Source organism: Mauremys mutica, chromosome 1 (assembly GCF_020497125.1).
Source record: "Mauremys mutica isolate MM-2020 ecotype Southern chromosome 1, ASM2049712v1, whole genome shotgun sequence".
In the NCBI taxonomy this organism is placed as follows: Eukaryota; Metazoa; Chordata; order Testudines; family Geoemydidae; genus Mauremys; species Mauremys mutica.
Window position 1 is genome coordinate 372,455,322 of NC_059072.1, and position 72,089 is coordinate 372,527,410.

At 45.7% G+C, this 72,089-nt stretch overlaps 1 protein-coding gene and 1 pseudogene across 1 annotated transcript; one reads left to right on the forward strand and one right to left on the reverse strand.

The window, feature by feature from the left end:
- Window positions 1-29,072: 29,072 nt before the first annotated feature.
- LOC123363245 lies at window positions 29,073-30,020 on the reverse strand (annotated as a pseudogene).
- A 25,161-nt stretch (window positions 30,021-55,181) lies between these two features.
- LOC123363255 (olfactory receptor 52E4-like) lies at window positions 55,182-55,769 on the forward strand. The gene has a single exon (XM_045004127.1). It carries the CDS (start codon window positions 55,182-55,184, stop codon window positions 55,767-55,769), a length of 588 nt encoding a protein of 195 aa, XP_044860062.1.
- The last annotated feature ends 16,320 nt before the right edge of the window (window positions 55,770-72,089 follow it).

The window sequence follows — 72,089 nt, forward strand, 5'->3', positions numbered from 1 at the left end:
AGCAAGTTACAACCCCTCTACGTATTAAGGTACCGCCTTCTACCTTGTACATGTTGGTTCGATCAAAACAACTCTATCCATCATTTTACCCTTTTGCCCCTGTCATTGGGATGGGTCGGCCTGTCCTCCTGTTATCTATGGAATGTTTCAGTATAGTGTGTTCTAGTGCTGTGTTTATGCTAGGTGAATATATGTTTATGCAGCATCAGCCCTTTTCGTGCCAGCTTCTGTGAGCAGGGCCTACCTCTGACTCACAGCTTAACTTTGCTTTATGTTAGCCAAGTCTTGACCATTACTTTAGTTCAGGCCTCAGGCCTCATACTGGGCCTTTATTAGGGCCTGCACTTACTACATTCCCCCGCTTTTTGTCTTTTTATGGGGAGGATGTTTACCCATCGTCCCGGAAAAGCATAATGTATGGACTAAAGATAACCCAGTGGGCTAAACACTGTTATGTGGTTACCTTATTTTACCATCCATACACTCATGCCCCATCTGTCTTTTTAGTCTGCACATTCCCTCGTACGACTATTAGACAGACTTTATTATCCAATTATTTTAGTCCCTTATGTTGGGCCTGGGAATGTTAGGCCTGGGACCATGGATACATGGGGGTCAGTAGCCTCTCTGGTGTTTTATTGAGGGCCTCGTGAGACCATACAAATGTAAATGTAAATGTAAAATATAAAGGTAGTATTATGATTGAGCCTTAGAGGCACTCCCAAATAATTAATATATATAAATTATATGGTTATAGCATATATATTTGTAGCATGTATGGGCATATATGTATAGTATGTATGTGTACATATGACACCACCTTACATCCAAGCATAACCATGTTTTTCCAATTTGCTGGTGTACTGTGGCCCTTTTACTTTGGTGACACAGATAGACACACACCCCTATTAGGGCAATTTCAGTGACTATCTCTCTCATTATTAGTAGTAGGCTGAGTGTTTTAAACTACTGGGATGGGGATTGTGATAGTGTGTCCCACAGTGCTGTGTATATGAGAAGTAAAATAAAAAATTGGAGCAGTGACACTACCACTGAGGCCTTTATATATAAATATATTGTAATTAGTTACTACACAGTACTGTCCATTCATGTTATAGGTTATCCTTAAAGCTGGTTGTCACCCTCTGGTCAGGTTTACTGGGCAGGAAACAGAAGTGGGTAGCTTCTCTGTTCCATTGGTTGATGTAGATCCAGTTGTTTCTTATGTATGCTGTCTTCCAGATAACCTACTGAATGGACAGTAACCAATTTATCAAATATTGCTATGTCTGGATTTAATATTGGTACCCAGACACTGAACAAGATTGTTTTGAATAACATGTGCCTCAGTTAGGATGCAGTGTTACTGACCCAAATTATGACTGATACTAACAGGCAATTTGTTTACTCAATTTGTAGTTACTATGTAACTTAGTTTCTTTACCAATTTGTTTTTTCCTTGTCTTCATGTTGTTGCTGCCATTCGTTTGTTGATTTGTACCTGTGTGTTGGTTAAACAGTTTAGCAAGGTTATACACATTGTACATGTACAGCAATCATACAATACAGCAGTACAATAATAGTACAGTAGTACAGCAATAATATAGCAGTACAATGATAATACAGTAGTACAGCAATCATACAGTTGTTTTTACACAATAACCAAGTTGAAATTAAATGACAGTTTTTCTGGTCCAGCTAGTGGTTTTTAGCTGATTGTTAAATTAATTGTCCATATATTGTAGATAGAGGTGTAATGGACCAGTCTCTTATTTATAAAGCACTTCATTTTTCTTTTCTTGATGCTTGGGGGTTTCTTCACTGTATACAGATATGAACTGGTGTCTTCAGGGTATGATATTTTCTGGCATCTTTAGTCTGTGGGATGCAACTTAAACAACTTTTGTTAGTTAACATAGTAAAGTTTTTTTTTTGTTTGCTTTTCAGTAACCCAAACTTAATACACAGTTTTAACTTAGTTTCTTTACAATGTAATAAGAACAATGTAATAGGGACCGAGTCTTTTATAACACAAGCTATACTTTTGCAATTGTTGTATAGACGTTCATTTTCATTTGGGGTGCATTACTAATATTTCATACTAAATGTAATGATTAACAGCTAAAATAAATGCTCACAATCTTCCATAAGAAGGTATATTGCTTTCCCTTGCTGAACACTTTGTTACAGCAAAAGAGTTAGTAACATAATTTTAACTAGCTTTCTAAAATTAATTTGCTTGTGATACCAACTTCACTCTTGTTAACTGTTTAGAAGCACAAACCTTAACAACCATTGCTTCCCATTAACATAACATAACAAAAGAAACGCATATAAAATTAAACCAAAATAAATTTTAAATACAGATACATGCAAATACTTTGAGGGTATTTGAGGGTATACTTTTATGATGCTTTGTTATGTTTGGGAGCCAAAGGTGGAAACCTGTTGAAAATGTTAAAACAAGTTAAAATTGTTTGGTTAGCTTTATGCATAAATTGTTATTTTAAAACATCTTGGTTATGACATTCTTATAACTATATTTAAAAGTGCAAACAATTTTATAAAAAGCCCAAACAAGAAATTGACATTTTGTTAATATTATCTTTACCTTAATGTTGAGGTTTTCCCTTACATTTTTTCTTTGAATAACAATTAAAAAACAAACAAAAAAAAAACTTAAAAAACAAAACTGTGATTGATAAAAGAGAATTCTTTTTGTTTCCAATTGCATTATTTGTTGAGGCAGAAATATATGTACATATATTTGTAACTGAAACCTTTTTGAACTTTGCACAAAAATTGGTGCTAATAATACTATGATTACACCCCAACCATGATTTTAAAATAGTGTGGTACCACGTCTCATATATATTTTTAAGGGTGTAAAATTGACTTTTGTTGCAACAAAATAAAAATAATTAAAAAAAAAAATAGTCACGTGACACACACAACATAAACACAAGACACACACATGACATACAGGACAAACTTACAATTTAAAAACAAATGGCGCCAAAATTCTATTCATAACTATACAAAATAATACAACCAAAAATAAAAAGTAAAAAGGGTTAAACATTTGAATAAACAAGTTATTACCTTATTTAAAACTTGTAGCATAAATTTGATAAAAAATATATTAATATTTGCCAAATGTATTGTATTGTATTTGGTAACAAGGAATTTTACATTACTTTATGTTTAACATTTTAAAACTCTGCTATATGGAAATAAAAAAAAAAAAAAGCCCATATTTCAAATATTAGTTAGTGGTTTGTAGTTAGCAGAGAATGCATTTCTGTTGCTTGGCAACCATATCTTCAAGAAAGTTAGGAATAATTCCAGCTGTTGCATTCCTGAAGGGTTAAAATAATTAATTTACTGGATTTAAAGTTTTTACCTTGTTTTCTTTTTGTTTTTGTTTTGTTCTGTTTTCAATTGCTTTATTTTTTGGAGGTTTCTGTAAAAACTATAACTTAACTTTTAAAACAAAAAGAGAGCCGAAGTGAGGAGAGGCGGGGGGGAGGGGGGAAGGGGGGGAAGGAGGGGGTGAAGAGCAACCTAGCTCTTCCTAGGAAGGTAGCAAGACCTGAGCCAAGAGAGATTAACTGTATTAAGGTATTTGAAAGTACAAGCAGCAGCAGCAAGTTTAGCAAACTGAGACAAATTTAGCAAACTGTCCTAACATATAAAGGACAAAACTTAATTGGTATGTACAAATATTTAAGAAACAAGGTTATATTTTTAGATATGAGCGCGAGTGTGGTTCCATGGGTCAAAGCAATTGGAAACCTGCACAGTTGGGAATTGCGCCCCTGGTTTTTATCCTGGCTCTGAGAGGAGATTGGGGGTAGTTACCTGCTCTTGTAAAACGTGAATTTGTTCCCCCAGTGTCTGTTGCTTTTGTGTGCATGCCAAATGGACAGTGGGAGTGCCCTTTTTTGCTGCAGTTAACTGTTTTTGGGCAGCTCCATGTGTTAATGCATCAATTCTAGATGTTAACCCGCTTACTTTCAGTTTTTTACTTTGAAATTCTTTTTTATTCACTCCCCTGCGATCGAGTCGCAGCTCCTGTCTCCTAATGTGCTCTGGGAACTGTTCCATTTTTTTCTTCATTTGATTTACCAATTCAGTGAGAGTATTGTTTGCTACTCTTTCCTTCTGTGCACTTACTTGTCCCGTTCTGACAGGCACCAGTCTAGGTTCCGGTTTAAGTTTAACTGGAACCTGGCTTTTATCATAAGGTGATGGTTGCAATGCAGTGGACCCTGTTTCATCTTTTAATTTTATTAGGGCCACCTTTTTCCACTTCTGTCCCCATTCTTCAGGCACAGGGTAGCTACCTGAAGCCTGCTGTTTACCACCAATATTTATAACAGGGGACGGGACATGTATTTTTTGTAAGTTCCTTACAGCTGTTTCCAGTGTTTCATTCTGTTCCTGTACTGGTTGTCTCTGGGCTGCTTGCCACCCTGCAAGGGGGGTGGGAGCATTCCAGGGCTGTGTAGCTTCTTTTGATTCTTTTAACTCTTTCTTTGTTACTGTTACTTGTTTGGCCAGCATGCCAGCATGCTGTTTAAGCCATTTCACTGCTTTTTTACTTTTATTACTATTTCTCAGAGCCTCGGTCTGTACCGTCGCTCTACATATGCCAGTCCATGTTTCCCCACTCTCTTTTTTAAATTCATAAGGACCCCCTTTACTGGCAATCCAGCGGGTCCAGGAGTTATCAAACTCCGTGGGGCTCAAAAGGGAGGGGATAAGGGAGTTCCCTAGCTCGAGGTTTGCTGCCATGTTGGATTGCGATTCTTACCACGGCAGGCTCGCTTACTCACCAGATCAGCGGTCGGGGTCACCAGTGTTGTCAGAGCGGTACCGGTGTGGTGCTCTGCTGTCTCCTTGTTGATATCACTCGGCTGCGTGTGTGAGTCCCTCTGTGTGCTGCCCCAGCTCTGCAGAAGCTGACCCAGCAGACCCGACGAGAATCCCCAATGACCACAGAGTCCAGTAAGATGCAAAGCCACATCGGGCTAGGTTTATTGCGACCTCGGACACAATTGCAGTTCCCTGTAGGTTTCTTAGCCTAATTCAGGGCATACTACGAGAAAGTGCCTCTTGGCAAGGACCCGGCTTAGTGGCGGGACTTTCCACTCCCCCTACGGCCGGACAAAGGCACCTCCCCAGGGATGCATTCTTATACACAGATACAAACAAGTTACACATCACACCTGACGTATTGAGGTGCAACCTCTCTACGTAGCAAGTTACAACCCCTCTACGTATTAAGGTACCGCCTTCTACCTTGTACATGTTGGTTCGATCAAAACAACTCTATCCATCATTTTACCCTTTTGCCCCTGTCATTGGGATGGGTCGGCCTGTCCTCCTGTTATCTATGGAATGTTTCAGTATAGTGTGTTCTAGTGCTGTGTTTATGCTAGGTGAATATATGTTTATGCAGCATCAGCCCTTTTCGTGCCAGCTTCTGTGAGCAGGGCCTACCTCTGACTCACAGCTTAACTTTGCTTTATGTTAGCAAAGTCTTGACCATTACTTTAGTTCAGGCCTCAGGCCTGATACTGGGCCTTTATTAGGGCCTGCACTTACTACAGTCAGCAGTGTGGGAAGACAGGGATAGTGGAAGATGAGTGTCCCTATCCCTTACCTGTTTCCTGTGTGGAGAAATGTGACAGTCAAGGGAATGTGCCTGTGTCTGTCAGGGGTATTGACTTGCCTATGGAGGGAGCTACCTCGGTCTCCAAGCAGTTGTCTGTGAACAGCCCTGTGTGCTGGGACAAGGGAAATGAAATCCCAAACTGTGTGTCTGGTGAAGGAGAAGGTGTCTCTGGCTCTTCTGTGTCTGTGGAGCAGACAGAAGGGGCCTTTCAGCCTGTGATGGTTGAGAATAGTGCAATTGTCTCAGAGTTGGTTGTGGATACAGCTAAAGCCCAGGAAGGGAATGGTCCTAAGTTTGTGTCTGCTGGGGAGAATGGCCCTGTGACTAGGTTGCATCCAATTAGTGTCGTAGCAAAATCCCAGAGACCAGATAATTCTGGTGCTTGTAGTTTGCCAGTTGCTGATGTGTGGTTGGAAAAGGGTGCAGCAACTCTGTCTGATCAGGGTGATACCCTAGGCAGGGCACAAGGAGAGCATGAAGGTGATTTAATTGTGTTACCTACTGACAGTTTGACAACTTGTAGCAAGAGGGAAAAGATTCCTGAACTTGTGCGTGGCCAGGGAAAGGAGAATGCTTCTAACCAGTTATCTAGAAAGTCTATGAGTTTGCCTGAAAGGGGATTGTGTAGAGATGTGCCTGATGGGCCAGAGGTGATTCTGAATGTGAGACCCAGAAAGCGTCTGTGGTTGCTCAAGGAAGTGTTCCTGTAGAGCAAGCCCTAGGTGAAGAGGGTGAGAGCAGAATTTCTGAGAGGGGTGAATTGCTGCTTAGAAAATCTCCTGGGGAAAGGAATCCTCATGGTAGCCTGTGCAAGCAGTTTACTGCAACTGAAGGGTGTGAAAGTGATTTAATCAAAAAAGTTTCAGTTCCTAACAGCCAGAAATTTTCTGTTGTGAATGGATCCACTGACTTTCCTTTTGAGAGATCCAGTGTGGGTAGCTTAGAGAAGGTCTCAAATGGAGTAAAAGCTGTTAAGAAAGTTGAGCTGCCCTATAACCACGTGGCTGTGTGTGGCCAGCTTGTTGGGAAGACAATGGTGTTGGAACAGGAATGTCTCCATGCTGATTGTGGGAGTGAGCAGTCAGTGCTTCAGGATCTGAGGACAGATTCTATTGCTGCTGTTTCAGAGCAGAACAGTTTTATGGCTAAATGCTTGAGGATGCAGAGGAGAGCAAGCCAGCTCTCACCCTCAGACCCTCTGGATTTGTGTGGTATCTCTGTAAGACAGTGTCCAGCCTTGGAATTGGTAGCTGCTAAGAAGTTAAAAGCTAGTGTTTGTGTTGATGCAAATTACCTTGCTGGCAGGGAAAAGAAAGATTTGCTAATAGCTGTTAGCACAGAGAGCCCACCCCATCAGCCAGTGAATTTTGTTAAGCAAGAGAAATCAGGGTTTAATCCTGCAGGACAAAGAGGAAAGAGAAAACTGAATTTTGCAAAGGGAAGCCACAGGTTAACCCTAAAATGCCCAAACCCCAATGGTATGGAGCCAAGGGTGTGGCATGACAAACATGATTGTAAATGGACACTTGCAATAAATTTATTGTTATTGCTAATGCTGATTTTTGTAACTAATGTGTTGCTATTGCCAAGAACTGTAAAAATGTACAATGTGCCTAATCTTTTGGAAAATCCCTTGAACATGTTGAAAGGAATACATGAAAACACACTTTATGTTAAAAGGCCTTGCCATATTGATGTTTCACAGTTGATGCCTATAAACAGTATTGGAACTTTTCACAGGGGAAAAGACATTCCAGACCTGATGTGCTGTATGAAAGGGGAAACTGAGGCACACTATCATATTGCTTTCATGGCTAAATGCCAAGATTCCTGTAGAAGCAGCAAAGAATCCTGTGGCACCTTATAGACTAACAGAAGTTTTGCAGCATGAGCTTTCGTGGGTGAATACCCACTTCTTCGGATGCAAGCAGTGGAAATTTCCAGGGGCAGGTGTATATATAAGCAAGCAAGAAGCAAGCTAGAGATAACGAGGTTAGATCAATCAGGGAGGATGGGGCCCTGTTCCAGCAGCTGAGGTATGAAAACCAAGGGAGGAGAAACTGGTTCTGTAATTGGCAAGCCATTCACAGTCTTTGTTTAGTCCTAAGCTGATGGTGTTAAATTTGCAGATGAACTGGAGCTCAGCAGTTTCTCTTTGAAGTCTGGTCCTAAAGTTTTTTTGTTGTAGGATGGCCACCTTAAAATCTGCTATTGTGTGGCCAGGGAGGTTGAAGTGTTCTCCTACAGGTTTTTGTATATTGCCATTCCTAATGTCTGATTTGTGTCCATTTATCCTTTTCCTTAGAGACTGTCCAGTTTGGCCGATGTACATAGCAGAGGGGCATTGCTGGCATATGATGGCATATATTACATTGGCGGACGTGCAAGTGAATGAACCGGTGATGGTGTGGCTGATCTGGTTAGGTCCTGTGATGGTGTTGCTGGTGTAGATATGTGGGCAGAGTTGGCATCGAGGTTTGTTGCATGGGTTGGTTCCTGAGCTAGAGTTACTATGGTGCGGTGTGCAGTTGTTGGTGAGAATATGCTTCAGGTTGGCAGGTTGTCTGTGGGCGAGGACTGGCCTGCTACCCAAGGCCTGTGAAAGTGTGGGATCATTGTCCAGGATGGGTTGTAGATCCCTGATGATGCGTTGGAGGGGTTTGAGCTGGGGACTGTATGTGATGGCCAGTGGAGTCCTGTTGGTTTTTTTCTTGGGTTTGTCTTGCAGTAGGAGGCTTCTGGGTACACATCTGGCTCTGTTGATCTGTTTCCTTATTTCCTCGTGTGGGTACTGTAGTCTTGAGAATGCTTGGTGGAGATTTTCTAGGTGTTGGTCTCTGTCTGCAGGGTTAGAGCAGATACGGTTGTACCTCAGTGCTTGGCTGTAGACAATGGATCTTGTGGTGTGCCCGGGATGGAAGCTGGAGGCATGAAGGTAGGCATAGCGGTCGGTAGGTTTTCGGTATAGGGTGGTGTTAATGTGACCACCACTTATTTGCACCGTAGTGTCTAGGAAGTGGACCTCCCGTGTAGATAGGTCCAGGCTGAGGTTGATGGAGGGGTGGAATCTGTTGAAATCATGGTAGAATTTTTCCAGAGTCTCCTTCCCATGGGTCCAGATGATGAAGATGTCATCAATGTAGCGTAGGTAGAGAAGGGGTGTGAGTGGACAGGAGCTGAGGAAGCGTTGTTCCAGGTCGGCCATAAAAATATTGGCATATTGTGGGGCCATGCGGGTGCCCATAGCGGTGCCACTGATCTGGAGATATATATTGTCATTAAATTTGAAATAGTTGTGTGTGAGGATAAAGGCACAGAGCTCAGCAACCAGTTGTGCTGTGGCATCATCAGGGATGGGCCATGCGGGTGCCCATAGCGGTGTGTGTGTGAGGATAAAGGCACAGAGCTCAGCAACCAGTTGTGCTGTGTGTGGAAGCCAGTAAATAATTAACAAGGATTTGAAGGGATCTTAATGCATGTTAGTTACTTAGCATGAGTTAGGCTAGCTGTGACCCTAATGACGTGAGATTTGTAGAAGCAAGATAATGTGAGACAGAGTGAACTGTGTGAAAAGTTATTACGACCTTGCAACAGTCTAACCAAATATGCAGGCTTGCTTTTCTTAGTAGTGAGATAAATAAGATAGCAGAAAGGCTTATGTATAAACAAATGCAATTGTTTTCTCTTTACTGTCTCCATGATTGCTAGAAATTGTCTGTAACAAAGGTATAAAGGCTTGATGTAATTGTTTACCAGTTGAGAGACCTGTCCGGGACTGGGGCGACCCTGTGTCCTATGGCACTCTCTCCCTCCATTGTAATTACTGGAGAAATAATAAAGTATTTGATTTTGCTGCACCCAAACAAAAAGCGAGAACTGAGTTTTTCTCCGACATGTGGCATCATCAGGGATGGGCCATGCGGGTGCCCATAGCGGTGTGTGTGTGAGGATAAAGGCACAGAGCTCAGCAACCAGTTGTGCTGTGGCATCATCAGGGATGGGCCATGCGGGTGCCCATAGCGGTGTGTGTGTGAGGATAAAGGCACAGAGCTCAGCAACCAGTTGTGCTGTGGCATCATCAGGGATGGGCAATGCGGGTGCCCATAGCGGTGTGTGTGTGAGGATAAAGGCACAGAGCTCAGCAACCAGCTGTGCTGTGGCATCATCAGGGATGGGCCATGCGGGTGCCCATAGCGGTGTGTGTGTGAGGATAAAGGCACAGAGCTCAGCAACCAGTTGAGCTGTAGCATCATCAGGGATGGTGTAGATTCCTGTACTATGAACAATATTATCTACATTGGTTTAATGTTAATTGGGTTCCAAACATTTGCCAGAGCGTGTATGGTTAAAGTATGCAAAAGCTAACCAAGTTATACCTTGAGTTTGTAAAGAAATTCAATCATGTTATTGAACATGACTTTGATAAACCATTTCTGTTATACACTGGTACGGCCTCTAGCCCAACACTAGCTGTAGTGAGACAGACCCAAGGATGAGGAGCTCTTGAGATGCAGTCAGTGATGTTTTGTCATCCCTTCCTGCATCAATTTTGCATTGGGGGTGTGACATTATTGATATAATCTGGGACCATATAGAACATTGTTGCAACCAAGGTCTTGTAGTGGCACCAAATCTTATGGAAAAGGGGGTCATATAAGGTGTCTAAGACCAGGTTATGGGTTTCTGGTTATGATTATGCTGTCTGTATGTATGTATCAACTTGTAGTTGAAGTTATGAATATTGGCTCTATACTGTCTGTATTTCAAATTTGTGCTGTGCTTCTGGGTGACATCCCAGACGAGTTGGTGTTAGCTCTGCCTAGCCTGCATGATGGCCCATTAAGGACCATCAGCTACACAGTTGACCCATTGAGAGGAGGCAGATATGCCTTGTAACTCAGCAAAGTATGCAGGGACTTGCCCATGTGACTCCAGACTCCATTTTGCTGTAATTTTCCACAGTAAGGACAAAGAGGTTCTTACACCTGGAAAATACTATATAAGGCTGATGTCTCATCTCCATCTTGTCTTCAATCCTGCTTCTTACCTCTGGAGGAGCTTTGCTACAAACTGAAACTCTGAACAAAGGACTGACTGACCCATCCCAGTGAGGGATGTACTCCAGAGACTTGTAAGTGATTCCCTTTAAGCAATTCTAACTCTCATCTATATCTTTTTCCTTTTATGAATAAACCTTTAGATTTTAGATTCTAGAGGATTGGCAACAGCATGATTTATGGATAAGATCTGATGTGTATATTGACCTGGGTCTGAGGCTTGGTCCTTTGGGATCAGAGAACCTTTTTCTTTTACTGGGGTGTTGGTTTTCATAACCATTCATCCCCAGGACGGGTGGCCCTGGTGGTGATACTGGGAGACTGGAGTGTCTAAGGAAATTGCTTGTGTGACTTGTGGTTAGCCAGTGGGGTAAAACCAAAGTCCTCTTTGTCTGGCCAGGTTTTGCCTTACAGGTGGTAAAACTCCAGCCTTGGGCTGTAACTGCCCTGTTTAAGCAATTGGTCCTAAATTGGCACTCTCAGTTGGCTCCTGCAAAAGCTGCATTGTCAGAGAAGGGACTTCAGGAGGTCATCTACTCCAACCCCCTGCTTAAAGCAGGGCTAATCCTCAGACAGTTTTTTACCCCAGTTCCCTGAATAGCCCCCTCAAGGATTGAAGTCACAACCCTGGGTTTAGCAGGCCAATGCTCAAGCTACTGAGCTATTTCTCCCACCCCCAACCAATTGTCACCTGTTAGGCCACATCTGGAGTATTGTGTCCAGTTTTCAACCTCCACACTAGAGAAAGGTGTGAACAAATAGGAGAGAGTCCAGCAGATGGCAACAAAAATGATCAGCGAGTTGGGGCACATGGCTTATGAGGAGAGGCTGAGAGAACTTGGTTTGTTTAGTCTGCAGTAGAAAAGAGTGAGTGGAGATTTGATAGCAGCCTTCAACTATCTGTGTGTGTGTTGGGGGGTGGGGTTCTAAAGAGGATGGAGCTCAGCTGTTCTCAGTGGTGGTAGATGACAGAAGAAGGAGCAATGATCTCAAGTTAGAGTGTGGCAGGTCTAGGATGGATATTAGGAAACACCTTTTCATTAGGAGGGTGGTGAAGCACTAGAATGGGTTACCTAGGGAGGTGGTAGAATCACCATTCTTGGATGTTTTTAAGGCCTGTATTGACAAAGCCCTGGCTGGGATGATTTAGTTGGTGTTGGTCCTGCTATGACCATTGGGTTGGACTAGATACCTCCTGAGGTCATTTTGAACCCTAATTTTCTGTGATTCTATGATTCTAAAGAGGCAGTTCATTTTCACAAGCACGCCATAGAGCTGGATTGGGGTACCCTCTGTCACCCCTCTCTCTATCCCCAAGAGGTCAGTTGTGTGACTGATCCCCTCCAGGAGGCCAGTGACACAATCCCCTCTCAAAACTTGCGTCACAGGTTGAGTGCCTTGATGCACAGATGCTGAATCAGCCATTCTGTCCTGCGCATCCTCTCCCAAGTGACCAGTGAGGAGACATTCCTGTACTTCCACTATTCCTTTCCCAGATTCCCCCTCTGCCCCCCTTCCCAAGACACATACCCCTTGGCTCTCTAGGGTGGGATCTGTCCCCTGTTCAGTTGTGAAGGGCTCACAGCTAACAGACTGGACAGCTGTCTCACTGAGAGGCGCTACTCCCCCCTCCCTGCTGCAGAGGAATCAAAGAGACTCAGGCCTGGTCCACACTAGGACTTTAATTCAAATTTAGCAGCATTAATTCGAATTAACCGTGCACCCGTCCACACCACGAAGCTATTTAATTCGACATAGAGGGCTCTTTAGTTCGACTTCTGTACTCCTCCCCGACGAGGGGAGTAGCGCTAAATTCGACATGGCTATGTCGAATTAGGCTAGGTGTGGATGCAAATCGACCTTAGTAGCTCCGGGAGCTATCTCACAGAGCACCACTCTGTTGACGCTCTGGACAGCAGTCCGAGCTTGGATGCTCTGACCAGCCACACAGGAAAAGCCCCGGGGAAATTTGAATTCCTTTTCCTGTCTGGCCAGTTTGAATCTCATTTCCTGTGTGGACGTCGTGGCGAGCTCAGCAGCACTGGCAACGATGCAGAGCTCTCCAGCAGAGGAGTCCAGGGAATCTCAGACTAGAAAGAGGGCCCCAGCATGGCCTGACCAGGAAGTCTTGGATCTCATTGCTGTGTGGGGCGATGAGTCTGTGCTTTTGGAGCTGCGCTCCAACAAACGGAATGCAAAGACCTATGAGAAGGTCTCCAAAGCCATGGCACTCAGAGGATACAGCCGGGATACAACGCAGTGCCGCGTGAAAGTCAAGGAGCTGAGACAAGGCTACCAAAAAATCAGAGCGGCAAACGGACGCTCCGGAGCCCAGCCCCAGACATGCCGCTTCTACGAGGCACTGCATGCCATTCTCGGTGGGTCTGCCACCACTGCCTCACCAGTGTGCGTGGACTCTGAGGATGGGATACAGTCGACGGACTGTTCCTCGGAGATGTTCGCGGACGTGGAAGATGAGGAGGACGAGGCAGTCGACAGCGCTTACAACGCTGATTTCCCCGACAGCCAGGATCTATTCATCACCCTCACTGAGATCCCCTACCAACCCTCCCCAGCCGTTACCCTGGACCCTGAATCAGGGGAAGGATCAGTCTGTAAGTGCTTTAAACATGTTAATATTTATTTTTAATGGAGCAGGAATAGTTACTAGTTGAAAAGAAGGTCAATATATATGGGGATGGAACAGAAATCCTCTTGGGAGATTTCCGAGAAGCTCTCCTGCAGGTAATCGAAAAGCCTCCGCATGAGGTTCCTGGGGAGAGCTGCCTTATTGGGTGCTCTGTGGTAGCACACTTTTCCGCACCAGGCTATCATCAGGTACTCCGGGAGCATTGCCTCCACGAGCATGGCAGCATAGGCCCCTGGTTTGTGCTGGCTTTCACGCAGCATACGCTCTCTATCTGCCTCAGTGACCCTCCTCAGGGTGATCTCGCTCGGAGACTCCTGCATTTAATTACAGTAATTTGTGTACTATTAGTATTGGGAGTGCTTCACTGTTCCTTTGCATAACAATGAGTGTCACTTTACAGCCACGTGGTGGAGGCTGCAGAGTGGCAGCATACAGGGATCTTTCCCAGGGAACAGATGTGAGGGGGTGCAACAGGGGCAGAGTTTATGCTTTCAGGATTGCCTGTAGCAAGAGGACAGTGGTATACATTGACTTTTAAGCAGCCAAAAGTTTTTGGCTTACCATGCCTGGCTGCTCCACGGATTCTGCTGTCCTGCCCCGCTTGTCTGATCTGCAGTGCAATCCCCCAGGCAATGAAAGCGAATTCCGAAAATTCGAACTTTCCCTGAGTGACTGCTGTGCATGGTCTTGTTCACAGAGACTGACTAGACTATGTTTCTTGTTTGCAAAACTGTATCTTTATAAGGAAGTCAATCCCTTTTTCCCATCACACAGCTGCAACTGTATCCCGACCTGCTCCAGCATGCCCCTCACAGAGGCTGGTGCGGATTTGGCGGCGCAAGAAAAAGACACGGGACAAGTTGTTCGCAGAACTTATGGGCTGCTCCCGAGCCGAGGCGGCCCAGCAGAGCCAATGGAGGGAGAACCTCTCTCAGCAGCAGCGCTCACACAGCGAATGGGAGGACAGATGGCATCTGGAGGACCAGCAGGCGACTCAAACGCTGCTTGGACTAATGAGGGAGCAAATGGACAAGCTCAGGCGCCTTGTGGATGTTCTGCAGGACCGCAGGCAGGAGGACAGAGCCCCCCGGCAGTGTATCTGCAACCGCCCTCCCCCGCCACAAAGTCCCATACCCCCCTCACCCAAAATAACAAGAAGGAGGGGCGCCGGGGGCCATGAAAACTGTCACTCCACCCCAGCAGAGTGCTCAAGTACCAAAAAGCTCTCATTCGCTAAATTTTGAGAAGTCCTTCCCTTCCTGGATCACCCAAGCCCAAATCCCAGTTTCGTCCCCTCACTGTGTAGTTGATTATTAAAAATAGTTTGCTGTTCATTACTGTTTCCGTCATGTTTCTTTACAGAAGACTTTGTGTGAAGGGCGGGAGGGGGTTGGTAATTGCATAGGACGGTCACCATTACCTGGGTACAGACACGGGGGCAGGATCTACAGCAGGTCACACACACATAGTGCAGTCACTAGGCACCCTGGTCAGTCTGGGAGGTGTTTTTCATGTTCTGTGCATAGGTGGCAGGTGCCCTGCTCCAGCTATATTTGAAGCTGGGTCTCTCCCCCGGCCCTGCCTGGATCGGGCCCTGGCCCCCACGGGTCTCCCGCCGCCCCGTCGCACTGCGTACCTGCCTGGCAGTAGAGCAGCTCCCCGCAGAAATGCTGTCTGGTGCCCCAGGGTCCTAGCGCCTGCCATACACAAATGGCAAGGCAGGCTGCCCTTACCCTGCCCTTCCACCATAGCCCTGAGCCTCTCCAATGCCCCAAGCCCTCAGCCCCAGCCAGAGCCCTCATCCCCCTACACCTCCTCCCCCTTCCCACACACCCCTCACCACTTCCTACGCCCCCACCCCCAGCCCAGAACCTGCACCCCTCACCCCTTCCTTCACACCCACCTGTAAACGTCCTCCTCCCAGTCCTCCCCCACCACAAGGCCACATAGCCCCCGCACACAGAGTCCCGAAAAGGAGGGATGGCAGGCTTCGTTGAAACAACCAGTCCGGCAGTGCAGACCGCTCTAGGGGCAGGAGCCTGTCATTCCTCGAGTGTAGAAGCGGTCTGTACATCACTGCACACCCTACCCACCACAGTCTGCGTCCCTGTTTCAACCCTTTAACGCGAATTCATTAGTAAAGAAAACGTTGTTAATTAACAATATTCCATTAACTTTATTTTTAAATGTGTGTTGGAAGTGTGAAAGCTATAGCCCCCCCCCGCCTTTTCATAGTTTTGCAAACGGCCAGTAGGTGGAGGCAGAAGCCTTCACAAGGCCTCACATACTGTACCTTGACCTTTGTAACTAATTTTTTCTGCTTGCAGTTAGAGACAGAAAAGATTCCGCTTCAAGCCAGTCTTTCTTGAACAGATAGCGGTGTTACGGGGCTTGACTCCCACCAATGAAGTGTTAACACGGCATGGTCTTTGTCTGAAAGTGTATAAAAAGCTTGTGAAACTTGTGTGCAGTAGAGTCTTCTGTATCTATTACAGAACTCTCCTTTCTTCTGCAGAATAAAGCATTTTTCCTTATCCCTGTCAGGCTGTTATTGGCTCTCAGCTAGGCAGACCCGATATTTCGGTAACAGTTTTTGGCGACCCAGATGGGACTCTCCTAGCTCGGACGTTGGACTCCGGACGGCTGCGGCGAACTGGGAACGGCGCCAACGGGGTGTTTGGCCCCTCTTTCTCTGCTTCACCACGGCCCCTGGGGTTCGTGTTCCGATAAGGTGAGCCCTAATAGGATAAGGAAACACTATCTGGTTTTGTTCTGTTCTGTTTAACCGGTTACTGTTTGTCATGGTCTCACCCTCACTTGAAACTGGGGGGTTTCTAGTTGAGGACCAGCATGTATCCTCCCACCCTAAAATCCTAGGGTAGGTCTCCTTTTTGCTGCCACCACCTGGTCAATTTACGTGGGCCGGGACACCCCTGTTTTCCCCCCTCCTCTTTCCCAAGACATTCCGTGGGGAAACACAGATCAACTCACAGAGGGAGAAACCTTCCCTTCTCCCCCCTCCCTTCTCTGCCCGGAGATAAGCCTGTCTCACCACTGAGAGAGAGTCTCTTAGCTCCCTCCCCCTGTGTCCACAGTAGCAGGGATTTAATCAAATCTTTATAGAAAGAATTTATTAAAAGAAAAACAAGAAAACACACAATCTCTATGAATCCAAGCTGGACATTCATAGGGTATAACCTTACTAATTTCTGGAGAGAATCTTCTCTCCTTCTCAGTACAAACAATACAGGCAGAATTAAGAATAATCAATAACAAACACACAGAATTGCAAACATAGGATTATTAGATGAGGACCCAAAGTACCTTTCTAATACTCACTATCTTGACTAGAAGAAATTAGTTCAGAAAGATGGAAACTTGCAGAAGACTTGATTAAACATCTGGACCCTTGTAACTCCAAACGGCTAAGAACAACACACACAAGAACAGAGAGAAAAAGTTCCCTCCTAGGAATTTTAAATTCTCTTCCCTGATTGGTCCTCAGGTCAGGTGTTCACCAGGTACTATGTGTTAACCCTTTACAGGTGGAAACTTAACCCTTAACTAACTATTTATGACACTGTTGTTTTTCTGCTCTGTTCATTTGGGCGTTAGGTGTGTGGGCGGAACTGAACTTCTCGTTCGTAATTCCCCAGAGTGGAAGCCATGTGTGCGATGAAGCTCTGAGGTTGTATTGAGATCCTTCTGTCCCGCCCCCTGTAACGGACTTTGTAATAGAAGTAGGAAAACCTGGATTAGACTGTAATTCCCACTGATCTCTGAGTAATTCTCTTTTCAGGTTGAGTGTCAGCAGACAGATGGGTGGGTCTCTGGAAAAACCCTCTAAGGATAGCCCTTTAGATTATATGTTAAGTAAATGGCCTTAACTCAGTGTTCAGAAAGGTATATCAAGGAAGCACTTTGTACAACTTTGCACCCAGGACTGGCTAACCCTGGGGACTGCATGGCCTGAATTTGGCTCCTTTGATATTCTGACTTATTTAACTAAGTAAAGTAATAATTGGAGATATACCAATCTCCTAGAACTGAAAGGGACCTTGAAAGGTCATGGAGTCCAGCCCCCTGCCTTCACTAGCAGGACCAATTTTTGCCCTATATCCCTAAGTGGCCCCCTCAAGGATTGAACTCATGACCCTAGGTTTAGCAGGCCAATGCTCAAACCACTGAGCTATCCCTCCCCCCTAACTCCTTTGCGCCTGATATTAGAGAATCAAGCGCCTGGTCAAATGGACTATTGGTTTTTGTGGGACGATGAGGCTCATCGTCATTTAAAGAAGATAAAAATCCAGGCCCCTCTATTCCCGAAAGCTTCTGCCCCAAGTGAAGCTGATTGTTGGGAAGATACCCCCCCCCCCAATGTATTGTCCTAGACCACGACCACCCTTGGCAGCAATATTACAGGCTGTGACAGATCAGGTTTCCTTGTCTACGGTGCCCAAGACAGTGGTCCCCCCACTGAAGACTGCGGCAACCATAATTCCAGTTAATGAATCCACTAGCGGAGCGACGGGTCATGGGTACACTTCTGTTCTGTCTACCGCCATTAGTCCATCTCATACGAGACAGGGAGTAATCTATGGGAGGATGCGGTTGAAATCCAGGCACCCCTTCGGACCATCCCGGTACCCACTACAGATGGAGAGGTTGTAGAACGTTATGTACATGTCCCTTTTACTACAGCAGATCTTATGAACTGGCAAAACGCTACACCTCGCCTCAGAGACGACCCGGATGTCGTTCACAGGCGATTCCGTGCTATTTTTCAGTCTCATAATCCTGATTGGCAAGATGTGGGCCAACTTTTTGATTGCCTACTGTGCACGGAGGAGAAAGAGCGGGTCCTAAGGGGGGCCCGGGAGGCAGCGGAGGCTGCCGGTGACGGGCGTGATTTGATAGCTCTCACTAACCCCACCCAATGGAATCCAAATAATTCAACCCACCAGGCAAACTTAAAGAAATTTTTAACCCATGTTTTGACAGGTATAAAACAAGCAGGAGAAAGAACTCTAGATTGGTCAAAAATCCATAATACTTTGCAGGGGAAGGAAGAACACCCTTCTGATTTTTATGAGAGACTTTGTAAAGCATTTTGTACTTTTACTAATATAGACCCCAAGGCTGCGGACATACAGTCCACGGTCAGGCTTATTTTTATCTCTCAGTCAGCTCCGGACATTAAGAAGTGGTTGCAGCAGCTCGAAGGCGCTGAGGGAAAATCCCTGGAGGAACTGGTAAGCGTAGCCACCCGTGTGTATCACACAAGAGATAAAATTCAAGAGACCAAACAGGTGAGAATGCTAGCAGCCCTTGTGAACGTGGGAAGCGAAAAACAAGGAGGGAGGTGGGAACCCCCCCAAGTGGCAACCGAAGGCAGATCGGGGGGGAGGGGCAAGCCGTGCAAATGATGTATGCCATTACTGTAAGCAACTTGGTCACTGGAGGAGAGAGTGCCCAACCCGACGTACCGGACGACAGTCCCGACCTCGATATCAGATGGAAGTGGAAAGAACAGACGCTGTCAATAGTGAGGAATGACGGCGACCTGGGGGCCCACTTGTTACTTACTCAAATGACTTTACCACTTATGTTTGTTCCTCCACAGACCCTCAGGTCCATTTAACTCTGGGAGGAACTGCTTATTCTTGTCTTTTGGATTCGGGGGCTGCCCTTTTCACTGTTATTGCCAAGCCAAAGGAAGGAAACCTCACAGATAAAAGCATTCCGGTAATGGGTATAGGCGGCAAGCCATTTGAGTGTTCTGTATTGCAGGAGGCTGCTGTAGAAATCTCTGGTGTCTCAGCCTCCCATGCATTTTCGTTAGCTCCTGACAGCCCAGTTAATCTTTTAGGCAGAGACTTGCTGTGTAAATTACATGCTCAGATTTTCTTTTCAGCTGATAAAATCATTCTCAGGTTGCCTCAAAATCAACTCCCCCAGCTATGTGCCGCATTAACCCAGGCTACCGAGGACCTGATCCTGCCTGCGAGCCTGATGAACCTGCCTGAACGACTCAGGTGAGAGGTACACGCCTCCCTCTGGGGCACTTCCAAAACAAACCTTAGCACTCTCCGGACAGAGCCTGTGCAAATAACCCTGAAGCCAGACAATATCCCATCCTCCAAAAAGCTCTGCTTGGCCTCCGGAATCTTATCAACACATTCCTACGGTTGGGAGTGCTTATTCGTACTTCATCCCCTTTCAACATCCCCATTCTGCCTGTTAGAAAACCTGACCTGGATCCAGAAGGAAAACCGGTATACCGATTTGTGCAGGACTTGAGTGCAGTGAATAAAGTTGTTCAGGCTAGACACAATGTGATACCTAATCCTCTCACGATTCTGACTGCCATTCCAGCAGATACTGCTTGTTATTCAGTAATAGATCTGTGTAATGCCTTTTTTAGTATTCCTCTAGATCAAGACAGCTGGGATATCTTTGCATTTACATGGATGGACCCAGAGACCGGGAGAGCAGAATAACTGACCTGGACTTGGCTACCACAGGGATATGTTCGAGTGCGAGAGCGTACCACTTGGATTCATTACACCCGAGTCAAGCTAGCCCCTAGGCCGGGGCCAGAAGCAGACTCCGGATCTTGAGGGAGCCCCGCCAGCTCTTCCCACCGCGACCCGGAAGAGCCAGAAGCAGACGATACCTGGAAGGCTGAGCCTCTCAAGGGACTACAGCTCCTGTTTCGACGGAATATGCCCTGAGACTTTTACTGACTATGGATTTCTGGGTGGTGGGACAATGGTTACTTGCTCTCAATTTGCCCTTTGTACATGCCAACCCCCACCCAGCAGTTGAATCCTTGCAGCGATTGGTCCAGAAGTGGCTTTGCATAATAGCTGTGTGTTAGATGCTATGAATGCTGAAATGGGGGGGGGGGGCTTGTGCTCGCATTGGGGAAATATGTTGCTTTTATGTTAATCACTCTGGCTTAATTGAAAGGGATTTATAAGCTATTAAGAATGCTGCTGTTGTATTTTATGCTGTATCTCTTGATCACACCTTTAGTTTTGAGGACCTCCTCCCAGACCTTGGGTCTTGGTTCACTGACCTTTTCCGTACAATTGTTAAATGGATTGTTTTCTGTCTATTCTTCCTATGTGTTAGTTGGATAATGATTCAATGTGCAAAATGTCTGTGTAATACTGTAACCAAAAGCTCTGCTGTCTGTAAGATAACCCAATACCTGTCTCTTCAGCTTGATCGTAAGTTACGTAACGGGCCTGACAATCTGAGCTGGGGGGGCCCGGGAAACCTCACCCGGCCTGGACACGGAAAGGATTGACAGATTGATAGCTCAGATTGTAAGGCCCGAATGGGGGAACTGTGAAAGCTATAGCCCCCCACCCCGCCTTTTCATAGTTTTGCAAACGGCCAGTAGGTGGAGGCAGAAGCCTTCACAAGGCCTCACGTACTGTACCTTGACCTTTGTAACTAATTTTTTCTGCTTGCAGTTAGAGACAGAAAAGATTCCGCTTCAAGCCAGTCTTTCTTGAACAGATAGCGGTGTTACGGGGCTTGACTCCCACCAATGAAGTGTTAACACGGCATGGTCTTTGTATGAAAGTGTATAAAAAGCTTGTAAAACTTGTGTGCAGTAGAGTCTTCTGTATCTATTACAGAACTCTCCTTTCTTCTGCAGAATAAAGCATTTTTCCTTATCCCTGTCAGGCTGTTATTGGCTCTCAGCTAGGCAGACCCGATATTTCGGTAACAGAAGGGGGGAAACGTGGTGAACGGGCTATGTAACCGCAAAAGAAAGTCAACAGTAACTGAAAGAGGGGCAGGTTCAGCTTCTCTGTAAAGAACCTGAACAGTCACAGGTTACCCTGCAACCTGAGGAATCTATCTTTCAAAGCCTCCCGGATGCACAGCGCTTCCCGCTGGGCTCTTCTAATTGCACGGGTGTCTGGCTGAGCGTAATCAGCAGCCAGGCGATTTGCCTCAACCTCCCATCCCGCCATAAAGGTCTCCCCCTTGTTCTCACAGAGATTGTGGAGCACACAGCAAGCAGCAATAACAATGGGGATATTGGTTTCGCTGAGATCCAAGCAAGTCAGTAAGCTTTGCCATCTCCCCTTGAGACGTCCGAAAGCACACTCCACCACTATTCTGCACTTGCTCAGCCGGTAGTTGAAGAGTTCCTTCTCACTGTCCAAGGCGCCTGTATAGGGCTTCATGAGCCAGGGCATTAGCGGGTAGGCTGGGTCCCCGAGGATCACTATAGGCATCTCCACATCCCCAACAGTTATTTTGTGGTCCGGGAAGAAACTACCTTCCTGCAGGCGTCTAAACAGAGCAGAGTTCCTGAAAACACGCGCGTCATGAACCTTGCCCGGCCACCCGACGTTGATGTTGGTAAAACGTCCCCTATGGTCCACCAGTGCTTGCAGCACCATTGAAAAGTAGCCCTTTTGGTTAATATACTGGCTGGCCTGGTGGGCTGGTCCCAGGATAGGGATGTGAGTGCCATCTATAGCCCCACCGCAGTTTGGGAATCCCATCGCGGCGAAGCCATCTATGACCACCTGGACGTTTCCCAGGGTCACTACCTTCGAGAGCAGTAGCTCAACGATTGCGTTGGCTACTTGCATCACAGCAACCCCCATGGTAGATTTGCCCACGCCAAAGTGGTTCGCTACTGACCGGTAGCTGTCTGGCGTGGCAAGTTTCCAGAGGGCTATGGCCACTCGCTTCTGCACACTCAGGGCTGCTCGCATGCGAGTGTCCTTGCGCTTCAGGGCAGGGGACAGCAAGTCACACAGTTCAAGGAAAATGCCCTTACGCATCCTGAAGTTTCGCAGCCACTGTGATTCATCCCAGACCTGCAGCACTATGCAGTCCCACCAGTCCGTGCTTGTTTCCCGGGCCCAGAATCGCTGTCCCATAGCATGAACATGACCCATTGCCACCATGATCTCCACGGCGTGGGATCCCGTGCTTTGTGAGAGGTCTGTGCCACTCTGAGACTTCATGTCCTCACCGCGCTGCCGGAGCCTCCTCACCCGATTTCTCAGCATCTGACTGTTGAAGAGGTGTACGATAAGGTGAGAGGAGTTGACAACGGCCATAAGTGCAGCGATGATCGCAGCGGGCTCCATGATCGCAGTGGAGTGCTGTGGCGTCCGTGCTGTCACTAAGAGGAAAAATGTGCAAACTGATTTCCCGCCGGCGGGAGTGACGGTGGAATGCTGACAGTTACCCAAGACCACCCTCGACACAGTTTTCCCCCCAGCATGCATTGGGGGGAAATCCCAAATTCCAATGGGCAGCGGGGACTGCGGGAACTGTCGGATAGCTTCCCACAGTGCACCGCTTCCAATGTCGACGCTTGCCCCATTAGTGTGGACTCACACAGTCGAATTAGTGTCCTTACTGTGGACACACAAATTCGACTTTGTAAGGTCGATTCTACAAATTCGACTTAAGTTGATTTGAACTACTCTTGTAGTGTAGACATACCCTCAGTCTCATTCCTTCGGCAGCTCCTGGGACATTCCCTCTTTCCCTCTGAGGTTCCAGCAGAACGTTCCTTGTTGTAGGCAGACACTTTAACAGCCTAAGCGACATGAAAAATGTCATTACCAATTAGCATATTAATAGGGTTATCATCTACTACCCCAGGGGTGCCCAACCTCTGGCTCTGGAGCCACATGCGGCTCTTCAGAAGTTAATATGCGGCTCCATGTCTAGGCACCAACTCCCAGGCAGGAGCTACAGGCACCAACTTTCCAATGTGCTGGGGGGGGCTCACTGCTCAATCCCTGGCTTTGCCATAGGCCCTGCCCCGCTTCCCCCTTCCTGCCTCCTCCCCTGAGCCTGCCAAGCCCTCACTCCTCCCCGTCCCCAGAGCCTCCTGCACGGCAGGAACCAGCTGGGAGCAGAGACAGGGATGATGGGGGAGCGGCTGACGTAATACTGTGTCTCTGTAGCAATGGAAAATTCTGGCGCCTTCTCACGCTCAGATTGGCCACGCCTGTACTACCCACACTGATAATGCAGCTTCCCAACATGCATTTTTATGTGCACTTGAGCCAAAGGCACAAGGATTTTTTGACCTCATCTACTAGAAGCTCTGCCATCTGTCCTGGCAATATGTCACCTTCGACCTTCATACCCTGCTAACCACAGAAACGTCTGACCCTGTATCTTCCCACCCAAGGTTTTCCCTGCAATTAATGCTAACATCCTTGGTGTGCTTCATGTATGAGTGTGTAGAGGATAATTTTACAAACCCAGAATGATAAGTGACAGGTGACTGAGCAGTTTCTGTGCTCAGGGTCGCAGCATTCACATAGCTTCCTTGCTGCCTGCTTCCTTCCAGCACAGGCATTTATTCCTCATGTTGTCAGTGGAATTACAATGATAGCACTTGCTGGACTCTTCTGATTTTACAGGAGATTTTAGTCAAGGATTAGAGGAATGGGGTAAAAGAGAACCCTGGTTTCCAACAAAATTATACCCCCGTCTCTGTGGTTTATTCACAACAGATGCTTGTGTCTGCTCGAAATCATCTGCTAGAGAAGCCTTCTCATCCACAGTTTTCACTTTTTGTCCCATAGACACTGTTTTACATCATCTGTACATACGTTTAAGAAACACTCCTGAGCAAAAAGGTCATACATTCCTTCAAACTGGTAACACCTTTCCTTCCGTTAGCATTAATTAGCATGAGGGAAGCCCCCAACCGAAAGACTGGACTTAGCCCTCATGAAATACTGACAGGGTGGCCGATGCGACTTCCAGCAGCGCCTCCTCTGACCCTTGCCCAAATGGACATTCATTTGATGGATGATACAATGCTTAACTGTCAGGCATTAATGAAATGTGTTAGGTCTCTTTATTCACAGGTGAAAGAGGCACTACCTAAGGCTCCTGAGCGGCCCTGCCATTCATTGGACCCAGGGGTCCATCAATGAAAGACCGCTCTAACCCCATGCAGGAAAGGCCCTTATCAAGTTTTGCTGACTACCAACACCGCTGTGAAGTGTCAATGCCTGACTGCCTGGACCCACGCTTCTCACTGCAAAAAGGCCCCACCGCCTCAAGATGATGCAGCTCCGACTACTGATCAACCTCTCTCTTTTTCTGATACCTCTTTCCCTCCTAGACAATGGGAAACAAAGTCAAGGTGAAGTGCTAGTAACCTCTCCCTTGTCCACTAACAGAACCATCATCTAGCCAGCATCTGTTAAAGATACCAAACCACTACAGGGTGACATGCTAGTAATCTCCCCCCTGCATGATCCTGCACCACAACTATACCGGGAAAGAAGAAGGAACACTCACTCTGCCAAAACTGCCAAGAGCCAGGGATTCCTGACTACAAAAGACATTAAAAATTGGCCCTGGTGGAGGAGACGGAGTATTGTAAATTGGCAGGGAGGAATTTGGAGGGACCGTGATTGGGAGTGTGGGGCTGTGTGGTGGGCTGGGCTTGTTATACCAATATAATAAAAACCAGCAGGATCTTATTAAGAGAGATAAGGCAAAGATGCCACATTTATTGTACATATAATAATAAAGCAAAAGATAAAAGCAAACAACATTGTTTAACTACTTATTCTTATCACTACTTATTCCTTATACACACACACACACACATATATATATATATATATATATATATATATATATATATATATTCATTCACACAATCATTCATTCAGGTTCTGTATAGGTGTTATAGTTACCAGCCTAGAAGTTGCTCATGCCAAGTTACTGGCCAGGTATCTTGGTCATGAGGATGGAGCCGAGTCTGTGTCAGATGCACCTGATGCTCCTGGAGGCTGGCAGCAGAACCATAGACTCAATGTCCTCAGTTTTTAGAGTCCATTTTTATAGGAATTAATTCCTATGTTGGTCTATGGGAACCATTTCATCCTGCTGTTGTTGGCTCAATTAGCAGATGGCACATTCCTGGTGGCTCCACATTGTCTAAAGTGGCACATTCCTTCCAGGTGTTTGGGGTGGATCCCAGTTTACCCTCCGGGGGTCTCTGGTGGTCCACTTGACACATTCTTCGGCCGATGGATCCTTTCCAGGCTGGCACCTCCCTAACCATTCACGTGCATCAAACATTCATCAACATACATTCCATATCTTAACCATATTTTAATTTACTGTCTCCACCACTTTTGGGGTGTGTGTTAATTCCTATGAGAATCCAGGCACTGTAGTCACAGAGGATGGGAGTCTGTTTGTTTACATTGTATCAATTACAGCTTAAGGCTAGCATAGTGTTTACTTCAAGGACAAAGTCAATAAACTTGTTTGTATGTTTTACATAGTAATAGAGTGTCTTTCACAGGACAGATACAATCAGTGTTTTCTGCAGACAGGAGCCCACAAGTCCCAACAGAAGAACTAAAAGACCTCTGCACTTGGTGAAACTGGGGAGTCACTGTCACTTGGGAGAATCACTGTCAGTACCTTCTTTAATATCCCTACAGGCTAGGCTCTGCACTTATGGACAAGTACCATCAGGCTGTACTGCCCTGCCTAATTGGCTTCCAAATGATGGATACCAAAAGTGCCTTGTTGCAACGGACACTGCCCCCACCAGCTCCTCCACAACCACTACCACCCCTTTAACTTACCCAAATTTCAACAATCCTATATATTCAGATGGGACTCAATGGCCAAGGCCTTCACACCTTAATGATTTATTTAAATATTGTTTGGAAAAATTATTTTTTAAGGTTCAGAGTATCTCATACAAGCAAAAGATTGAGTGGAAAACAGATGGGTCAGTAGAGATAGAAGTTTATGAGATCACTACAAACAAGCTTCAAGAATTCGTTATTGAGATTAGTGGGTTTCATAAAAATGTTGACATGATGGCCGTTCCCAGAGCCTGCAATATATTGGAAGGAAGGGGTCCTCACTGTTATTTGGTTAGCAGAGCGAAGGGCATGTGTCTTCTCAAGAAGGAAAAGAGATTTGAGTGAAAGCCTGTGGGATGGTGACAATAGTGCAGCAGCAATTTGGACTCTTTACAAGGGCCAACAGCATCAGGTAAAATGAGGGCAGCTGGAGAAAGTCTTGGGACTTATTAATGGAGTACAGCTAGCCCACATACAGGCTGGAATCAGTGAATTGCATGTTATCTCCACCCTCAGCTCTATAACTCAGGAATTGCTAACAAGAATGGTACTTAACATCATTGAAGCAGGGAAGATATTGCAGTGGGATTTGGCCCGCTGCCCTTACAAATGCCTCGGGGATGCCATCTGAATTGTGGCCTTGGAGACATACTTGGAAGGTTTCACGGTAGAAATGCAGACACTTGCAGTGCTGCTTCAAAGCATACGGGCTGGTTGGAGGGGTGTGGGCTCCCACATACCGAATCCTACCGGATCCGTGGGGAGGATGCATGTGAGATTGGGTAATTCACCGCGATGTTTGGGAAATTAAACCACCTGGTGAGCCAAGCCGATTTATACTCAGTGCTCCTGGAATAACACCCGATATTTGGATGAGGATAGGAAGCCAATGGACACTCTGGCCTCTAGAACCCCCGCAGCTTCAGTGTGTACAAAAATTGAAAAAAGGAGAGGTTGTCATGGTTCATGACAACGTTTGTTGCGAAGATACGGGACTATGAACTACCTCGGTAGGGTACCTGATCTTTCAGGCTAATGATAGATAGAACTCTCATACATTAGTAAGACACGATTTCCATTTACAGGAACCATGTTGACTTTTGCCAAACAATTTATGTTCTTCTATGTGTCTGACAATTTTATTCTTTACTATTGTTTCAACTAATTTGCCTGGTACTGATGTTAAACTTACCCATCTGTAATTGCTTGGATCACCTCTAGAGACTTTTTAAAATATTGGTGTCACATTAGCTATCTTCCAGTCACTGGGTACAGAAGCTGATTTAAAGGGTAGATTCCAAACCATAGTTGGTAACTCCGCAAGTGGCCCCTCCCAGAATGTTTGTTTAAATCACTTGGTGGTGGCAGCAATACCGTCCAAGGTCAAGGAAAGGAATTTGCACCTTGGGGAAGTTTTTAACCTAAGATGGTGGAATATAAGCTCATGGGGTCTTTCATGTGGGTCCCGACATCTGTACCCCAGAGTTCAGAGTGGGGAGGGAACCCTGACAGTACCCTACATCACAAAGAAAGGAGAGATACTGGCAACATGGAGAACTACCCTAGAGCCTCTCGTGTTCAATGTAGAAAGATGGTTGGCTTCATTCTGAGGGCTGGGGAGGATCCTCATGGGCAGGACGATCCCCAGCCGGCCTTGCAACAATCACTGACCAACCTGAAAAGTTTGTCATGGAAGTTGCTTGCCAGCCGGTAGACCAAGATGTCCTCCCTCTCAGTTCCCCTCCACTCCTCCAAAACAGACCTTGCGGCTGAGAAGAGGAGATAGAAGTCTCCCCAATGCTGTAGAAGGAATTTCACCTTACCCATGAAATCGCAGGTGTCCACCAGAAACGGTCATGCTCATCCAGCAGCACAGTGGGGGACAGTGTTGTGGACTTATGATGATTTTCTGGCTGGGCCCCTGTTATGACCCTGCGACCCATGGAGATGGGCAAAGAGAGAGCAGACCAGTGGTTTGGCGACTGTACCGGTGGTGCTGCAGAAAGGGAAAGGGAGCTGGAGGGAAGAGAGCAGCCCCTAAAGGATCAGGGAGGGGACACAAAAAAAACCCTCCCCCTGAGGTTCGTCCAAGGACAGGGAAAAACGAAGCAACCCCTGGATGGCAGCAGTATGGAAGATGGAGAGGACAAAAATGAGTAGCATTTCTCTCCACATTCCCCCCAACAGCTCCTGCCTCCGCTGTGTGGCTGTGGCTAGGGCTTGGGGCAGCCTGAACTGAGGGGCTCTTCTGCTGCTGCAGCCAGGGCCCTTCCCTTCCCCCGGTGACTCCTACTATGGCTGGAAGCTTGAACTCCTGCCAGATGAAGATGAGGCAGTCTCGGCTCAGGACTGCTCCCTTCTGCCCAGCTTCTCCACATGAATCACAGGCTGATTGCCATGTTCTGTTCATTCCCTCTGGAGCACCTGGCACTGGGCACTCTCAGAAGACAGGCTACTGGGCTACATGGACCATTAGTTTTACCCAGTATGGCCATTCTGATCTTCTTCTTTAGACCTCAGATGTATCTGCCTCCTGCTGTAACAAATTATTCCCCACTCCCTTCCCAGAGCTGAGACAGATCACAGGAGTCTCTCTCTGCACAGAGTTAGTAACAAAATATGAATAAACATTAAAATGTTAAAACTAACCAGTCTCTCTTAAGTGACTTGCCACAAGATGTGAGAACACACTGGTTTTAGAGGTGACTGGGTCGCAGCTGAGAAGGGGGGGGGAGGAAGACAGGAGCAAGTGACAGGGGCAGGGCCTTGGGGAGAAGACACACAGCGGGGTTGAGGCTTGACAGAAGAGATAGGGCAAGATTGTAATTCCAGGGATCCAGCTACCAGCAATTAGAAAGGCGGCAACTCAGTGTAGTGTGCATAGACTGACTTCCCAGTTCATCAGATTGACACAGCACAGTAAGGACAGGGAAGGGTTTACTGTCTCTTTGTCTGTCCAGTAAGTGATTTGGGGAAGAGGCCCCAGCATCATACACCAGCCAGCTCTGCACAGAGCTCAATCTGAGAGCCAGAGCACAAGGAGGAAACATTTAGGCATACTTATGAGTAAAAAGCTGGAGCAGTCTGTCCCGGATCTGTTTGGTCCTCATGCCGTAAATGATGGGGTGTATCATGGGGGGCACCAGCTGGTAAACACTGGTAATAAGAATGAGGAAATGTAGTGGCACATTGTCGCCAAACCGCTGAATGAGAGAGGAGAATAAATCTGGGATGTACAAAACTGAGATGGCACAAAGATGAGAGATGCAGGTCCCAAAAGTTTTGAGCTGGGCATCCTTTGTTGGGAGGCGGAAGATGGCCCGGAGGATCAGAGTATAGGACACGGCGATAAAAAACACATCCACTCCGATCAAAGAGAAAAGATTAAAAAGTCCATAGTAACTATTGATGCGGATGTCAGCGCAGGCCAGCTTCACCACACCTATATGCCCACATTAGAAGTGGGGGATGATGTTGGTTCTGCAATATGGCCACCGCCTCGCCAGTAAGGGATAGGGTAATATGAGTATGCCACTACGTAGCACGACGGCCAGGCCTATCTTGGCCACAACAGAGTTTGTCAGGGTAGTGGAATATCTCAGAGGATGGCAGATGGCCACGTAGCGATCAAAAGCCATGGCCACGAGGATTCCAGACTCCATTGTTGAGAATGAATGAACGAAGTACATCTGGGTGAGGCAGGCACTGAAACTGATCTCCCTGGAATTGAACCAGAAGATGCTCAGCATTTTGGGTACGGTGGATGTGGACATGACTAAGTCGGTGACAGCCAGCATGCAGAGGAAATAGTACATGGGCCCATGGAGGCTCGGATCCCTTTTAACGATGAACAGGATAGAGAAGTTCCCCAACACGGCTATGGCGTACATAGCACAGAAGGGAATGGAGATCCATATATGGGCTGTCTCCAGGCCAGGAATGCCAAGTAGGATGAAGGTGGAGGGGTTTCTGAAGTCGGTTGTGTTCGAATCGGACATGGCGTAGGGGAGAAAGTGTCCAACTCTGAGGCATAAGGGTGTCTCCTGCATTTGCCGTATGTTCCCCTGACTTTCTATGTGTTCCCAGGATCTCAGATGATGGTCGCAGTAGAAATGCCCTACTTGGAGAGACAATGTTAATATGAGACACTGCATGCAGTAGTGGAGGCTGTTCTCATGGGAGAAGCAGATTGATCTCTCTTCACACACTGAAAAATTACATTTTCATTATTCAGAGAGAATAACTATGAGCAATGACCCTACTAAATCCAATTCCATATTTGTATTGTGCTCCCTGCATTAAGAATTCCTACACTTTGTGGTGGGGGAACCTTAAGAGGCAACAGCAGGAAATACAAGGGTTCATACTGCTTATCTATCATAGTTCTTTAATGCAATGAGAGCCAGTATAGGGAGTCCATACTGAAGGGACTTCCCCATTCAACCAGTTGCTCGAAATCAGAGAGGGGAAAAAAACAAACTTTTGAGATGACATGTGCTGGGAGAAACATCTCAATTAGAACGTACTTCAGGGGAAGGACCTGGGCACCATTGATAGCAGCTCAAGAGAAACACCTGCTCATTCGCAGCAGTGAACAAAACAAAAGAATGTTCAGATCCCAAGATATGGGATGGAGCATAATATATTTGTGAATGTGTTCAGTTTTAGTCACACAGTGTCTATTAAGGATATAAACGTCTGGGACTCTTTATTTTTCACAAGAGACAAAGATGAGGACATATGATATAGGAGAGGAAAATAAAAAAATGAAACTGATTTATATTCAAATGGACAGTTCCCAACCAGTACTATCGATAGACAGAGCTCCAAGAGGACTAATTCCCTAAAGATGAGGAAAATTGTCAGCAAAACTGACTGAGAGGAAAAATTTAGACAGAAAAATATGAATGAATATTGGTAATTCTTTGATAACATTTTATCAGATATCAGAAAACTCACAATTCCATAGTCAACAAAGTGAACAACTCTGGGTTAAAAACTCAGTTTAGTGGTAAAGTGAAGGCAACAATTAGAGGGAGGGATGCAATATGTAAAAGAGAGGAAAAAGGGGAAATAGCTGGCCAGCAATAGAAATCAGAAGTTAAGAAAATTGATAAAGAATGTTAAGACATCTGGAAAAACTCCATGTGTGGCAAGGCAATGGATCACAAAAACGAGGTTATTAATTATATTAAGAAGAAATGAAATCCTGGAAAAGATTTATGTCAATTCCTGTGTTATATATAAAGTCTTAAAAAATAAACGGAAAGAGTTTTTTTTTTTTTTTAATAAAAGAATTGACAAGGTTAAGAAACAATGGAAAAGCTGTTATCAGATTAGTTAGATATATAAGTAATACCAGTCACCAGCAGCATTTAACTGAAACAGATCCTGTCAAATAAACCTGATTTCATCCTTTTATGAGAGTACACATTGGTTGATCAAGAGTACACATTTGGTGGATCAATCGAACAACGTTGATGCAACGAACCTTGATTTCTCAGAGGCCTTTGATTTAGTAGTGGAAAATATTGAGTTGATGAGTTGGAGCAGGGAAAGGATTTTACCTCTGCACATGGCATTGATGAAACAAAATGCATCCAATTCTGGGGTCCACATTTTAAAAAAGATGTTAAAAACTTGGAGAAGGTGCAGAGAAGACCCAGAAAAATGATTGGAGGATAGAGTAAATGCCGGATCATTAGACTTGAAGGTGTATATCTCTTGAACTTATCAAAAAGATGATCAAGCAGAGACTTTAATTTGGAGAAAATCATGGGTAATAACAGGCTCTGTAATCTACCAGACAAAGGCTGAGCAAGACCGAAGGGCTGAAAGCTGAAGCCAGGCAAATTCCAGCTCAAAATTAGGACCAAATATTTAGCAGTGAGGATGATTAACCATTGTTTGTTTCGGTTTCCACCAAGATGGCTTGTCATGTTTGGACACCTGAAATAGAGAATGCCAGTGAAACTGGGGTAGATTCATCTACTAAAATAGGGAAAGAACAAGTTAAAAGTCACTTAGACAAGTTAGATGTCTTCAAGTCACCATGGCCTGACGAAATGCATCCTAGAATACTCTGAAGGAACTGAGTGAGGAGTGATCTGAGCCATTAGCTATTATCTTTGAAAAGTCATGTAAGACGGGGGGAGATACCAGAAGTGCCTGTCTATAAAGAGGGAAATAAGGGAAACCCAGGCTATTACAGACTAGTCAGCTTAACTTCTGTACCAGGTAAGATAATGAAGCAAATAATTAAGGAATCAATTTGCAAACATCTAAAAGACAATAAGGTAATAAATAATAGTCAGCATGGATTCCTCAAGAACAAATCATGTCAAACCAACGTGATAGCTTTCTTTGACAGGGTAACAAGCCCTGTGGATGTGAGGAAGCAGCAGATGTGGTATATGTAGACATTAGTACAGTTTTTGATAGTCTCACATGATCTTCTCATTTACAAACTAGGGAAATAAAACTTGGATGGAGCTACTGAAAGGTGTGTGCATAACTGGTTGAAACAACTAGTCTCAGAGACTAGTTATCAATGGTTCACAGTGATGCTGGAAGTGCATAACAAGTGGGGTTCCTCAGGGATCAGTCCTTGTTCCGGTTCTTTTCAATGTCGTCATCAACAATTTAGATCATGGCATAGAGTGTAAACTTGTTAATTTTGTAGATGATAGCAAGTTGGGAGGGGTTGCAAGTCTTTAGAGAATCAGATAAACATTCAAACGGATCTGGAAAAACTGGAGAAAAGGATGATTAAGGGTCTTGAAAACACAACCTATGAGGGAAGACTGGAAGATCTAGGTGTGTTTAGTCTGAATAAGAGAAGACTGAGGGGGGAAAGGATAACCATTTTCAAATACCTAAAAGCTTGATACAAGAAGGGAGAAAAAGTGTTCTCCTTAGCCTCTGAAGAGAAGATGAGAAGCAATGGACTTAAATTGCAGCAAGGGTGGTTTAGGTTGGACATTAGGAAAAATGTTTCCAAAAAGGAAAATAATATGTTTTGTTATATTGGCAGAAGTATAACATGCAAGTCATGGTACAAGATAGCATTCCTCTGCCAGGTGTGGGCTAGGTCTCAGTTGAAGAAATGTGTCAGATTTTGCTTACCAAGAATGTAGAGAATCTGGAAAGGATCCATAGACAAGTAACAAATGCTTTGCAAGGGATGGAATGCAAACTGTATGAGCAAACCTAAGAAACCAGGATGATTATTTGGAAAACAGGAGATTAATGGGGGACAGGATAGTGGTCTTCAAACACTTGAAAGGCTGCCATAAAAAGGTAGAGGAAAGTTATTCTGTCTTACCACAAAAGAGCACGACAAGATTCAATGGGTTGAAATTAAATTTCAGAAAAATCTTCCTAACTTTAACTACAGGAGGCCAAAGGAACAGACTCCCAGGGAAGTCATGGAAGCTCCCTCTGTGGAGGTTTTCCAAAGTCATGTGATTAGCCACGAGTCTTAGATGACTAAGACAAAAGAAATCCTGTATCTTGTCAGGGATAGACTAGCTGTTCTTCATAAGAACATAAGAACATAAGAACATAAGAAAGGCCGTACCGGGTCAGACCAAAGGTCCATCTAGCCCAGTATCTGTCTACCGACAGTGGCCAATGCCAGGTGCCCCTGAGGGAGTGAACCTAAAAGGCAACGATCAAGTGATCTCTCTCCTGCCATCCATCTCCATCCTCTGACGAACAGAAGCTAGGGACACCATTCTTACCCATCCTGGCTAATAGCCATTTATGGACTTAGCCACCATGAATTTATCCAGTCCCCTTTTAAACATTGTTATAGGCCTAGCCTTCACAACCTCCTCAGGTAAGGAGTTCCACAAGTTGACTGTGCGCTGCGTGAAGAAGAACTTCCTTTTATTTGTTTTAAACCTGCTGCCTATTAATTTCATTTGGTGACCCCTAGTTCTTGTATTATGGGAATAAGTAAATAACTTTTCCTTATCCACTTTCTCAACATCACTCATGATTTTATATACCTCTATCATGTCCCCCCTTAGTCTTCTCTTTTCCAAACTGAAGAGTCCTAGCCTCTTTAATCTTTCCTCATATGGGACCCTCTCTAAACCCCTAATCATTTTAGTTGCTCTTTTCTGAACCTTTTCTAGTGCTAGAATATCTTTTTTGAGGTGAGGAGACCACATCTGTACACAGTATTCGAGATGTGGGCGTACCATGGATTTATATAAGGGCAATAATATATTCTCAGTCTTATTCTCTATCCCCTTTTTAATGATTCCTAACATCCTGTTTGCTTTTTTGACCGCCTCTGCACACTGCGTGGACATCTTCAGAGAACTATACACGATAACTCCAAGATCTTTTTCCTGACTCGTTGTAGCTAAATTAGCCCCCATCATGTTGTATGTATAGTTGGGGTTATTTTTTACAATGTGCATTACTTTATATTTATCCACATTAAATTTCATTTGCCATTTTGTTGCCCAATCACTTAGTTTTGTGAGATCTTTTTGAAGTTCTTCACAATCTGCTTTGGTCTTAACTATCTTGAGTAGTTTAGTATCATCTGCAAACTTTGCCACCTCACTGTTTATCCCTTTCTCCAGATCATTTATGAATAAATTGAATAGGATTGGTCCTAGGACTGACCCTTGGGGAACACCACTAGTTACCCCTCTCCATTCTGAGAATTTACCATTAATTCCTACCCTTTGTTCCCTGTCCATTAACCAACTCAATCCATGAAAGGACCTTTCCTTTTATCCCATGACAGCTTAATTTACGTAAGAGCCTTTGGTGAGGGACCTTGTCAAAGGCTTTCTGGAAATCTAAGTACACTATGTCCACCGGATCCCCCTTGTCCACATGTTTGTTGACCCCTTCAAAGAACTCTAATAGATTAGTAAGACACGATTTCCCTTTACAGAAACTGTTGTGTATTTGGTTGTCATGGTTTTGTTGCTATGGCAACTGAGTTAGATTATTATGGGTTAGCTCAACCGGTTTCAACCGGCTGAGGAGCTCTCTGTAGATATGTAAATAAAATGGAGGTTTTGGTTAGCTGCCTGCTCTCTGGCCTCAAGTGATTGTTTCCTACACCGGCTGCCCCAAGGATATAACACTGGCGACGAGGGTGAGACTCCGGTGCTGCTCCAGTAACAGAAGGAAGTAGAAGTCAAGGTAAAGACCAAACAAAGAAAAAAAGCTGCTTGTTTGCACTGACTGTGAAAGTGAAACTAAAAATCATGGCTACTCTGACCAGGCCCCTGGAGCCTTTTGATGAGAATACAGAGCAGTGGCATGTGTATACTGAGCGTTTTGAGCTTTTTGGTATTGCAAATGACATTACAGAAGCGAAGAAGGTGCCAATATTCTTAACTGTTGTAGGGGCTAAAACCTACTCTCTGCTACGCAGTTTATTACTCCCTGTTAAGCCTGAGACTAAATCTTACAGTGAGATTGTGGAAATCCTGGGGTCTCATTTCTCCCCAAAACCACTGGTAATTGCTGAAAGATATAGGTTCCACAAAAGAGACCAAAAGGAAGATGAAACAGTTGTACAATTTGTAGCCATTTTAAAAAAGCTAGCAGAACACTGTGAATTTAAAGAAATGTTACATGATGCCCTGCGTGACAGGTTAGTGTGTGGCCTGTACAGTGAAGCTATACGGAAGCGCCTACTGACAGAGGCTCAGCTTACCTTACAGAAGGCTGTTGATATTGCTGTCTCCATGGAACTGGCTACAAGGGAGACACAATACATCGGTGCACCCCCTAGGGTGCAAAAAGTGTCACAAGAACCGACCCACAAAACTGTGCAGAGTCAAGAATGTTACCGCTGTGGTAAGCCGGGTCACCAGGCATCAGAATGCTGGTGTAAGGACCTGGTGTGTCGACACTGTGGCAAAAAGGGACACATTGAGTGTGCCTGTAAACAAAAGAAAAAGAGGCCTGTGGTCTGGCCGACAAAAAGAGGAACCTTGCATACCCTAGAGCAGACCCAGGATGATCAAGGTGACACCTCATCGCAAGAGGAAGTGCCACTGCATGTTTTGTCTTTGGCAATGGGCTCACATGAATACTGGGTAACCCCGTTATTGGATGGGAAACGTATACGCATGGAACTGGACACCGGTGCAGCCGTCTCACTGATCTCCGAGACTGTGTATAAAGAAAAGCTACAGCATCTTCCGCTTAAGGCAACAAAAACTGTTCTGAAGACGTATACGGGAGAAGCTGTGCCTATGCTGGGCACTATTGATGTTAAGGTGGAGCTCAATGGACAGGTGGCTAAATTGCCACTGTTTGTGGTGAGAGGTAACTACCCAGCCTTAATGGGTAGGTCTTGGCTTGGGAAGATTCAACTGAACTGGGCAGAAGTGCACCGGATGACTAAAGAAGAAACCAGTCTAACCCCTATACTAAGGAAACATGCTGCTGTTTTTGGAGATGATTTGGGAAGTATGAAGGGAATCACTGTGACATTGAACATTAAACCTGGCAGTCCACCAAAATATCTGAAAGCCCGAACTGTGCCATACGCCATCAGGCCAAAAGTTGAAGCAGACCTGGAGCGCCTGGTCACCAATGGAGTCCTAATACCAGTTACCCATAGCTCATGGGCCACTCCTATCGTTCCAATAGTGAAGAAAGATGGCTCTCTCCGGATTTGCGGTGATTTTAAAGTCACTGTCAACCCAGTGTTGTGTGCAGAGCAATACCCGCTTCCCCGCATCGATGACCTCTTCGCAGGCCTGGCTGGGGGACAAAAGTTCAGTAAGATTGATCTGAGTCAAGCATATTTACAGATGCACGTCGATGAAAAGTCCCAAGAGCTGTTGACTATTGTGACTCATAAGGGGCTTTATCGATACTGTCGTCTACCCTTCGGAATAACATCTGCTCCCGCCCTGTTCCAGAGGGCTATGGACCAGATCTTGTGTGGCTTGTCAGGAGTTCAGTGCTATCTGGATGATATCCTGGTCACTGGAAGAAATGAAGAGGATCACTTAAAGAATTTAGAGGCTACCCTACAAAGACTGGAAGAGTATGGCCTACGAGTTCGCAAAGACAAGTGTGAATTCTTCAAGCCCTCTGTTGAATATTTGGGACACATCATTGATTCTGCAGGTCTTCATAAGGCCCCTGCAAAAGTTAAAGCTATTGTGGAGGCTCCCCCACCTCGAAATGTAAGCCAGCTGCGCTCGTTTCTAGGACTCCTGAACTATTATGGAAAGTTCATCTCACAGTTAGCCACACTGCTAAAACCACTTCATGAGCTCCTTGGGCAGAACAAGGCCTGGAAGTGGACTGAAGCCTGTGATGTTGCGTTTAACAAAGCTAAGGATGCATTGCTAAATTCTGAAGTTTTAACGCACTTTGATCCATCCTTACCACTGCAATTGGCCTGCGATGCCTCCCCTTATGGAGTGGGAGCAGTCGTGTCACATATTATGCCTTCAGGAGAAGAGAGACCCATTGCTTTTGCTTCACGCACTCTAAGCAAAGCAGAAACTAACTATGCCCAAATCGAACCTGAGGCATTAGGAATTGTTTTTGGAATTCGGAAGTTTCATCAGTACCTGTTTGGGCGAAAATTTACTCTTCTCACAGACCATCGACCTCTGACATCAATTTTTGGACCTTACACAGGCATTCCCCCATTAGCTGCTAGTCGTATGCAACGTTGGGCATTGTTACTTTCAGCACACACATATGAAATCAAATATCGGAAATCCACTCTACACGGCAATGCAGATGGCCTCTCAAGGTTGCCTTTGCCGGTCAAACACCAAGATAGCGCCCACAAGGAAATCTTCTACTTTGAACAGGTAGAGAATACACCCATCACTGCTACTCAGATAAAGAAGGCAACTCGCGTTGACCCAGTATTGTCCCACGTTATGGACCTGGTGATGCATGGAACATCTCGACAAACCTCTCCGGTCTCATCGACCTTGTTCCCTACATGTCCAAGCGGACGGAGTTATCGGTCCAATCTGGTTGTTTGTTGTGGGGGAGACGTGTCATTATTCCACCACCACTGAGATCACAGATGTTAGAACAGCTACATTCCGGTCACTGTGGAATAGTGCGCATGAAGGAAATTGCACGAAGCTATTTTTGGTGGCCTGGACTGGACAGCGCTATTGAAGAGAAGGCAAAAGCTTGTATGTCATGTCAGGGTGTGAGGAATGCACCCCAGTGGGCACCCCTACACCCATGGGACTGGCCTGAAAACCCGTGGCAATGTATTCACTTTGACTTTGCTGGCCCCCTTGAAGGAAGCATGTTCTTGGTGGCAATAGATGCCCATTCTAAATTGCTAGAAGTCTCTATAATGCAGTCCACTTCTGCAGAGAGTACTATCCAAAAACTACGAGGACTCTTTAGTCGTTTTGGTCTGCCAGAACAACTTGTGAGCGACAACGGACCGCAGTTCGTTTCTCAGGAGTTTCAAAATTTTATGAAAGCAAATGGGATACACCACATCACGTCAGCACCATATCATCCGTCCACCAATGGATTAGCTGAAAGATTTGTGCAGACAATGAAAAACGCTTTGAAATCAGCAAGGGGACAACACTCCATTCAAAAGCGTCTGGATACCTTTTTACTTTCCTACAGAAACACACCTCATGCTACGACCCACGCATCTCCGGCCTTTCTAATGATGGGACGACAGCTGCGCACTTGCTTTGATCTGCTGAAACCTTCTGAACCCCGACAAATTGTGCAACATCAGCAGCAATATCAAGTCATCAGACGGGCACCCAGAGCAAAAGACCGAACCTTTAGCCTGGGACAGCCAGTTTTGGCTCGGAATTATACTTCCAGAGCTAAATGGGTTCCGGCCACAGTCATCACTCAAACAGGACCTGTTTCCTACACAGTCCGGACTGCAGAGAATCTTACCTGGCGGCGACATGTAGATCAGCTGTTGCCAGGTCATGCCAGTCCTCAGGACCCATCTGCAGTTGAGGGGTCTGACTTCATCTCTTCTGGTGAGGGATCGAATCACGAGTCACCTGTTTCTGACTGTTCTCCTCCATTACTGCCGGCGGCTGAGATACCCCCTTGCCCAGCACGAGCTGATACCACCTCCTCACCTGTTCGTGCTGCGGACCCTGAGCCCCTAGTGCTTTCGGGTGCAATAACACCAGTAGTTCGCCGTAATCCACCTAGAGACAGAAGGCCTCCTCATCGGCTGGATCTTTAGCTAGGGCGAACCCACGGTTATGGGGCAAAATAATCCCCAGGGTTTAGCCGGGAATGGAGGCAGTCTACCCTCCTTCTCTAGTCTAGTGTGTGTTTTATTTAGGGGATGTTCTTATTGGGGGGGAGGAATATGTTGTGTATTTGGTTGTCATGGTTTTGTTGCTATGGCAACTGAGTTAGATTATTATGGGTTAGCTCAACCGGTTTCAACCGGCTGAGGAGCTCTCTGTAGATATGTAAATAAAATGGAGGTTTTGGTTAGCTGCCTGCTCTCTGGCCTCAAGTGATTGTTTCCTACACCGGCTGCCCCAAGGATATAACAGAAACCATGTTGACTATCGCGTTCCCTTATAACTCTATGGCTCTATCACTCTATGATGTAAAATCCTAGTGTAGACCCGGCCTTAGTCACACACACATCTTTTGGCTCAATTCAGAGGTAACTGAATGATATTTAATGGGTCTGTGTTTTAAAGGAGATCAGACTGGATGATCAAATGGTCCCTTCTGACCTTAAACCCTATGGATCTATTGATAAAGAAAGTAGATCAGGCATTTATATTTAATGTGTCTCATAACATAAACAAGGGAACATTTAGTTAAATTGAAAGTCTGAACGTATAACATTGAGAAAAGGTAATTGCTATCAGAATTTCTATTTGGCCTGTAGAGTTCCTTCCTACCAACGTTAGTGGAGCAAAGAGCATAGAAGAATGGGATTCACAAATGTTTGTCCATTAAAGATGGTGCTTCTGGCATCACCTGTGGTTAAGGCTGTCTGACACCTTCCATTAGAAGAAGTCATGTTCAGTTGCTTATAAATTTACCAAATTGTTGGTATTTGGACTGAACTTTCCTATGCTGAGTGTCTGTACTCAGCTCTTGCTCCAAGGGGAGTTTTGCCTCTCTGGGGCCTGAGCAATTACGGGCCATGGTCTCAGAATTTGGCCTTGTACTGCACATCTACTAACATCTTTCATCCTGAAGGATTCACTGTGCCACTGAAATGCACCACCTGGGGCTGGAATCCAGAAGGCGGGATGATCAGGGGTGCACAGAAAAGAGTGAGATTTTAGCCAGTGATTCTTTAGCAAACTCATCATTTATGGCAATGGCACTGGGATGTTCCATGGTTGTGCAGAGTGGAAAGGACACAGACTTATTCTCTATCCCACCACACCCACATTTCACAGGGTTTGCAGATCAGGTGAGCTCCTCAGTTAGAGATGGGTACCTGTGAATTCTGAGACGGAAGTGTCCTCCTTAGGAATCACCCTCAGGTATCCATGACCCACAACTCTCTTAAACCAGCATTTGCAGCAGCATCCCACGCCGAGAGCTGACAAACGGAGTGCAGAGTTTATAATATAGCTCTGTGTAATCCCAGTGGGGTTCGCTCAGCCTCTAGAGGAGAAGGGAGGATCTGAGTAAACAGGCTGTAGACAAGCAACTCTCCACTTCCATGCTAATTATCCAGCTTTAGGAGTAAACAGCAATTAAGGAACCTTCCCAAAGGGAGATGAAAACTCGTGGGTTTTGTGCTGAGTCAGAGAGGAGTTGGCTGCTCTGTATGTTTGTGTGTCTGTATTTAAAAATTATAGTTGATGAGAAAGAAAATTAGGGATAATGCCTAATTCTCAGGACAGATGGGTAGATAGTAGACAGAGAGACCTGGAGAAACTTGACTAAGAAGAGACACAAGCACTTAGAGCAAACACATGGGGCTGTCGCTAAGGGATCACAGATCAGTACTTCTCATCAGTAACTATCATTATACTGTGTAGCACCTTTCATTGGTGTATCTTCAAAACACCTAGCACAGAAAATCACTATGAACATTCCCCATTTCACCGATCTGTAAACTGAGGCACGGGAAGACATGACATGTCCAAGGTCACATAGACACTGCCTGACAGAACCCAAGTGTCCTGACTTCCCTTCCATACCCACGGTCTCTCTGTCAGCAAGTGACCGCAATACAACAGGGAAATGGACTCCGAGTCTTGCAGGGCCTGTTCACTGGGGCAGAGGAAGGAATTCCCTGAGGATTGCTGAGCCCTCTGACATGCCAATCTGGGCCCCCTCTCACACTGTGTGGCTGTGACAAGCTACAATCCTCTCAGGTCTTGCACTTACACAGCTATACACAGACAGGGACACACCCAACTGCAGGTACATGAAAGCTTTCACTAGCTAGCCATGAACTAACAATGCAGAGGCTCCAGCCAGCTCCCCCCGGCTCCCCAGCCTAGGACCCAAGAGCTGTACCATCTTGCCCTGACCAGTGTCAGTTTATTTCCCAGTCTGCCCCTCCCTCAGTACATGGATCATCAACGCCATGAGGTGTTGTGCCTCAGTTTCCCCCTCCAGACAGCAGACCAGGTATATTTCATTTCCCTCCTGTGACAAGCTTCAAGCCTGTGAACAGGTGTTCTCTGGGAAGCAATAGCCATGTACAGTGTCTTCTTGATTACTTCTAGTATGGCCAAAAGCTTTCCCCCAAAATCATGTCTGTTTCACCATTTCATAGGTTTACCATCAGTATTAAATTTTTTTTGTCATTAGATTTATCGTTAGCAACTAACTTTAGATCGTGATATTTACCAATAACATAGAATCATAGAATCATAGAATCTCAGGGTTGGAAGGGAACTCAGGAGGTCATCTAGTCCAACCCCCAGCTCAAAGCAGGACCAAACCCAACTAAATCATCCCAGCCAGGGCTTTGTCAAGCCTGGCCTTAAAAACCTCTAAGGAAGGAGATTCCATTACCTCCCTAGGTAACCCATTCCAGTTCTTCACCACCCTACTAGTGAAAAAGTTTTTCCTAATGTCCAACCTAAACCTCCCCCTCTGCAACTTGAGACCATTACTCCTTGTTCTGTCATCTTCTACCACTGAGAACAGTCTAGATCCATCCTCTTTGGAACCCCCTTTCAGGTAGTTGAAAGCAGCTATCAAATCCCCCCTCATTCTTCTCTTCTGCAGACTAAACAATCCCAGTTCCCTCAGCCTCTCCTCATAAGTCATGTGCTCCAGTCCCCTAATCATTTTTGTTGCCCTCCGTTGGACTCTCTCCAATTTATTCACATCCTTATTGTAGTGTGGGGCCCAAAACTGGACACAGTACTCCAAATGAGGCCTCACCAGTGCTGAGTAGAGGGGAATGATCACATCCCTCGATCTGCTGGAAATGCCCCTACTTATACAACCCAAAATGCCATTAGCCTTCTTGGCAACAAGGGCACACTGTTGACTCATATTCAGCTTTTCATCCACCGTAACCCCTATGTCCTTCTCTGCAGAACTGCTGCCCAGCCATTCGGTCCCTAGTCTGTAGCAGTGCATGGGATTCTGCCGTCCTAAGTGCAGGACTCTGCACTTGTCCTTGTTGAACCTCATCATATTTCTTTTGGCCCAATCCTCTAATTTGTCTAGGTCCCTTTGTATCCTATCCCTACCCTCCAGCGTATCAACCACTCCTCCCAGCTTAGTGTCATCTGCAAACTTGCTAAGGGTGCAGTCCACACCATCCTCCAGATCGTTAATGAAGATATTGAATAAAACTGGCCCCAGCACCAACCCTTGGGGCACTCCACTTGATACCGGCTGCCAACTAGACATGAAACCATTGATCACTACCCGTTGAGCCCGACCATCTAGCCAGTTTTCTATCCACTTTACCGTCCATTCATCCAGCCCATACTTCTTTAACTTGCTGGCAAGAATACTGTGGGAGACTGTATCAAAAGCTTTGCTAAAGTCCAGAAATAGCACATCCACTGCTTTCCCCTCATCCACAGAGCCGGTTATCTCATCATAGAAGGCAATTAGGTTAGTCAGGCATGACTTGCCCTTGGTGAATCCATGCTGACTGTTCCTGATCACTTTCCCCTCCTTTAAGTGGTTCAGGATTGATTCCTTGAGTGATTACTTCAGCAGCCTGGCTGCCCTCAATCCCTGAGCGATTCTGGTATTCAAAGAAGTAATTTAAAACCCCACCCAGGCCCACCCCCGACTTCAGCCACCAACTAGTCTCGGTGGCTGGATCCATATGGGTTTCCTGCAGGCAAACCACAGAGTACCCTACAAGCACAGAGAGCACCTGGCAACTGTTGAGATCTACCCTAGAGCATCTGGTGTTCAATGTTGAAAAGATGGTTGGCTTCATTCTGAGGGTCGGAGAGGATCCTCGTGAGCCTGGAATCCCCATCCAGCCTTGCAACAGTCGCTGATGAACCTGAAAGGCTTGTCACAGAAGTTGTGAGCCCACTGGGAGATCAGGATGTCCTACCTCCCAGTTCCCTTCCACTCCTCCAAAACAGCCCTCATGGCCAAGAGAACAAGATGGAAGTATCTCCAACACTGGAGAGGAGGCTTCATCTTACCCTTGAAATCACAGGTGTCCACCAGAATGCGGTCATGCTCATCCAGCAGCTCAGTGGGGGATGGTGTCGTGGACCTATGATCACTCTCTGGCTGGGCCCTTCTTACAACTCTGTGGCCCACGGAGATGAGCAAAGAGGGAGAAGACCACCCTTGCGGCGACTGTACCGGTGGTGCCATGCAACCCATCTCTGTCTCCAGAAAGCGAAAGGGAAGTGGATGAAAGAGAGCAGCCCCTAAAGGGTCAGGTAGGGGAGACAAAAAAACCCACTCCCTGAGGTTCACCCAAGGACAGGGGAAATGAGAAAAACCCTCAGTGGCAGCAGTATGGAAGATGGAGAGGACAAAAGTGAGTAGGACTTCTCCCGCCCCTCCCCCCACAGCTCCTGCCTCTGCTCTGTGTCTGCAGCTAGGGCTCAGGGGAGCCTGAACTGAGGGCTTCTTCTGCGGCTCCATCAGGGGCAGCCTGGGCTCTTCACCTCCCCCCACAGCTCCTACTGGGCCTGGAGGCTTGAACTCCTGCCAGATGAAGCTGAGGCAGTCTGGGCTCAGGGCTTCTGCTCCCTTCTGCCCAGCTTCTCCATAGGAATCACAGGCTGATTGCCATGTTCTGTTCAATCCCTCTGAAGCACCTGGCACTGGGCACTGTCAGAAGACAGGACACTGGGCTACATGGACCATTGGTGTTACCCGGAATGGCCATTCTGATCTTCTTAGTTAGACCCCAGATGTTTCTGCCTCCTGCTGTAACACACTATACCCCATTCCCTTCCCAGAGCTGAGATAGATCCTAGGAATCAGTTCCTAACTGTCTGGGTGGTTAAACACTGGAATAAACTGCCAAGGGAGGTTGTGGAATCTCCATCTCTGGAGCTATTTAAGAGTAGGTTATATAAATGTCTATCAGGGATGGCCTCGACAGTATTTGGTCCTGCCAGGAGGGCAGGGGACTGGACTCGATGATCTCTCAAGGTCCCTTCCAGCCCTAGAATCTATGAATCTATGAGTCATGACGGAGTCTCTCTCTCCACAGAGTTAGTAACAAAGTAAGAATAAACAGAAGAGATGGGGCAAGATTGCAGTTTCAGGGACCGAGTTTCCAGGAATTAGAAAGATTGGAACCCACTGTAGTGTGAATAGACTGACTCCCCAGTTCATCACATTGACACAGCACAGTCAGGACAGGGAAGGGTTTAATGTCTCTCTGTCTGTCCAGTAAGTGATTCAAGGAAGAGAACCCAGCACCATGCACCAGCCAGCTCTGCACAGAGCTCAATCAGAAAGCCAGAGCACAAGGAGGAAACATTTAGATCTCTTTATGAGTAAAGAGCCGGAGCAGCGTGTTGTGGAAGCAGGGAAAGAATTAATAAGGATTTGAAGGGGATTTTAATGCATGTTAGTCAGTTAGCAAGAGTCAGGCCATACTGTAACCCTAATGACGTGAGACTTGTAGAAGCAAGGATAGTGCGAGGCGAGAGGACAAGAACTGTCTACAAAGTTATTTCGACCTTGCAACAGTCTAACCAAATATGCAGGCTTGCTTTTCTTAGGAATGAGACAAATAAGATTGCAGAAAGGCTTATGTATAAACAAAATGTATTTGTTGCTTTTTACCGTCTGTATTATTGCTAGAAATTGTCTGTAACAAAGGTATAAAGGCTTGCTGAAATTGTTTACCAGTTGAGAGACCTGTCCAGGACTGGGGCGACCCTGTGTCCTATGGCACTCTCTCCCTCCATTGTAATTACTGGAGAAATAAAAAAGTATTTGATTTTGCTGCACCCAAACAAAAAGCGAGAACTGAGTTTTTCTCCGACACTGTCACGGATCTGTTTGGTCCTCACCCCATAGATAAGTATGTTAACAAAAAGAGAAATCCTAGAAAAGTTTTATGTCAATTCCTGTGTTGTAAAGTATTAAAAAATGAAGGGAAAGCGTTTTTTTTCATAAAGTATATAAAATCGAGAGGTGGTAGCTAGGTCGATGGAAGAATTCATCTCATGCTGTCTACACCAGGGCACAGACTATCCAGTAAATTCTTGGAATGTATTGGAGGGAATTTTTTGTTCTAGAAGCTGGAGAACCCTACATGGAGAGAGGCTGTTCTAGACTTGATTTTGACATATAAGGAGGAACTGGTTGAGAATTTGAAAGTGGAAGGCAACTTGCGGGAAAGTGATCATGAAATGATAGAGTTTATGATTCAAAGGAATGGTAGGAGGAAGAACAGCAAAATAAAGACAATGGATTAAAAGAAGGCAGATTTTAGCAAACTCAGGGAGTTAGTAGGTAAGATCCCACGGGAAGCAAGTCTAAGGGAAAAAACTATAGAAGATAGCTGGCAGTTTTTCAGAGAGACATTAGTAAGGGCACAAGAGCAAACTATCCCACTGTGTAGGAAAGATAGGATGTATGGCAAGAGACCACAGTGGCTTAACTAGGATATCTTGAATGATCTAAAAATTTAAAAAAAGGGATCCTAAAATAGTGGAAACAAGGTCACATTTTGTTAAACCCAGGATTATGAGTCCAATCCTGGAGGGGGCCACTTAGGGATCTGGGACAAAAATTGGTCCTGTTAGTGAAGGCAGGGGACTGAACTCAATGACCTTTCAAGGTCCCTTCCAGTTCTAGGAGATAGGTATATCTCCATTTATTATTTTAAGAGATTTGAAATGTAGACTTTTATTTTTAAAGAACTGGAAGAAGTTAGTGACTCTAGTAGTCTCTGTTTACTGACAGATTGTTAGAGGTTAGCAGTGTAACCAAACGATCCCTGTCTAGAGCTTTATTCCATTAATTCTGATATGAAAAGGAAATATTATTAGATGTAACTTGGGTGCAATAATCTCATTTTCATTATGTCTCTTTAAAGTTTCTTGTGAACTCTCTATAAACTACTTCATGGATAATAACCTTATGTTAATCCAGGTAGTTAATTACCAGTGATGTTTAGGAAATAGAAGGTTACTTCAAAAGCCTGTTGTTCACCCAAGGACTGTTGTGCTGCCCACAAAAGGTATAAAGGGCCCTTCGAACCTGATCCTTTTTATCTCAGCTCTGCTTAAGCATCATCAGGGGAAGCTTGAGTCACAAGACTCTGGTCTCCAGTTATACCCTGGAGAGAATATTTTAACACTGGACTATAATCTCTTGACTAATTGGGAAAGAACTCTGTTGAACTCTGAGGCCAGTCATCTCCACTATGAAACTGACTGAAAAACTCTAATTATGTCTCTGTGTCTAATTATCTTTTAACCAATACTCTCTCTTCTTTAATAAATCTTAGTTTTGTTAATAAGAATTGGCTGTAAGTGATTATTTGAGTAATATCTGAAATATTTATTCCCCTGGGAGGTGCTGTGTACAATCCTTTGGTATTAAAATCATGAGTGATGTTGAGAAAGTGGATAAGGAAAAGTTATTTACTTATTCCCATAATACAAGAACTAGGGGTCACCAAATGAAATTAATAGGCAGCAGGTTTAAAACAACTAAAAGGAAGTTCTTCTTCATGCAGCGCACAGTCAACTTGTGGAACTCCTTACCTGAGGAGGTTGTGAAGGCTAGGACTATAACAATGTTTAAAAGGGGACTGGATAAATTCATGGTGGCTAAGTCCATAAATGGCTATTAGCTAGGATGGGTAAGAATGGTGTCCCTAGCCTCTTTTCATCAGAGGATGGAGATGGATGGCAGGAGAGAGATAACTTGATCATTGCCTGTTAGGTTCACTCCCTCTGGGGCACCTGGCATTGGCCACTGTCGGTAGACAGATACTGGGCTAGATGGACCTTTGGTCTGACCCGGTATGGCCATTCTTATGTTCTTATGTTCTTATTGGTAGAGCTTTATTATATGATGAACAAGATTTTCAATAATCATCATCATACTTGTCTTGGCTGTGTGGGTAGAAGCCCAAGGCTGGGTGGCTTTAAGGGACCTGTGTTTTGGTTTCTGTGTAAGCAGTAATGCATTGTGAAAGCTGTTTTGCTCTTGCCTTGGGCAATCCAAGTTATAGAATAAGCCCCCGTTTGGAGGATTGTCTGCCCCATTCTTTGCAGTTTGCCCTAATAGAGCAGTCTCAGAATGGGGCCCCCTGGAACCCTATTCACAGGTTGCTAAAACAATTCGTCTACTTTAGACAGCAGAAGAGATACCCAGATTCAGGAAAACACAACACAACATCTTCATACCATTTCCTTCTTCAGTGAACTTAAGAACGGTCGTGTTGTCTAAGACCGAAGGTCCATCTAGCCCAGTATCCTGTCTTGCAACAGTGGCCAATGTCAGTTGCTTCAGAGGGAATGAACAGAACAGATAATTCTCAAATGATCCATTCCCCATTAGCCTTTCCCAGCTTGTAGCAAACAGAGGCTAGGAACATCATCCCTGCCCATCTTGGCTAATAGTCATTGATGGACCTATCATACATGAATTCTTCTAGTTCTTTTTGAAAGCTGTAATAGTCTTGGCCTTCACATCATCATCTGTCAAAGAGCTTCACAGGTTGACTGTGTGTTGTTTGAAGAAATATATATATAACATAACTAGAATGGGTTTTATGCTACATATTCCATGTAATGTTTCTCTGTAAAGGCCATGATCTGCTGAATCTATTAATCCTATTTGTTTGCATGTATCATTCTTGTATTCAAAATTATGAATATTGGCTGCCTACTTGTTTGATTCTAAGTAGGCTGTAGTGAAGCAGTTGGTCGGGTTCCTGAGAAAATTCTATTATCGGTAAGTGCCCCATCAAGATACACTTAAGCAAACAATGAACTTTGAGATACTGATAGTGATTTTAAGTGAGTTTTATGTGTGGTGGCCGGATAACAGACAAAGTGGTTACTGGTTTGTTATTTTCTGTTGGTTTATTTTGGGTAAGGGAAGAAGGGACGGAAAAGGAAGCAAAATAAGTAAGAGTGGAGATCTTAACAAGCTGGAACTGCACAGGTTGCAAATTGCCCAGAAAGGCTGAACTCTGGGCGCTGTGAAAGTCCCAGGTTAACTAAGAATCCCCTGCAGAGGGGGCAAGGCCCAGCGCAAGAAAGCAGGAAAATGACTCCCAGTAAAGCAGCTAATAAAGTGGAGCTGGCCAGCCGGGAAGCACAAGAGAAAGAAAACGAGCATAAAAGACAGATGGAATTAAGACAACTAGAAATTAATTGCTGTGGAGGCAGAACCAACCAGAGAGGAAGCCGCCCACAAGACAGCTATGGAGGCAGAAGAGACTGCCCACGAGAGAGCTATGGAGACCCCTCCATTTGGTCTTCAGCTGGCTCAAGAGAGAGCCTCTCCATCCCCAAGGATACCTGAAAGAACCTGGAACAAAGGACAGTGACTACAAGGGGTGGGAGTGATTGCTGGACCCAGACTAAAAGCAGATTAGTCTGTAAAAGGGAGGATTCTGGAACTGGTGAACATCTTATCTGGATTCAATTTCTTACTCTCTTAGACATAGACGTGTGTGTTTTATTTTATTTTGCTTGGTAATTCACTTTGTTCTGCCTGTTAATATTTGGAACCACTTAAATCCTACTTTCTGTATTTAATAACCTATTAATTAACCAAGAGTCTGTATACCTTGGGGGAGGAGGCAAACAGCTGTGCATTTCTCTCTATCAGTGTTATAAAGGGCGAACAATTTATTAGTTTACCATGTATAAGCTTTATACAGCTTAAAATGGATTTATTTGGGTTTAGACCCCATTGGGAGTTGGGCATCTCAGTGTTAAAGACAGGAACACTTCTGTGAGCTGCTTTCAGTTAAGTCTGAAGCTTTAGGGTGAGTAATTCAGACCCTGGGTCTGTGTTGGAGCAGGCGGGCGTGTCTGGCTCAGCAAGACAGGGTGCTGGAGTCCCGAGCTGACAGGGAAGGCAGGGGCAGAGGTAGTCTTGGCACATCAGGTGGCAGCTCCCAAGGGGGGTTCTGTGATCCAACCCGTCACACCCCCCTGCAGTAAACTAAGGGGGGAGATGTGACATTCTGTGCCCCAAAGCAACACCCTGGAACCCCCATATTTACCTTGTTGATATGATTATGATGTGACGCTGGACTCCATCTTGTGTCTGTTCTTTTCCAGTAACTGTGCTGGGGGCTTTTGCTTGGAATAATGAAGCTCCCTCTACATGGCACAAGGTGTAAACTGTGGAAGCAACATCATCACTTGGCCTCACTGCCCCCACAACTCAACACCAAAGACGTTAGAAACTGGGACTGGACTGGGGCTGTGGTCCCAGGCTGAAGGGATTTCTAGCCTGTGTATGGAAGATTGGTGGATTGTTTGTACCATCAGTGTGACACACTGTTTGATTCAAAGCCTGTCTAGTGTATAGAACTTAGATTGTGGCTTTGTTTATTTCCCAGATTTCAACTTTGCTCTCTATACTATTACTTCAAATCACGTAAACAATCGATCTTTCTGTAATTAATAAATCTGGTTTATATTGTTTTCCTTAGTACCGGATGCTGTTTGAAACGTAAAAGGGAATCTGCTCAGGCTGATGTATTGTCCTCTCCACATTGAGGGAGGGGCAGACTGGGAAATAAACTGATATTGATCAGGCTTTTGGCCAGGGCAAGACGGTACAGCTCTTGGGTCCTAGGCTGAGGAGATGGCGGGGAGCTGGATGGAACCTCTCTATTGTTAGTTCATGGCTGGCTAGTGAAAGCTTTCATGTACCTGCAGCTGGGTGTGTCCCTGTCTGTGTATGTCTGTGTAAGTGCAAGACCTGAGAGGATTGCAGCTTTTCACAGCCACACAGTGTAAGAGGGCTCAGATTGGTATGTCAGAGGGCTCCGCTGTCCCCAGTTCTAGGTTTCACCCCAGGGAATTCCTCCCTTCCCTCGCAGTGAAAAGGCCCTGCAAGACCGTGGGTCCATTTCCCTGTTATCATGCAGTCACTTATTGACAGAGAGACCGTGATTATGGAAGGGAAGTCAGGACACTTGGGTTCTGTCAGTCAGTGTCGCTGTGAACTTGGGCAAGTCATGTCTCCCCATGCCTCAGTTTACCAATCAGTGAAATGGGGATGTTTCATAGTGACTTTCCTTTGCTAAGTGTTTTGAAGATCCATCAATTAAAGATGCAACAGAGTATGATGATAGGTTTCAGAGTGGTTGCCTGTATCAGCAAAAATGAGAAGTCCTTGTGGAACCTTAGAGACTAACAAATGTATTTGGGCAGAAGCTTTCGTAGGCTAGAACTCACTTTTTAGAATGATGATAGTTACGTATGAGAAGTACTGATCTCTGATCCCTTAGCGACAGCCCCCTTTGTTTGTTGTAATTGCTTGTGTCTCCTCTTGGTCAACTTTCTCCAGATCTCTCGGTCTACTATCTACCCATCTATCCTGACAATTTACAGGATATCAGATCCTCAGGAGAGTTAGGCATTATCCCTAATTTTCTTTCTCATCAACTATAATTTTTAAATACATACACACAAATGTACAGAACAGCCAGTTCCTCTCTGACTCAGCACAGAGCCCCAGAGTTCTCATCTCCCTTTGGGAAGGTTCCTTAACTACTGTTTACTGCTAAAGCTGGATAATTAGCACACAGTGGAGACATGCTTCTCTACAGCCTGTTTACATTCAGACCCTTCCTTCTTCTCTAGAGGTTAAGAAAGTAGATAAGGAAAAGTTATTTACTGATTCCCATAATACAAGAACTAGGGGTCACCAAATGAAATTAATAGGCAGCAGGTTTAAAACAAATAAAAGGAAGTTCTTCTTCATGCAGCGTACATATCATAGACAGATATGCAAGAGGAGGGGGTGTGAGTATCTGTTCATTAACACATGGTTGACTCCTGACATCTCTACCCAGTTCTTGCTCTAAGGGGAGTTTTGCCTCACTGGGGCCTGAGAAAAGTATGGGCCGTGGTCTGAGAATTTGGCCTTTTATTGCACACCTATTAACACCTTACATCCTGAAGGATTCATTGTGCCACTGAAATGCACCACCTTGGGGCTAGAGTCCATCAGGTGGGATGAGCAGCGATGCACAGAAATCAGTGAAATTTTGGTCAGTGATATTCTACCAAACTCATCACTTATGGCAAGGGCCGTGGGATGCTTCATGATTGTGCAGAGTAGAAAGTACCACAGACTTACTCTCTATCCCACCACACCTATGCTGGACAGAGTTTGTCAATCAGGTGAGCTCCTCAGTGAGAGATGGGTACCTGTGAATTCTGAGACGGAAGTGTCCTCCGTAGGAATCCCCCTCAGGTATCCTTGATCTGCACCTCTGTGAACCCAGCATCTGTAGCAGCATCCAACACCAAAAGCCGACACACTGTGTGCACAGTTTCTAATATAAATCTGTGTAATTCCAGGGGGGTTCCATAGGAACATAAGAACGGCCGTACTGGGTCAGACCAAAGGTCCATCTAGCCCAATATCTGTCTTCCGACAGTGGCCAATATTTGGTGCCCCTGAGGGAGGGAACCTAACAGGTAATGATCAAGTAATCTCTCTCTCCTGCCATCCATCTCCATCCTCTGACAAACAGAGGCTAGGAACACCATTCCTTACCCATCCTGGCTAATACCCATTAAAGGACTTAACCTCCATGAATTTATCTAGTTCTCTTTTAAATCCTGTTATAGTCCTAGCCTTCACAACCTCCTCAGGTAAGGAGTTCCACAAGTTGACTGGGCTGCGTGAAGAAGAACTTCCTTTTATTTGTTTTAAACCTGCTGCCTGTTAATTTTGTTTGATGGCCCCTACTTCTTATATTATGGGAACAAGTAAATAACTTTTCCTTATTCACTTTCTCCACATCACTCATGATTTTATATACCTCTATCATATCCCCCCTTAGTCTCCTCGTTTCCAAGCTGAAAAGTCCTAGCCTCTTTAATCTTTCCTCATATGGGACCCATTCCAAACCTCTAATCATTTTAGTTGCCCTTCTCTGAACTTTTACTAATGCCAGGATATCTTTTGTTATTTTGTTATTACCTTTTGAGTTTTTGGCTGACTGTTCTTCAAACTCCTTGCTGGTGTTTCTAATTACATTTTTGCACTTAATTTGACAGTGTTTATGCTCCTTTCTATTTACTTCACTAGGATTTAACTTCCACTTTTTAAAAGATGCCTTTTCAATTCTCCCTGCTTCTTTCACATGGTTGTTAAGTCATGGTGGCTCTTTTTTAGTTTTTTTTACTGATTTTTTTAAATTGGGGTATTCATTTAAGTTGGGCCTCTATTATGGTGTCTTTGAAAAGTGTCCATGCAGCTTGCAGGGATCTCACTCTAGTCACTATACTTTATAATTTCTGTTTAACTAGACTCTTCATTTTTGCACAGTTCCCCTTTCTGAAATTAAATGCCACAGTGTTGGGCTGTTGAGATGTTCTTTCCACCAAGGGAACGTTAAATGTTGTTATATTATGGTCTCTATTTCCAAGAGATCCTGTTATAGTTACCTCTTGGACTAGATCCTCAGGAATAAATGCAGAGTTGCCTCTCTCCTTGTGGGTTCCCATACCAGCTGCTCAAAGAAGGAGTCATTTAAAGTATCAAGAAATTTTTTCTCTGCATTTCGTCCTGAGGTGACATGTACCCAGTCAATATGGGAAAAATTAAAATCCCCCCTATCTCTCTTAGCATTTCATCATCCCTATCACTTTCCTGGTCAGCTGGTCAATAATAGGTTCCTAGTGGATTCATTTAAGATTTTTACTTTATTTGATTCTATATTGTCTTTCACATATAGTGCCACTGCCCCCTCCCACCCTTCTCCAACCTGTTTTGTCCTTCCGATATATTTTGAACCTCAGAAAGATTGTGTCCCATTTATTGCTCTCAGTCCGCCAGCTTTCTGTGATGTCTATTATATCAATATCCTCCTTTATCACAAGCCACTCTAGTTCACCCATCTTATTATTTAGACTTCTAGCATTTGTTTACAAGCACTTGAAAAACTTGTCACTGTTTATTTGTCTGTCCTTTTCTGAAGTGTCAGATTCTTTTTTATGTGAATGTTTCTCTTCTGATCTGGCCCATAGTTCATCCTCCTCCATCCTCTCCTCCTGACTAAAAACTAGAGAATCTCTATCAATAGACTCTCCTGTAAGAGAAGTCACTGTCTGATCCATGTGCTTCTCTGCAGCAGTCGGCTTTCCCCCATCTCTTAGTTTAAAAACTGCTCTGCAACATTTTTAATGTTAAGTGCCAGCAGCCTGGATCTACTTTGGTTAGGTGGAGCCCATCCTTCCTGTGGCCCCAAACCCTCCTCTTACACTATTGTCACATCCATGCATTGAGGCTCTGCCTGCCTACCTGGCCCTGCGCGTGGAACTGGAAGCATTACTGAGAATGCCACCATAGATGTCCTGGACTTCAATCTCTTTCCTAGCAGCATAATTTTGGCCTCCAGGATGTCTCTCCTACCCTTCCCTATGTCATTGGTACCTACTGGCTCCTCCCCAGCACCACATTTAAGTCTTTCCAAATGCCTCGAGAGGTCCTTTGTGCCAGGCAGGCAAATCACAGTACGGTTCTCCCAGTTATCACAAACCCAGCTATCTGTTTCTAATATCTCAAATACATTATTCTCTATCCCATATCTTGTTTTGTTTTGTTCACTGCTGCAAATAAGCAGGTGTTTCTCTTGAGCTGCTATCAATGGAACCCTTGTCTTTTCCCTGAGGTATGTTCTAGTTGGGATGTTTCTCTCATCACACGTCTTAGCAAAAGTTTTTTGTTTCCCCCCCCCCTCTGAGTTTGAGCAACTGGATGAATGGGGACCTCCCTTCAGTGTAGACTCCCTAACCTGGCTTTCATTGCATTAAGGAACAATGATAGATAACCAATATCCACACTTGTGTTTCCTACTGGAGCCTCTTAAGTTTCCCCCACTACAAAGTGTAGGAATTATTAACTCAGGGAGCACCACAAAATATGGAATTGTATTTAGTAGGGTCATTGTTTATACTTATTTTTTCCGAATAATGAAAATTGAATTTTTCAGTGTGTGAAGAGTGATCAATCTGCTTCTCCCATGAGAACAGCCTCCACTACTGCATGCAGTGTCTCATATTAACGTTGTCTCTCCATGCAGTCATTTCTACTGTGACTATCACCCGAGATCCTGGGAACACACAGAAAGTCAGGGGAACATAGGGCACATGCAGAAAACACGTCAAAAATGCGTCACAGTTGGACACCATCTCCCCTACTCCATGTCAGATTCGAACACAACCAACTTCACCAATCCCTCCAGTTTCATCCTGCTGGGCATTCCTGGCCTAGAGGCAGCCCATATCTGGATCTCCATTCCCTGCTGTGCTATGTACACCATAGCTGTGTTTGGAAACTTCACCATCTTGTTCATCGTGAAGAAGGAGCCGAGCCTCCATGGGCCCGTGTTCTAGTTCCTCTGCATGCTGGCTGTCACCGACCTGGTCCTGTCCACAGCCACCCTGCCCAAAATGCTGAGCATGTTCTTGTTCAATTCCAGGGAGATAAGTTTCAGTGCCTGCCTCACCCAGATGTACTTTGTTCACTCCTTCTCAGGGATGGAGTCAGGAATCCTCGTGGCCATGGCTCTGGATCGCTACATGGCCATCTGCCATCCCCTGAGACATTCCATGACCCTGACAAATTATATTGCGGCCAAGATGGGCCTGGCCGTGGTGCTGTGCAGAGGCATACTTGCATTACCCTTTCCCTTCCTGGCGAGGCGGTGGCCATATTGCAGAACTAAGATCATCCCCCACTCCTACTGTGGGCATATGGCTGTGGTGAACTTGGCCTGTGCTGACATCAGCATGAGTAGTTACTATGGCCTGTTTGATCTTCTCTTTGTGATCGGAATGGATGTGTTTTTTATTGCTGTGTCCTATACTCAGATCCTCCGGGCCATCTTCCGCCTCCCCACAAAGGATGCCCGGCTCAATACTTTTCGTACCTGCATCTCTCATCTTTGTGCCATCTCAGCTTTGTACATCCCAGATTTAGCCTCCTCTCTCATTCAACGGTTTGGCCAGAATGTGCCATTTCATTTCCTCATTCTTATTACCAGTGTGTACCAGCTGGTGCCCCCCATGCTGCACCCCATCATTTACGGGGTGAGGACCAAACAGATCCGGGGCAGGCTGATCCAGCTCTTTGCTTATAAAGAGACCTAAATGTTTTCTCCTTGTGCTCTGGCTCTCAGATTGAGCTCTGTGCAGAGCTGGCTGGTGTATGATGCTGGGGCCTCTTCCCTGAATCACTTACTGGACAGTAAAAGAGATTAAACCCTTTCCTTTTCTGACTGTGCTGTGTCAATGTGATAAATTGGGGAATCAGTATGTGTACATTACACTGGGTTGTGACCTTTCTAATTGCTCATAGCTGGATCTCTGAAATTGCAATCTTGCCCCATGTCCTTTGTGAAGTCTCAACCCTGCTGTGTGTCTTCTCCCCAAGGCCCTGCCCCTGTCACTTCCTCCTGTCTTCCCTTCCCCTTGACAGCTGCAACCCAGTCATCTTAAAACCAATATGTTTTCACATCTTATGGGAAGACACTTAAGGGGGGGCTGGCTAGTGTTAAAATTTCAATGTTTATTCTTAAATTGTTACTAACTCTGTGGAGAGAGAGAGAGATCTCATAAAGAATCCTGGGATGTATCTCAGCTCTGGGAGGCGAGTGGGGTATAGTGTGTTAGAGCAGAAAGGGCTGTTTTGGAGGAGTGGAGGAAACTAGGAGGTAGGACATCCTGGTCTACCAGTGAGCCTGCAAATTCTGTGACAAGGCTTTCAGGTTGGTCAGCGATTGTTGTAAGGCCGGCTGGCGATTCCCTGCCCACGAGGATCCACCTCAGCCCTCAGAATGAAGCCAACCATCTTTTCAACATTGAACACCAGAGGCTCTAGTGTGGGTCTCCAGCATTCCCAGATGCTCTCCTTCCTTTGTGAAGTAGGGTACTTTGTGGTTTACCTGGAGGAAACTCACATGGATCCAGCCGCTGAGACTAGTTGGCGGCTGCAGTTGGGGTCCGGGTATACTGTAGACACCTCAGCGTTGAGATGGCCGCCCTCTTTTCCCCTGACCTAGAGCCTGAGATGCTGGGAGTTGAAGAGGTCATACTAAGTTGCCTGCTGCACCTCCAGGCCTGTGTGGAGGGGCCGACGTTGACTCTGTTCAATGTCACCCCCCGAATGCAGACCCAGAGTGGGTGTGTTTCTATGAACAGGCATTTGCCTTCCTCAGCTCTTTGGATCCTTACTAGTGCCTGGGCCTGGGTGGGGATTTTAATACCATCTCTGAGGACCAGAATCACTCAGGGATTGAGAGCAGCCAGGCAGCTGCAGGCATCCTCAGAGAGATCGTCAATCATCACTCCCTGGTGGACGTCTTGCATGACTTGACACCCAGATGAGAATTCCACCTTTACCTGTGTCCAGGTGGAGGTCGATCAGTTGCGCTACTCCTGGTTGGACTGTATGTATGTATTTTATTTCCATCTTGCCAAGGACCATTCCTCCAGTATATGGGCAGCCCAGTTCTCGGCCCACCATTTAGTGGCCGTCATGGCCTTTTTCATCTCAGGGCTCACCTTGGACTCTTCACCCTTCAAACTCCCCTGCTTATACTCCAGGTGGTGGTGCCACCTTATTGTCCACTGCTCTGGTTTTCCTTGAATGGGTCCTAAAATAGGTTGCTCACCACCCACCCCTCATCCCAGTGCCTCTGGAATTCTTGATTGGGCTCCTGTCCCATGAGTCCTCCTGGCCCCCTCCCTTTCATAGCCTTAGCTGGATTCACACCCTGCAGTCGGTTCATTTCCGATTCCACCAAGGGAACAACTTTACATGTTCATGCTCCACGCGCTTCACTTCTTCAGTTAACCTGATACAAAGTGGTGCGTCATAGAACCACCTTTGGAGGGTGAGGAACCCTGGTGGGCCAGAAAGTACTCCACACCGGTCCCACGGCCCAGCAGGGATATCGGTTGGTGGCTCCTTCATGGATCCATGAGCACAGGCATGTACGTGGCACAGTTCGCCCCCATTCCAGATGCCTGCTCATTTTGTGGCATGAGGCAGACCCTGGCACACGCCTATCTACAATGTGCAAGGTTGCAGCCCCTATTCCAACTCCTCCACAACTTCAACAGAGGTTCTCTCTGCACTTTTCCCCAAACCTTTTCATATTTGCTCCCTGCTTTAGCTCAACATACACAATGTGGCCTTCAGGTCCATTGTGTTACAGGTCAAATATACTGTAATATTAATCTGTAAACTTATTAATAAAACAAATAATAAAATCCATAAGAAAATAAGAAACTGATAAGAAAGATATATTGGCAAGCAAGTAGTCTAGACTGTAGGTTATCACAGCTGCAGGATTCTAGTTGGTAATGGCCAGAGACTTAGAAGTGACAGAGAGAGGGAGCCACGTGTTTGGGGGGATGAAAAAGAGAGAGCTGGACCTAAATGCACCAGGAGAGAGAGAGAGAGAGAGAGAGAGAGAGAGAGAGAGATGGGACAAAACCCACTGGAACAGGGACTCCTTGTCTCTGCCGTTCTGGGGAGCACTTTCCAAGGGACACACAAACTCTCTCCTTGAGCCCAAATTGACATTTCCAATTACTTCAGCCTGCCCTTTCCAGACCTCCCCCTTGGGCGCACGCTGTTTCCAGTTTCTCCTTTTTAAGTCACGTGATCGCTAAACCAAAGAGCCCCAAGCTTTGCAAAAGGGGTTGTGTGACACATGGCCAGAAAGAGTTAAACAACTTGCAGGTTATTGACCCAGATTCACCCTTTAGAGACAGGTTAGAAAAGTATGTTAATGGTAATTTGGCCCATTCCATCTTAGGGTACGTCTACACTACAAGAGTAGTTTGATTTAACTTAGGTCGAATTTGTGGATTCGACCTTATGAATTCGAATTTGTGTATCCACACTAAGGACACTAATTCGACTTTGTGAGTCCACACTAACGGGGCAAGCGTCGACATTGGAAGTGGTGCATTCTGGGCAGCTATCCCACAGTCCCCGCTTCCCATTGGAATGCTGGGTAGAGCCCCCAGTGCCTGCTGGGGGAAAAATGTTTCGAGGGTGGTTTTGGGTAACTGTCGTCATTCAACCGTCACTCCCGCCCTCTCTCCCTGAAAGCGCCGGCGGGAAATCTGTTACCGCACTTTTCTGGTCAGTGACAGCGCGGACGCCACAGCACTGCGAGCATGGAGCCCGCTGCGATCATCGCTGCACTTATGGCCATTGTCAACTCCTCGCACCTTATCGTCCACCTCTTCCACAGTCAGCTGCTGAGAAATCGGGCGAGGAGGCTCCGGCAGCACGATGAGGACATGAAGTGTCAGAGTGGCACAGACCTCTCACAAAGCACGGGATCTCACGCCGCGGAGATCATGGTGGCAATGGGTCATGTTCATGCTATGGGACGGCAATTCTGGGCCCGGGAAACAAGCACGGACTGGTGGGACCACATAGTGCTGCAGGTCTGGGATGAATCACAGTGGCTGCGAAACTTCAGGATGCGTAAGGGCACTTTCCTTGAACTCTGTGACTTGCTGTCCCCTGCCCTGAAGTGCCAGGACACCCGGATGCGAGCAGCCCTGACTGTGCAGAAGCGAGTGGCCATAGCCCTCTGGAAACTTGCAATGCCAGACAGCTACCGGTCAGTAGCGAACCACTTTGGCATGGGCAAATCTACCGTGGGGGTTGCTGTGATGCAAGTAGCCCACGCAATCGTTGAGCAACTGCTCTCAAAGGTAGTGACCCTGGGAAACGTCCAGGTCATCATAGATGGCTTCGCCGCGATGGGATTCCCAAACTGCGGAGGGGCTATAGATGGGACTCACATCCCTATCCTGGGACCAGCCCACCAGGCCAGCCAGTATATTAACAGAAAGGGCTAGTTTTCAATGGTGCTGCAAGCACTGGTGGACCATAGGGGACGTTTTACCAACATCTACGTTGGGTGGCCGGGCAAGGTTCATGACGCGCGTGTGTTCAGGAACTCTGGTCTGTTTAGAGGCCTGCAGGAAGGTAGTTTCTTCCCGGACCACAAAGTAAGTGTTGGGGATGTGGAGATGCCTACAGTGATCCTCGGGGACCCAGCCTACCCGCTAATGCCCTGGCTCATGAAGCCCTATACAGGTGCCCTGGACAGTGACAAGGAGCTCTTCAACTACCGGCTGAGCAAGTGCAGAATGGTGGTGGAGTGTGCTTTCGGACGTCTGAAGGGGAGATGGAGGAGCTTACTGACTCGCTCAGATCTCAGCGAAAACAATATCCCCATTGTTATTGCAGCTTGCTGTGTGCTCCACAATCTCTGTGAGAGCAAGGGGGAGACCTTTATGGCGGGATGGGAGGTTGAGGCAAATCGCCTGGCTGCTGATTACGCTCAGCCAGACACCCATGCAATTAGAAGAGCCCAGCGGGAAGCACTGTGCATCCGGGAGGCTTTGAAAGCTAGGTTCCTCAGAGAGCAGGGTAACTTGTGACTGTCCAGTCTCTTTACAGAGAGGCTGAACCTGCTCCTGTTTCAGTTACTATTCACTTTTTTCAGCGGTTACATACCCCGTTCACCAGGTTTCCCCCCTTCCAACAGACGTATAAAAATAAAGTTATTTGAACATTTTTAATTAACAAAGTTTTCTTTACTAACGAAATCGCGTTCAAGGGTTCAAACAGGGACGCACACTGTGGTGTGTACGGTGTGCAGTGATGTACAGACCGCTTCTACACTCGAGGACTGACTGGCTCCTGCTCCTACAGTGGTCTCTGGGGGGAGGACGGTTACAGGAGGGTGTGCAGGAAGGGGTGGGTTTGCAGGAAGGGGTGAGGGGTGTGTGGGAAGGTTGAGTAGGTGTGGGGGGATGATGGCTCTGGCTGGGGCTCAGGGCATCGGAGTGGAAGGGCATGGCTAGGGTGGAAGGGCATGGTAAGGGCAGCCTGCCTTGCCATTTCTGGATGCCATGCGCTCGGACCCTGGGTCAACATACACCTCCCACACTGACCTGGGGCAGCAGACACCTCGCAGAGTGACCCGGGTGCCTAGTGACAGCACTCTGTGTGTGACCTGCTGTTGATCCTTCCCCCATGTCTGTACCCTGTTAATGGTGGCTGTCCTATGCAATTAACAAACCCCTTCCCCCCCTCACAAAGTCTTCTGCAAAGAAAGATGACGGAAACAGTAATGAACAGCACACTATTTTTAATACTCAACTACACAGTTGGGGGATGAAACTGGGGTTTGGGATCGGGTTAGCCAGGAAGGGAAGCAATTCTCATACTTTAGGGAATGAGAGCTGTTTGGTACATGAGCGCTCTGCTGGGGTGGAGTGACAGTTTTCACGGCCCCTAGCGCCCCTCCTTCTTGTGATTTTGGGTGAGGGGGGGGACAGGACTTTGTGGCAGGGGAAGGCGGTTGCAGATACAGTTCAGGGGGGCTCTCTGCTCCTGCCTGCGGTCCTGCAGAACATCCACAAGGCGCTGGAGCGTGTCCGTTTGCTCCCTCATTAGTCCAAGCAGCGTTTGAGTCGCCTGCTGGTCTTCCTGCCGCCACCTGTCCTCCCGTTCGCTGTGTGAGCGCTGCTGCTGAGAGAGGGTCTCCCTCCACTGGCTCTGCTGGGCTGCCTCGGCTCTTGAGCAGGACATCAGTTCAGCGAACATCTCGTCCCGAGTCTTTTTCTTTCGCCGCCTAATCTGCGCCAGCCTCTGTGAGGGGGATGCAGGGGCAGTTCGGGAAAGAGCCGCAGCTGTGTGATGGGAAAAAGGAAGTGATTTCCTTGCAAAGATACATGTTTGCGAACACTGAACACAGTCTACTCAGTTTCTGTGAACAAGACCATACAGGGCACCTAATCTCATGTGCTCTCAGGACAAGCTCGAATTTTCGGCATTCGCTTTCATTGCCTGGGGCCTTGCACTGGAGATCGGACAAGCGGGGCAGGACAGCAGAATCCGTGTAGCAGCCAGGCCTGGTAAGCCGTAAACTTTAGGCTGCTTAATAGTTAATGGATAGCAGTGCCCTCCTGCTGCAGGCAATCTGGAAAGCATAAAGTCTGACCCTGTTCCAGCCCCTCGCGGCTGTCCCCGGGAAAGATCCCTGTATGCTTTTCCTCTGCAGCCTCCAACACGTGGCTGTTAAACGACGGTCATTGTTATGCAAAGGAAAAGTCAAGCATTCACAACAGTAACATTACACTAATTCCCCTAATTAGATGCAGCAGTGGCCGAGCGAGATCACCCTGAGGCGGGTCACCAGGAGAAACAGAGAGCGCATGCTGCGTGAATCCCTGCACAGAACAGGGCCATATGCTGCCATGCTCATCGAGGCAATGCTCCCACTATACCTCAGGATGGCCTGGCGCGGAAGAGTGTGCTTCCACGGAGCACCCAATAAGGCACCTCTCCCCAGGAACCTCATTCGGAGGCTCTTCGATTACCTCTCCGAGAGCTTCGTGGAAATGTCCCAAGAGGATTTTTGTTCTATCCCCATATGCATTGACCTTCTTTTCATATAGTTTTCATTCCTGTTTTTTAAAAAATAAATGTTTACTTGTTTATAACACTTACAGACTGATCCTTCCCCTGATTCAGAGTCCGGGGTAACGTCCGGGTAGGGTTGGTAGGGGATCTCTGTGAGGGTGATGAAGAGATCCTGGCTGTTGGGGAAAGCAGTATTGTAAGCGCTGTCGCCTGCCTCGTCCTCCACAAACCCTTCCTCATCTTCCCCATCGGCGAACATCGCCGAGGAACTGCCCGTCGACAGTATCCCATCCTCAGTGTCCACGGTCACTGGTGGGGAAGTGGTGGCAGACCCACCGAGAATGGCATGCAGTGCCTCGTAGAAGCGGCATGTCTGGGGCTGGGCTCCGGAGCGTCCGTTTGCCGCTTTGATTTTTTGGTAGCCTTGTCTCAGGTCCTTGATTTTCACGCGGCACTGCGTTGCATCCCGGCTGTATCCTCTGAGTGCCATGGCTTTGGAGACCTTCTCGTAGGTCTTTGCATTCCGTTTTTTGGAGCGCAGCTCCGAAAGCACAGACTCATCGCCCCACACAGCGATCAGATCCAAGACTTCCCAGTCAGTCCATGCTGGGGCCCTCTTTCTACTCTGAGATTGCATGGACACCTCTGCTGGAGAGCTTTGCATCGCTGCCAGTGCTGCTGAGCTCGCCACGATGTCCAAACAGGAAATGAGATTCAAACTGGCCAGACAGGAAAAGGAATTCAAATTTTCCCGGGGCTTTTCCTGTATGGCTGATCAGAACATCTGAGCTCGGACTGCTGTCCAGAGCGTCAACAGAGTGGTGCACTGTGGGATAGCTCCCGGAGCTACTAAGTTCGATTTGCATCCACACCTAGCCTAATTCGACATAGCCATGTCGAATTTAGCGCTACTCCCCTCGTCGGGGTGGAGTACCGAATTCGAACTAAAGAGCCCTCTAGGTCGAATTAAATGGCTTCCTGGTGTGGACGGGTGCGCGGTTAATTCGAATTAACGCTGCTAAATTCGAATTAAAGTCCTAGTGTAGACCAGGCCTTAGAGAGACTAGAGCTTTGAAATGTAAACTTGTATTATGAAAGAAATGGAAGACGTTACTGACTCTAGTAGTCTCTGTTTACCAAAAGCCCTGGCCTGAGTGAATGCCCCGCCCACTGATTAAGGCTCAGCCAATTACCAGAGGCTTCGAGCTTTCAAACCTGCCTCCAACTGCCAGCCAGAGCACACGGTCCCTCAAACAACCAAACAAACAAACAGACTAACAAACACAAGCTCAGCACACAGCAAGTAACCCCCAAACACAAACAAACACACACTACAGACAGTCACTTACCCCACAGATGCTGTATTAGCTCCTCCCTCACCTGGAGAACTCCCTTGCGAAACTCCCTGTTAGCAGCCCCTGTTCGCAAAGCTCCCTGGTCGCTTGTGCGCGGCTTTATAAAGCCCTGGCCTGAGTGAATGCCCCGCCCACTGATTAAGGCTCAGCCAATTTCCAGAGGCTTCGAGCTTTCAAACCTGCCTCCAACTGCCAGCCAGAGCACACGGTCCCTCAAACAACCAAACAAACAAACAGACTGACAAACACAAGCTCAGCACACAGCAAGTAACCCCCAAACACAAACAAACACACACTACAGACAGTCACTTACCCCACAGATGCTGTATTAGCTCCTCCTTCACCTGGAGAACTCCCTTGCGAAACTCCCTGTTAGCAGCCCCTGTTCGCAAAGCTCCCTGGTCGCTTGTGCGCGGCTTTATAAAGAGACTGAAATCCAGGACCTCTATGGTGGCATTTTCAGAAATGCTCCCAGTTCCACGCGCAGGGCCAGGTAGGCAGGCAGAGCTTCAGAGTCTCAATGCGTGGATGAGACGATGGTGTAGAGAGGAGGGGTTCACGTTCATTAGGAACTGGGGAAACTTCTGGGATGGGAGGAGCCTATACAGGAGAGATGGGCTCCACCTAAACCAAAGTGGAACCAGACTGCTGGCACTAAACATTAAAAAGGTTGTAGAGCAGTTTTTAAACTAGGAGATGGGGGAAAGACGACTGATGCAGAGGAGCGTGTGGATCGGACACAGACTTCTCTTAGGGGAGAGTCTGATGATAGAGAATCTCCAGGTTATAGTCAGGAGCAGAGGAATGAGAAGTATAATGTAAGGGCTGGATCAGATGATAAACAGTCACATAAAAAAGAATCTGGCACATTAGAAAAAGGTAGGCTAATAAACAGGGACAAGTTTTTAAAGTGCTTGTACACAAATGCCAGAAGTCTAAATAATAAGATGGGTGAACTAGAGTGTCTTGTGATAAAGGAGGATATAGATATAATAGGCATCACAGAAACCTGGTGGACTGAGAGCAACCAATGGGACACAATCATTCCGGGGTACAAAATATATTGGAAGGACAGAACAGGCCGTGCAGGGGGAGGAGTGGCACTATATGTTAAAGAAAGTGTAGATTCAAATGAAGTAAAAATCTTAAGCGAATCCACAGGTTCCATAGAGTCTCTATGGATAGAAATTTCATGCTCTAGTAAAAATATAACAGTAGGGATCCATTATCGACCACCTGACCAGGACAGTAATAGTGATGATGAAATGCTAAGGGAAATTAGAGAGGCTATCAAAATTAAGAACCCAATAATAGTGGGGGATTTCAATTATCCCCATATTGACTGGGAACATTTCACTTCAGGACGAAATGCCGAGATAAAATTTCTCGATACTTTAAATGACTGCTTCATGGAGCAGCTGGTACGGGAACCCACACGGGGAGAGGCGACTCTAGATTTAATCTTGAGTGGAGCACAGGAGCTGGTCCAAGAGGTAACTATAGCAGGACCGCTTGGAAATAGTGACCATAATACAATAGCATTAAACATCCCTGTGAGGGGAAGAACATCTCAACTGCCCAACACTGTGGCCTTTAATTTCAAAAGGGGGAACTATACAAAAATGAGGGGGTTAGTTAGACAAAAGTTAAAAGGTACAGTGACTAAAGTGAAATCCCTGCAAGTTGCGTGGGCCCTTTTTAAAGACACCATAATAGAGGCCCAACTTCAATGTATACCCCAAATTAAGAAAAACAGTAAGAGAACTAAAAAAGAGCCACCGTGGCTTAACAACCATGTAAAAGAAGCAATGAGAGATAAAAAGACTTCCTTTAAAAAGTGGAAGTCAAATCCTAGTGAGGCAAATAGAAAGGAGCACAAACACTGCCAACTTAAGTGCAAGAGTGTAATAAGAAAAGCCAAAGAGGAGTTTGAAGAACGGCTAGCCAAAAACTCCAAAGGTAATAACAAAATGTTTTTAAGTACATCAGAAGCAGGAAGCCTGCTAAACAACCAGTGGGGCCCCTTGATGATCAAAATTCAAAAGGAGCGCTTAAAGATGATAAAGTCATTGCGGAGAAACTAAATGGATTCTTTGCTTCAGTCTTCACGGCTGAGGATGTTAGGGAGATTCCCAAACCTGAGCTGGCTTTTGTAGGTGACAAATCTGAGGAACTGTCACAGATTGAAGTGTCACTAGAGGAGGTTTTGGAATTAATTGATAAACTCAACATTAACAAGTCACCGGGACCAGATGGCATTCACCCAAGAGTTCTGAAAGAACTCAAATGTGAAGTTGCGGAACTATTAACTAAGGTTTGTAACCTGTCCTTTAAATCGGCTTCGGTACCCAATGACTGGAAGTTAGCTAATGTAATGCCAATATTTAAAAAGGGCTTTAGGGGTGATCCCGGCAATTACAGACCGGTAAGTCTAACGTCGGTACCGGGCAAATTAGTTGAAACAATAGTAAAGAATAAAATTGTCAGACACATAGAAAAACATAAACTCTTGAGCAATAGTCAACATGGTTTCTGTAAAGGGAAATCGTGTCTTACTAATTTATTAGAGTTCTTTGAAGGGGTCAACAAACATGTGGACAAGGGACAAGGGGGATCCGGTGGACATAGTGTACTTAGATTTCCAGAAAGCCTTTGACAAGGTCCCTCACCAAAGGCTCTTACGTAAATTAAGCTGTCATGGGATAAAAGGAAAGGTCCTTTCATGGATTGAGAACTGGTTAATGGACAGGGAACAAAGGGTAGGAATTAATGGTAAATTCTCAGAATGGAGAGGGGTAACTAGTGGTGTTCCCCAAGGGTCAGTCCTAGGACCAATCCTATTCAATTTATTCATAAATGATCTGGAGAAAGGGGTAAACAGTGAGGTGGCCAAGTTTGCAGATGATACTAAACTACTCAAGATAGTTAAGACCAAAGCAGATTGTGAAGAACTTCAAAAAGATCTCACAAAACTAAGTGATTGGGCAACAAAATGGCAAATGAAATTTAATGTGGATAAATGTAAAGTAATGCACATTGGAAAAAATAACCCCAACTATACATACAACATGATGGGGGCTAATTTAGCTACAACGAGTCAGGAAAAAGATCTTGGAGTTATCGTGGATAGTTCTCTGAAGATGTCCACGCAGTGTGCAGAGGCGGTCAAAAAAGCAAACAGGATGTTAGGAATCATTAAAAAGGGGATAGAGAATAAGACTGAGAATATATTATTGCCCTTATATAAATCCATGGTACGCCCACATCTCGAATACTGTGTACAGATGTGGTCTCCTCACCTCAAAAAAGATATTCTAGCACTAGAAAAGGTTCAGAAAAGAGCAACTAAAATGATTAGGGGTTTAGAGAGGGTCCCATATGAGGAAAGATTAAAGAGGCTAGGACTCTTCAGTTTGGAAAAGAGAAGACTAAGGGGGGACATGATAGAGGTATATAAAATCATGAGTGATGTTGAGAAAGTGGATAAGGAAAAGTTATTTACTTATTCCCATAATACAAGAAATAGGGGTCACCAAATGAAATTAATAGGCAGCAGGTTTAAAACAAATAAAAGGAAGTTCTTCTTCACGCAGCGCACAGTCAACTTGTGGAACTCCTTACCTGAGGAGGTTGTGAAGGCTAGGACTATAACAATGTTTAAAAGGGGACTGGATAAATTCATGGTGGCTAAGTCCATAAATGGTGTCCCTAGCCTCTGTTCGTCAGAGGATGGAGATGGATGGCAGGAGAGAGATCACTTGATCGTTGCCTTTTAGGTTCACTCCCTCAGGGGCACCTGGCATTGGCCACTGTCGGTAGACAGATACTGGGCTAGATGGACCTTTGGTCTGACCCGGTACGGCCTTTCTTATTTTCTTATGTTCTTAGCTTGTTAGAGGTTAGCAGTGTAACCAAATGATTCCTGTCTAGAGCTGTATTCAGTTAAATCAGAGATGAAAAGGAAATATTATTAGATGGATCTTGGGTGCAATAATTGATTTTCATTATGTCTCTTTAAAGTTTCTTGTGAACTCTCTATAAACTGCTTCATGGAAAATAACCTTATGTTAATCCAGGTAGTTAATAACCAGTGATGTTTAGGAAATAAAAGGTTACTTCAAAAGCCTATTGTTCAACCAAGGACTGTTGTGCTGCCACCAAACTGTATAAAGGGCTTTTGGAACCTGATCCTTTTGATCTCAGATCTGCTTAAGCATCATCAGGGGAAGCTTGAGTCACAAGACTCTGGTCTCCAGTTATATCCTGGATCGCCTTGATAATGAATATTTTAACATTGGACTATAATTTTTGACTAATTGGGAAAGAACTCTGTGGAACTCTGAAGCCAGCCATCTCCACTATGAAACTGACTTAAAAGCTCTAATCATGTCTCTGTGTCTAATTATCTTTTAACCAATACTCTCTCTTTTTTAATACATCTTAGTTTAATTAATAAGAATTGGCTGTAAGTGATTATTTGAGTAATATCTGAAATATTCATTCACCTGGGAGGTGATGTGTACAATACTTTGGGAATGGTAGAACTTTATTATATGATGAACCAGATTTTCAGTAATCATCTTCATACTTGACTTGGCTGTGTGGGTAGAAGCCCAAGGCTGGGTGGCTTTAAGGGACTGTGTTTTGGCTTCTGTGTAAGCAGTAAAGCATTGTGAGAGCTGTTTTGCTGCTGCCTTCGTAAATCCAAGTATTAGAATAACCACCCATTTGCGGGATTGTCTGCCCCGTTCTTTGTAGTTTGCCCTAATTGTGCAATCTCAGAATGGGGCCCCCTGGAACCCCATTCACAGGTTGCTAAAACAATTCCTCTACTTTAGACAGCAGAAGAGACACCCAGATTCAGGAAATCACAACACAACACAACATCTTCACACCATTTCCTTCTTCAGTGAACTTAAGAACGGTCATGTTGTGTTAGACCAAACGTCCATCTAGCCCAGTATCCCGTCTTCCAGCAGTGGCCAATGTCAGATGCTTCAGAGGGACTGAACAGAACAGATAATTATCAAGTGATCCATTCCACACCAACCTTTTCCATCTTCCAGCAAACAGAGGCTAGGGACATCATCCCTGCCCATCCTGGCTAATAGTCATTGATGGACCTATCCTACATGAATTCATCTACTTCTTTTTGAAAGCTGTAATAGTCTTGGCCTTCACACCGTCCTCTGACAAGGAGCTTCACAGGTTGAACGTGTGTTGTGTGAAGAAATTTATATATATATATAACAAGAATGTGTTTTATGGTATGTATGTCATGTAAAGTATCTCTGTAAAGGCCATGATCTACTGAATCTATTAATCCTATTTGTATGCATGTGTCATTTTTGTATTCATGGTTATGAATATTGGCTGCATACTTGTTTGATTCTAAGTAGGCTGTGGTGAAGCAGTTGGTCGGGTTCCTGAGAAAAGACTATTCTCGGTAAGTGCCCCATCAAGAAACACTGAAGCCAACAATGAACTGGGAGACACCAATCCACACCTGGGCTTTCCCAGGAATGTGGCTTGGCTGGTAAGGAACTCAGTCATGCATGGACATGTGATTCGCCCAGATGACTCCAATACTCCATCTTAGAGCTGGACTTTGCATAGGAGAGAGGAGGGAATCTACACCCACAAGAGAAAGTCTATTTAAGCCCAGGGGAGACCCCACCATTTTGTCTTCAGCTGGCTAAAGAGAGAGCCTGATAGAGGTACCTGAAAGAACCTGGAACAAAGGACAGCGACTGCAAGGAGTGGGAGTGATTGCTCGCCACAGACAAACAGGCGATTAGTCTGTAAAAGGGAGCATTCTGGAACTGGTGAGGAATTTATCTCTATTCAGCTGGATTAGACATAGACTGGCGTGTTTTATTTTATTTTACTTGGTAATTCACTTTGTTCTGTCTGTCACTACTTGGAAGCACTTAAATCCTACTTTCTGTATTTAATAAAATCATGTTTTACTTATTAATTAACCCAGAGTCTGTATACCTTGGGGGAGGAGGCAAACAGCTGTGCATTTCTCTCTATCAGTGTTATAAAGGGCGAACAATTTATTAGTTTACCATGTATAAGCTTTATACAGCTTAAAACGGATTTATTTGGGTTTAGACCCCATTGGGAGTTGGGCATCTGAGTGTTAAAGACAGGAATACTTCTGTGAGCTGCTTTCAGTTAAGTCTGAAGCTTTAGGGTGAGTAATTCAGACCCTGGGTCTGTGTTGGAGCAGGCGGGCGTGTCTGGCTCAGCAAGACAGGGTGCTGGAGTCCCGAGCTGGCAGGGAAGGCAGGGGCAGAAGTAGTCTTGGCACATCAGGTGGCAGCTCCCACGGAGGGTTCTGTGATCCAACCCGTCACACACCCCTGCAGTAAACTAAGGGGGGAGATGTGACATTCTGTGCCCCAAAGCAACACCCTGGCACCCCCATATTTTCCTTGGTGATATGCTTATGATGTGACGCTGGACTCCATCTTGCGGCTGTTCTTTTCCAGTAACTGTGCTGGGGGCTTTTGCTTGGGAAAATGAAGCTCCCTCTACATGGCAGAAGCTATAAAATGTGAAAGCGACATCATCACTTGGCCTCACTCTCCCCACACAACTCAACATCAAAGATAATAGAAATTGGATTGAACTGAGGACCTGGCCCCAGGCTGAAGGGATTTCTAGCCTGTGTATAGAAGATTGGTGGATTACTTGTACCATCAGGGTGACACACTGTTTGAATCAAAACCTGTCTAGTGTATAGAACTTAGATTGTGATGTTGTTTATTTCCCAGATTTCAACTTTGTTCATTACACTATTACTTATAATCACGTAAACAATCGATATTTCTGTAATTAATGAATCTGTTTTATATTGTTTTCCTTACTACAGGATGTTGTTTGAAACATAAAATAGAAATCTGCTTTGTCCTCTCCACATTGAGGGAGGGGCAGACTGGGAAATAAACGTACACCGCTCAGGTTTTGGCCAGGGCAAGATGGTACAGCTCTTCGGTTCTAGGCTGGGGAACTGAGGGGAACTGGCTGGAGCCTCTCTATTGTAGTTTCATGTAACTGCAGCTGGGTGTGTCCTTGTCTGTGTGTGGCTGTGTAAGTGCAAGACCTGCAGAGGTTTACAGCCACACAGTGTGAGAGCAGCAAAGAGTCCTGTGGCACCTTATAGACTAACAGATGTATTGGAGCATGAGCTTTTGTGGGTGAATACCCACTTCGTCAGATACACCCATGAAAGCTCATGTTCCAATATGTCTGTTAGTCTATAAGGTGCCACAGGACTCTCTGCTCCTTTACAGGTCCAGACTGGTTTGCCAGAGGGCTCGGTGGTCCCCATTTCCACGTTGCAACCCATGGAATTCCTTTCCCCCACTTCCCCAGTGAACAGGCCCTGCAAGACTGGGAGTCCATATCCCTGTTGTCATGCGGTCACTTACTGACAGAGAGACCGTGGGTATGGAAGGGAAGTCAGGACACTTGGGTTCTGTCAGCCCGTGTCTGTGTGACCTTGGACAAGTCATGTCTCTCCGTTTCTCAGTTTACAGATCAGTGAAATGGGGAATTTTCATAGTGACTTTTCTTTGCTAGGTGTTTTGAAGATACATCAATGAAAGCTGCTACACAGTATAATGATAGTTACTGATGAGAAGTACTGATCTCTGATCCCTTAGTGAAAGCCCCATCTGTTTGCTCTAAGTGCTTGTGTCTCCTCTTAGTCAACTTTCTCCAGAACTCTCTGTATACCATCTACCCATCTATCCTGAGAATTTACAGGACATCAGATCCTCTGGCGAGTTGGGCATTATCCCTAATTTTCTTTCTAACTATAATTTTTAAATATATGCACACAAACGTACAGAGCATCCAATTGCTCTCTGACTCAGCACAGAGCCCAAGAGTTCTCATCTCCCTTTGGGAAGGTTCCTTAATTACTGTTTACTTCTAAAGCTGGATAATTAGCACCAAAGTGGAGCCATGCTTGTCCACAGACTGTTTACATTCAGACGTTCCCTTGTCCTCTAGAGTCTGAGCAAACCCCCCTGGGACAGAGCTATATTATAAACTGTGCACACTCAGTGTTGGTTCTCGGTGTCGGAAATTGCTGATGATGCTGGATTCAGAGAGGTGTCGGTCACAGATACCTGAGGGGGATTCCTAGGGAGGACACTTCCGTCTCATAATTCACAGATACCCATCTCTTGCTGCGGAGCTCACCCGATCGACAATCCTTCTGCAACATGAGTGTGGTGGGATAGAGAGTAAGTCTGTGGTCCTTTCCATTCTGCACAACCATGACACATCCCAGGGCCTCACCATAAGTGATGAGTTTGCTAAAGAATCACTGTCCAAAATGTCACTCTTTTCTGTGCACCCCTGCTCATCCTGCCTGATGGACTATAGCCCCAAGGTGGTGCATTTCAGTGGCACAGTGAATCCTTCAGTATGAAAGATGTTAGTAGATGTGCAAAACAAGGCTAAATTCTGAGACCACGGCCCGTACTTTGCTCAGGCCCCAGTGAGGCAAAACTCCCCTTAGAGTAAGAACTGAGTACAGATGTCAGGAGCCAACTGTGTTTTAATGCACAGATACTGTCGATTGCTCCTCTTGCATTTCAGGTCTCTGTGTATTAATGTGGCAGAGGGACA

Coding starts and splice junctions, on each gene's coding strand:
- LOC123363255 (XM_045004127.1), top strand. CDS start 55,182: ATGGCTCTGGATCGCTACATGGCCATCTGCCATCCCCTGAGACATTCC.